General features: G+C 38.3%; 6 protein-coding genes and 1 long non-coding RNA gene across 9 annotated transcripts; 2 read left to right on the forward strand and 5 right to left on the reverse strand.

The window, feature by feature from the left end:
* Positions 1–5,417: 5,417 nt before the first annotated feature.
* Positions 5,418–7,952, reverse strand: LOC112164593 (gibberellin 3-beta-dioxygenase 1). Its single transcript, XM_024300848.1, has 2 exons — positions 7,531–7,952; positions 5,418–5,988 (listed from the first exon to the last, which is right to left on the reverse strand). Exons 1-2 carry the CDS (start codon positions 7,950–7,952, stop codon positions 5,418–5,420), a joined length of 993 nt encoding a protein of 330 aa, XP_024156616.1.
* Positions 7,953–21,035: 13,083 nt separating this feature from the next.
* On the reverse strand, positions 21,036–21,554 carry LOC112189475 (ATP-dependent DNA helicase PIF1-like). The gene has a single exon (XM_024328817.1). The coding sequence runs from the start codon at positions 21,552–21,554 to the stop codon at positions 21,036–21,038; it is 519 nt and encodes a 172-aa protein (XP_024184585.1).
* Positions 21,555–23,683: 2,129 nt separating this feature from the next.
* On the reverse strand, positions 23,684–24,867 carry LOC112164604. Its single transcript, XM_024300856.1, has 3 exons — positions 24,475–24,867; positions 24,197–24,380; positions 23,684–24,099 (listed from the first exon to the last, which is right to left on the reverse strand). Exons 1-3 carry the CDS (start codon positions 24,865–24,867, stop codon positions 23,684–23,686), a joined length of 993 nt encoding a protein of 330 aa, XP_024156624.1.
* A 1,021-nt stretch (positions 24,868–25,888) lies between these two features.
* LOC112182651 lies at positions 25,889–29,093 on the reverse strand. 3 transcript variants are annotated; one of them, XR_002929519.2, is made up of 9 exons: positions 28,802–29,091; positions 28,458–28,512; positions 28,040–28,104; positions 27,877–27,944; positions 27,148–27,738; positions 26,996–27,049; positions 26,762–26,890; positions 26,480–26,663; positions 25,889–26,046 (listed from the first exon to the last, which is right to left on the reverse strand). It is a non-coding gene; the product is annotated as an uncharacterized LOC112182651 (long non-coding RNA). The 3 variants fall into 3 exon arrangements; XR_005804732.1 differs by having other exon boundaries at positions 26,996–27,738; positions 28,802–29,093; XR_005804733.1 differs by having other exon boundaries at positions 26,996–27,738; positions 28,458–28,504; positions 28,802–29,092.
* A 14,741-nt stretch (positions 29,094–43,834) lies between these two features.
* Positions 43,835–45,231, reverse strand: LOC112164610 (gibberellin 3-beta-dioxygenase 1). Its single transcript, XM_024300866.1, has 2 exons — positions 44,783–45,231; positions 43,835–44,405 (listed from the first exon to the last, which is right to left on the reverse strand). The coding sequence occupies exons 1-2, from the start codon at positions 45,229–45,231 to the stop codon at positions 43,835–43,837; spliced, it is 1,020 nt and encodes a 339-aa protein (XP_024156634.1).
* Positions 45,232–58,451: 13,220 nt separating this feature from the next.
* Positions 58,452–58,823, forward strand: LOC112164619. Its single transcript, XM_024300878.1, has one exon. It carries the CDS (start codon positions 58,452–58,454, stop codon positions 58,821–58,823), a length of 372 nt encoding a protein of 123 aa, XP_024156646.1.
* Positions 58,824–66,173: 7,350 nt separating this feature from the next.
* Positions 66,174–69,147, forward strand: LOC112164626 (HMG-Y-related protein A). Its single transcript, XM_024300888.1, has 3 exons — positions 66,174–66,308; positions 66,414–66,694; positions 69,051–69,147. Exons 1-3 carry the CDS (start codon positions 66,174–66,176, stop codon positions 69,145–69,147), a joined length of 513 nt encoding a protein of 170 aa, XP_024156656.1.
* Positions 69,148–72,089: the final 2,942 nt, after the last annotated feature.

The raw sequence follows: 72,089 nt of genomic DNA on the forward strand, positions 1-72,089 counted from the left end.
TCCACATATATCAGTGTGTATGAGTTCTAATAAATTTTGGCTTCTATATGCAGTCTTCTTTCTAGTATTAGTTATTTTTCCCTTAAAGCATTCAACACAGTCTGTTAGATCAGAAAAATCAAGTTCATTTAGGATGTTGTTTTTCACCAAAATTTTCAGTCTCTCTTTTGAAACATGGCCGAGTCTTCTATGCCATAAAAATGCAGACTTTTCATTTAGTTTGGTTCTTTTAACACCTATTAAAGTGTTAGTACTGTTTGTGTTATTTTCAACAAGTAAAATTTCTTGTTGAGCCATTGAACAATTTAACTGTAAATAATCATTCATAATAACACCAGAACCAATTTGAACAGAATTTTTAGAAATAAGAATTCCATTACTATCCATAACAAGTCTACAACCAGATTTTACTAAAAGAGAAACCGAAACCAAATTTCTTCTCATGGAAGGTACATAAAAAACATTGTCCAAAACTAACAATTTTCCTAATCCTAAATCGAGCTTTAAGGTTCCAATAGCCTTGACTGCCACTCTCATGCCATTGCCTACACACAGGTTCACTTCATCACTTTTTGGGATTCTCCTCCTTATGAATCCCTGCAAAGAATTAGTAATATGAATAGGTGAGCCTGAATCTATCCACCAAGACTGTGGTTCAACATTTATAAGATTAATTTCTAAAGAAAAAACTGTATTAGAAAAATCTTACCCTTTTTGGCTAACCAATTTTTATAGCCAGTGCAGTCCTTTTTCATGTGTCCTACTCTTTTGCAAAAGTAGCACTTGAACCTAAATGGCCTATTTTCCTTGGCCACTGCAGCTGTTGAACTCTTAGTTATGGCTTTGATAGGCTTGAGCTTATTTTGGGGCTTTTTCCTTTTAGGCTTCTCAATGAGGTTAATGGTTGTAGCAGGTTCCTTTTCTTCCTTGATCCTAGATTCTTCATCCACACAGATGGATATAAGTTCATCTAGAGTCCAGTTTCCCTTTTGAGAGTTGTAACTGGTCCTAAGATGACTAAAACTGTTAGGCAAGGAATGTAGTGCATAATGCACTACCTGCTCATCCCTAACCCCCATCAAGAGCTCCCTGAGTCTGCCATTTATATTGATCATCTTCATAATATGCTCTCTAACTCCCCCTGAACCCATGTACTTCAAATCATGAAACTCCTTGGTTAGCCTAGCAGCTTCTGCCTTTTCACTTTCTTTAAACTTAGCACCTATGAGTTCCAAAAAATCTGATGCTAGCTCAGGTTCTTCTATACTTCCTCTGACAGTCTTGGACATAGAGGTACGAATGAGGTTCTTAGCCATTCTATTGGATCTATGCCACTTCTTGTAAAGATCAGTTTCCTTCTTAGTGCTCTTTTCAGTTAACTCTTCAGGTTTATCCTCAGTGAAGCAATAGTCTATGTTCTCATGCATTCCCATATAGTTCTCTACAGAATCTAGCCAAGCTCTATAGTTGGTTCCAGTTAGCATCAAGACACTGTTCAAGTTCATGTAAGAGTTACCTAAGGAGCAAAACAAAAATTCGTGTGAGTTCTCAATTTGTAAAGAAAATAACTTTAAGTTTTCTGTGTTTTATTTAGCTTTAAGCAACCAAAACAAGAACATAAAGAAAACCTAAACAATCCATACTTGCATTCATATCAGTCCATAACCAAAAATAATGTTAAGCAACACTTTTGAGCAGAAGCATAACATCCTGGAGTTCTTTATCAATATACCATGTTCAATGAAAACAAGTTATCCAAAGAAATTTATCCACATCTTTAGACAGAAGAAAAATTTCTAAGTATCCGTATTTATTTTCATCAAGCACGCATATTGCTGTTTTGTATTCTAAAACCATACTTGACCACTTCTTTGGAAGATAAAACTGAAGCATAGTTTTAAAACACAAAACACAATTTCAGTTTTGTTATTCGATCAGTTACTTGATTAGTTACCTGACCAGTTACTTGGTCAGTGACCTGGCCAGTTACATGGTCAGTGACCTGGCCAGTTACATGGTCAGTGACCTGGCCAGTTACATGGTCAGTGACCTGGCCAGTTACATGGTCAGTGACCTGGCCAGTTACATGGTCAGTGACCTGACCAGTTACATGGTCAGTGACCTGACCAGTTAGTCAGTTACCTGATCATCGTTTTCTGCCAACATCAATGAAGAATGCTTTGTGCATCATAATCACTTATGCCAACAGAAAACCACAAAACCCATGAGCTTTTAACTTTATATTCTACCCAGATTCATCCTTGTAAGAAAATTAAGCTCTCGTATCTGTCAATTTTAATAATGTGTAAACAAAATCTGGGAGATTTTTGTTCTTCATGCAATTTTTACACAATCACAGATACAATACCATATCATCAATCAATTCATCATGCATATTCAAGCACAATCAAAATTGTTTCGATTCCAAGAAACCACAGAACAATCAAGAAATTGTAAATTTCATCCGGTCACCATCTACTCTAACCTAACGCACGCCGGGAATGCAACTAGTGTTCTTGAGCACAATCAAAATTCAATTATCATGCTATGAATCGAAATCAATTTCACAGAAAAACCTGTTTTTGCTTTTTCCCCAATTTGCTGCTAAAAATCACAGCGGAAGCGTGAACTTGATATTTAACCAGATGCAGCAATTGACTTAAGTAACTTACCTTGATCAGTTACATGACCAGTTACATGGTCAGTTACCTGATCAGTGACTTGGTCCGTAAAGCAAAAACCCCTTTTTTTTTTTTTTTTTTTTTTTGTGTTTGTTTTGCAAAACCCTAAAACGATTTTGATATATGTGAGCCTATGCTCTGATACCAATTGTAAAATAACCATATACATGCTCACAACATATGCACACAATCATAAAAGGGATTAAGGCTTACCTTCAGCAATTACTGGCATGGATTCCATCTTATGCAACTGCAAACACGAACACTGAATATAGCCTTCTGTTACTTACCAACTTGCTTCTCAATGGACAGAACAATATGCAAAACGTCGGTAGTAATCAGGGACCAATTCATCTGTATATATAGGTGACTTAAACCTCAAGAAGCTTCCCATTAAAGCTATCCATATCGGTTTAGGTTTCCTAGTTAGATTCTTAATGTATCACAACTTGTAGCCTTCCTTGTAGACTAAGCAATAGATTACTATCCTTAATGAATTGATACACTATTCATTAAGTCACTAGTATTGATTTACTGTTTGTATCCATGTTAAACTAGGATTGATATTAAGCTAATCATCAATTACTTTATGATGATATGTGTTATGTCCATATTTGATCTTACATTGTGGTCCTCCACTTCCAAATGAGTGTAGAGCAACTAAAGGCACTGAGAGGGATGATGAGGATGACAAAGAGATGGACAATGAGAATAAAACTCCATGGTTTTATGTTTCTGCTGCGCTTGGGTTCATTGTAGGATTTTGGGGAGTATGTGGTTCATTAATTTTCAAGAAAACATGGAGAAATACATATTTCCGATTCTTTGAAAATGTACAAGATTGGCTCTACGTGAGGATTACAGTCGGTATCAGGAGAATGAAGAGAAGGATTAATGTTAATTAATTAGGTATATTACAAGTATTTAATATGTATTACATAGTGTTTTTTGGTTTTTGATCTATTGCTCATAAAAATAAGTAGAGGTTTTATTTCAAAAAGAAGTAAGCACAGATTGCCTTCTTTTTTTCTTTTTTTTTAAGTACCAATGTATGACCCGTAGTGTCCTAATTTGTGTGATAATGTTAAAGGATGTGGATTTGAAGTTGGGATGTCATTTGCCATTTGAGAATGAAATAATATTGGATCAAATAATTTGTGAGAGACTTGGTCATTAGGGTCTGTAATTTTAGCTTTTTTCTAATGAATCTATATATCGTTTCATTTTAAAAATGCAGGAAAATCTCTAGATCCTTTCATATCAAATGGAAGCCTCCTGATGATAATCAAGTCAAACTTAACTTTGATGGTTTTGTCAAACATGGTGTTGCTTCGACTGGCTTTTGTATTCGAGATTCTCATGGTAATCCTATTATTGTGGCTGCTCGAAGAATTGGTCATGCTGGAGTTCTAATTGCTGAAGCTACTGCCAGATTTAGGTTTCTGTGTTCCTAGTGTTCCATTTGGATCAGCTGGGGGTTGTTGTTGTGCCTTTTCTTTGTAGTTTTTCTTTCCTTGTAGTAAAATAAAAATAAAAAAATAAAAACTTTTGGGCCTGACGACGTACTTAATTAGTTGATTTACCTTACTCACTCACCCCATCCCACAAGACGTGTGATAATTTTTTTATATTTGTTTTCTTCTACTTTTTCTTTTTCCTGCCGAAATAGTTTACATACATAGATTATATACCACTGTGGATGGCGATGGGATTTTTGAAGAAGACAAATTCTGGACATGGAAATAAGCATGGTGAAAGGCATGGACATAATCTATACAATAATAATACTTCATCTTTGATAGCTACAACTTAATTGTCATAGATGAGACCAATATATATATATATATATATATATATATATATATATATATTGAAAGGGGCTACTGTGGCTATCCTCAAGCCTTAATTAATGAAACTGCAAAATACATTGGGGGGGGGGGGGGGGGGGGGGGGACGTAGAGCTTGAACTCCATATTACAATAAGCATCAAGAGAACCTCTTGAAATAATATTAGGAGTCTCCACTGTTGTTACATATTCGATGAAAGATTCGAGCTTTAAGCCTTAAATTGTATGTGGTTGTTCACAAACGGGAGATGAAGGAGCAGAATGGTAAATAGGTGGTGGAGGTATGGTTTTGGTGGAGACGAAGTGTAAATTAACACTGGGAACCGATGGGTCATAGGAATGGCTTTGTGAAATCGAAGGATAGATCCAGGGATTTGGGTCAGAATCAGGTGAATGGTAAGTATGGGTTGATGGAAATTAATGAGGGAAAACATACCCATTGATGATCGTGTGGGAAGGCGGTGGTGGTGGTGAGTAACTCGGAGGAGGTGGTCGGTAGCTTGGTTGCGTTGGAAACTGGGTACCGTGAGGATGAGAAGAAGGAAGGCAGCAATACCCACCGCTGTAACCCGTGGAACTTGTCGGAAACAGACCCACTTGCGGGCTCTGATACCAATTGTTAGGATCCCCAGGATCCAAGCCCATAAATGACATTGCAAAAGGAATGGAAATAAGAGAAAGCTAAGGAAATAAGAGAAAACAAAAGCTTCAATATTCTTCAATGATCCCTGTTACAAGTCCTAGCGGTTATTTAAGCAAAGAAAATATCTAGAAGTAGTGGACTCCCGAAACATAAAGCCCAAATAGGCCCATACAAGAAGAATGGCCCATATAAAAGTATAGAATCATAACAATTTTATTTGAAAAAATTAATACTCAATCATAAAATTTAAGTTTTAACAAAAGAAAGAGCCGCTTGAAAATGCTTAGCCTTTAGACCACGACACTCCTTCAATGTGACGGGATGATACTTAGGAACTTGTCCGGAGTCAGCAAAGGTCTTAGAGAGGAGCGGGGAGACGATAAAGTTTGTTGGAGGCGAACGGATGTAGGCGACTGAGATCCGATGGTACTTTTGGTTCACCGCCGCACGATGAAGAACACTAACAAATCGACCATTGGACAGAATATGGAGGAAATCACCAAGGTTCATGGTCAGTGCATCAGGAATGGGCTGTACCGTAATCCACCCAACTCCGTCTTTAAAGATTTGGAGACCCTCGATCCAGGAGTGCAGTATGGTAAATAAGGAACTGTCAGTGTGTGGTGCTAGACCTACAGCTCGAGTCGGGTCAGGGCAAGGAGGATGAGAATTTAGCTGTAAAGCAGCATTGCACGTATTACTTGGATCATCAAACCAATTCACTTCTTCTTTAGAAATGCTTAAGAATTTGAAGATGATGCGGATTAGTTGCTCTACTAAGGCCTTTACTTGCTTCTGATAACCATTCATTGTATTACTGCAAAAGTACATAATAAGTAAACTAGATGCAAGTTATTTGCTCTAAGTTATGATGCACGGAAACGCGAAATTGGCCGCGTATCCCGTATCGAAATGGGAAACGGGTACGAAATGCCTCGGAAACTCGTATCCTAATTTGGAAATGGTTTGGATACGTCCGTATCCAATGCGGAAACGCCAGAATGTAAATAAATCGGAAACGCGAGGGTAATACTGATCTTTTTACTCTGCAAAAATTGAAAAAAAAAGGAGTCCTAAACTTGGATCGAGAGAGAGAGAGATACCTAATCTCAGCCGCCCCATTCCCATTCACATACTTCACCAAGCTCCCATTCTCACTGTCCACCACCCTCACACTTCCATTCGAGTACTTGTTCGCCGCGCCATTCGAACTATATCCACTACCACTAACGCCATTGCAATAAAGGTCGGTGAGCTTTGCTGAAACCCTAACCCGCAATTTTCATGGCCGGGGAGGGAGGGAGGAAGGGAGGGAGGGAGGGAGGGAGGGAGGGAGGGAGGGAGGGAGGGAGGGAGGGAGGGAGAGAGAGAGAGAGAGAGAGAGAGAGAGAGAGAGAGAGAGAGAGAGAGAGAGAGAGAGAGAGAGAGAGAGAGAGAGAGAGGGAAGTGAAGAAGAAGAAGAAGAAGACAGAAAGTCTGTGTTTTTGAGAGAGAAATAGTTTATTTTTGTGAAGAAAAACGAAAATAAAAAAAGGGAGGGAAAGGGGTGGAGGTGGGGAGGACATTTGGCAAGTTAATGGATGAGCATTTTGACTTTTGACTAGTAGTGGAGCTGTGCTAGTAGTGGTTCAGTTAACAGCATATGTGTCAATTTACTCAAGTATGAACCTTTGGATTTATAATGTTTGATTGTGATAAACTAGTATTTCGTTTATGTTTTATATTTTTTTTTCTAATTATATATATATATAAATATATTTAATTGGCGTTTTCTTTACGTACCCGTATCCAATTACATTTAAGATTTGCCGTTTCCACGTATCCGATCGTATCGTATCCGGGTACGCGTACCTGTATCAGTGCTTCTTAGGCTCTAACCAACCATGAAGGACATATACAATGCTGATCACAACCCTTAATTTTTGATTTTGCAGTTTTAATAGCTGATGAAACTAAGAATTCAGAAAATAACGAAATATGTAGGGTCTAAGAATTTAGAAATAACAATGAATTCAGAAAATAACGAAATATGTAGGGTCTAAGAATTTAGAAATAACAATTATGTGTATATTTTTAGACCCTAGAATTACGTGTGGCCTGTATCTTATGTGGTCTACTCTGGTACAGCAATTAATTCAGATATAAAGAATTATAGACCCAATTTCGATATCGAAGAAAATTAGATTAAAACATTGATTAAAAGTTTAAAACCATTTAAATAATTGTAAAGCAGAATATCAAAAAGCTATTCCATCATTTCCGGGTAATATCAGTACTTGTAGCACAACAAAAATTTTAAATTTCAATTAAAGTAACCATCATTTATCGATATTGTAGTTCGTGGTCTTTTACGACTTACCGAAACCCTTGATAGTCATGAGGCCAAAGCACCCTAGCCTGATCAACTGGAGACCCCATGATGGTAAACCCTTCATACCACAGTTTCCGGGGAAGCAAGGCCTGCGACGGCGGGTTACCGTATCCGCTACTAGCCCCGCCCGAAGTCCGCAATGTCTTCAATTTTTGGTCAGCTGGGAGAGCAAACAAACTATGAACCTCAGATTCTACATCCTCCACAAGCTTTCTAGGAATCCCATGACCTATCAACTGGAAAATTCCCCATGTTTCACATGCCTGGATAATGAGTTCTGTGGCATTTGGATCCATGAGGTCGATAACCGGAATAGATGGCTGGTCACTACCAGAGTAGACCTCATAATATTCAGGCCACACGTATGAGTCAGGCAATGTCTTGACTGAGCCGGTCGAGGGGGACAACATGCTTGTAGGCTTGATCTGGTGGAGTAGCCATAACCAATTAATTCTTAAGATGAAAAAGAGTAGGTTCACTGCTTACTGAGAATGGTTATAGACAGAGAGGTGGTGATCCTTATATGGAATCTCATCCCACATACGAAAATAAATCAGATTTCAAGTATGAATATGCATTTCTATAAAATAACGGTACAATTAATTGCATTTATGAAAAAAGTTATATACTGGCTTTCCATGACTTGCAAATGTCCTTAACTTGTAGAATTCTGCAGGCTCTCCAGCACAGGAAAAACACAGATCGAGATAAATCAGTTTCCTTGGAAAAAAAAACCTAAAAACTGCCTCGTTTAGTTCTTTGTTGCGCATGCCTTGCACGTGTCCTTAAGACACCTTAATCTGGTGGCACCTTCAACCTCATTAAAAGACAATTGAATTTTTTTATTTATTTTTATTTTTTTATATTAATAGGATAAACAACTTACAAGAGGATGAAAGTCATCCAGTGCAGCAATAGGTTATGACATCAGCCTTGATACAGTCGCTCAACCAAAGTTAAAGTTTTGAGTGACTGTATCAAGGCTGATGTCATAACCTATTTACTCAATTAATTTTTGCTCACCATTTTTATTTTGTGGTGATATCACCACCCAATTAAAACTTATCACGTCATGTAAAATTAATTTAATACTTAAAATTTATTTGTTTAATAAAACATCATGATTAACTATAATTATGTTTTATAACACATGACAGTTTTATATTGAGTGGTGGCATCACCACCAAAATATTGGTGCTGAGCAAATTTGAATCCGCATTCAGCCTTACTGAGTATCTTATAATTTTTGTATTATATGGAAGCAAAATTTAAAGTTTTGAGCAATTTTTCATCTCTAATTCTAACAGATTCTCTATATTACAGCAACCTCTAAAATCTCCATAATCTTCCTTCAAATTTTAGAGATTGCTGTAAATTTAGGGAATTTTGTTTTCTCTTTCCTCACTATCCCTAAAATGGAGATAGTTATAGGGAATCTGTTGGAGCAAAAGAGGCTCATTTTTCTCTAAAATAGAGAAAAATCAAAACATGAGAAGTTGTTGGAGTTGCTCTTAGTTATTAGAGTTATTCTAAGATTCTAATTATCTTTGGGTGCAGTTATTTTCACAAAGGTAACAACTGTGAGCAATGAAGAAGATAATGATTTTTTTTTTTGTATTTAAAATTTTTACTTTCGGTGTTCACAAAGGGTATTGCAAATATTTTGATGAAGCTAACACTAATAGTTTTGTGCATTGAATAATGAATTAGCGATGAGAAAGGAACAAAAAGACAAAAAATAGTAATAAATTTAGATTTGGATGGAGAATAAGAAGATTCATTAAAAATTAATTAGCCTTTATAATTAATTAATTGGTTATGTATTTAGTTTTCCTTACCAATTTGGATTTTAGAAAATTAGTGTACTTATTAGTCAGTTTGCACTTGGGTAATATAGTCTTTCAATAATTTATATGTTAGTAAGGTAAATTAAGGAAATGATTTACATTTTGGTAATTTAGTCTTTCAATAATTCAAATAGGGTGATTCTAGTTGGACCTCTAAATTTGCTATTTGGACCTTCCATACTTTTTTTTTTTTTGAAATAAAATGTCAAATATATTAATCAATGAAGAAGATTACAATCAGATACTAAAGCATCTTGAATAAATAAGGGAGGAATAGTATCCCAACACAGCTGTTGCCCTGAATGCAAGGCAACCTTAGCTAAAGAATGCGCAACAGCATTCCCATCTCTAGAAATATGCCCAAGCATGGCTCCTAGTATAGATGATAGCCCTTCACTAATATCCTCATAGAGTCTTTGTTTGCACCTGTATTTTGCATGTCAACCTAGCTACTAAGCTCTCATTGTTGGATGAAAGAGAATTTTGGCTGAGATTAAGTAAGGGCCAAGAATGAAGTCACTCGATCATTCGGTTGAGAATGAAATTAATTGGCCATTCAACTGAGATGAGGAAATTAGTCAAAGAAGCATTAGGTCGACCGAGAATATAGAGTTTAGGTCATACGGTCGAAATGAAGGTGTTGACCGAAATCAGAGTTTCTTGGTCACTCGATCGAGATTATAGTTTTGAGTCGTATGACACAGCGTTGTTCGGTCACTCAATCGAGATTAAAGTTTTGAGTCTGAGATAAAGACATGTTCAATCACTTGGCCAAAGTTTGAGATTTTGGGTCGAACAACCCAAAAAATGATGAAAGTGGATCACACGGTTACATGGTTGAAAAATCCAAGTTCAAATGAGTGACCACGCAGATGGGCCGAGAAGGAGCTTAGATATGCTCGGCCGAACCCAACTAACAAACATCGGCCGAGGAGTCTATTCAAGGAAGGAATCCTCGCAAGGAAAAAGTTCAAATCAATTAAGGATTTCAATTGTGAAGATTCTATATATCAGCCGAATCATAACATTTATGGACGAATCAATCTTTAAAAGAAGGAGAATCCTACTTAAATTTCATAGCTTAGAGGACAAGTTAGCTAGGGTTTTGACTTGTATATATAGCACCTTGTAACTCATTGTAAAAGGTCCGGCACCATACAAACAAATCAATATACAACTTTTACTCACAAACTTGTCTCTTGCTATCTCTTAGGTACTTTTCCTTTGATTCAACTTTTACAACTTGTTTATCATTTCTAGTTTCTCAGTTTCAATTCAATACTTTACATTCAAGCGCTTTACTTTCTTGTTCATTTACTTTATATGCACTTTACTTTTCGCACTTAGGAGTAGTTCGTAACGTAGAATTATCGTCCATTGATCTCTTTCGGCCAGTTCAGATTGGATCGATGCGATTCGTTGTTCACACACATATCATCTCATAATGCTTTGACAACCGAGTCCACTTCACCTTCGTCTTCACCGTGATTTGTGATTATACTCATTTATATGCGTGTAATTATATCTAAAACACTATAAATAAGCTAATTCTCAAGTCAATTATAATGTAATTAATCCCTTTTTTTATTTTGTAGAAAATAAGCGGAATTGAAGAATCAAGGAAAAATTGTGGAAAATTGGAGCAAATTGAAGTTTCCGACAAAATGACAAAATAGTCAATGCGGATCAACCGTGATCAATGCCAATCAAGGGAACAGAATCTAATTGCCTCTTATAGTATTTGCGGAAATGAATTGAGAAGGGAGAAGAAAGAAAAAAGAAGAAAAGAGAAGACAAGATAAGAAAAAAAAACAAAATCAAAAACAAAAAAACCTTTGCTGACGTCATCATGATGTCAGCATCAGAATCAACAACTCCCCCCACGTGCTCCTTCACCATTTCTTCCCTTTTCTCTTTATTTTTTTCCTCTCTCCTATCCCATGCTGCCACATGTCCCTCTCTTCTTCCTTTCTCTCACAACCAGCCACATATCCAACCTAGGGGCGGGCAGAAACCGAACTGGACATAAAAAACAGGCCGAACCGTCCCGGAAAACCGACTTGGGGACCGAACTGGATGAAAGAAGACTGCAAAAAAAAAAAAACCGGACCGGACCCGAATTTAACTATTCGGGACCGGGTTTAGCTTTAGAACCGACCGGAAATAACCGAACCGGTCCGCATATTTAATATGTATTTAAATTATTTATATTTTAATTCATTTAGTATTATTTATATATTTTTAAATGGGTGTCGAATTTTAATTGGTGGAAATCAGGTTACATGTACTCTCTGCTGCACTGGATTACTCTCAATGATCAAAAACCTAGCTGACTTAGTCAGCCTCTCATTTCGAGTTTCAACAGCGCCTCAACCCTCATCTCTCTCGACACAGCTGAGCTAACCATAGATGCCGAAATCAAAAGCCGACTGTTCGATCCGCGCCCACCGCGTCCCAACCTGAATCCCAACTCCAAGCAAGTGAATCCGGACTATTCGACAAAATCAAAAGCCGGTGGCCTCTCAATCTTGACAAACCCCAACAGTTTGGTTTCGAAATCAACACATTCAAAGCCATCAGAGGAAGTTGGTGCTCTTCCTTTTTATCTTTTCTTTCACGATCTGTTTCTTTGTGTTGGTTTTTGATTTGTTTGATAACTTCTTCTCTTGCTTTGGATTTTTTGACTTGGTTTTTGATTTGCTCTTCCTTTGTCTGCTGCGTTTTCTCAGCTGATCGACAACGCCAATTCTCTTCTCAGCTCTCATCTCATCTCATCACTTTTGGAGTTTGATTTTGAATTGATGTTGAGTTCGATTTTGGGTTCAGCTTGTTTGGGAGCATCAGTTTCGGATCGATATTACTTGGGTTCGATTTTGGGTTCAACTTGTTTCGATATGATCTTAAGTTTCTTGCTTGCTTCTTCAGTTCGATTTTGGGTTAAGCACTTCAGCTTGTTTCCGTGAATGTTTCAAAGTGATATTTCCTTTATTTTCGAAGCTTGTTTCCTTTAAAAGTTGTCATGTTAATGTAGATGTTACCAAGTTGATCAAGCGGAGGTCTGAATCCGTTTTCATCATAATCATACATCATCCTCAACAATTATAATGGAGCTCACTAAAATGAGGAAGATGTAGTTAGTTGTCAAATGAATAATTGCTTGCTTCTTCAGTTCTTCTAATGAGCATGAGACGATTTGTTTGATTTTGAAATGAGCATGATCAGTTTGATTTTGAAATGAGCATGATCAGTTTGGTTTTGTTATTAGTGCTAGTGATTGTTTGAGAAGGTTACTTGGCTTTTAAATTTGTCCACAGGGCAGACTTTGTGTAGATACATTGCTGTCATTTTGATCTGTTACATGGTTATAACAATATTTTAGTTTATGAACTTTAATTATGTAAGGTTTGGCATGACTTTAAAGAATTTTCTGTAATTTTATGACATTTCTTATATAGGACTTTAAGTCTTTAAGAGTGGATATCAATGTGTTCTGCTATTAACCTGATGACATTTGAACATCCTTGTGCATGATTTTAGAAGTAAATGGATGTTTTTAAATGGAACATTCTTTACTGATTTGATTTTTTCTTACTTTCTTATCAGGGAAGTGGAGCATCGCAAACTCCCAATGCGACACCAACTGGGTCAAGCACCGGAACAACACCAACTACTACAAGTGAAGCTGCTGCACCGCTTATGCTTCCTCCCCCACCACCTTCTGCAGCTGCTGCTGCAATTAGTGAAGCTGAGTATGTGAAGAGGAAGAACCAGTCTGCAGCATGGGACCATTTTGAGAAGATGAAGAATCCGGATGGTACTCCGTTGGCGAATCCAAGGGCTAAGTGCAAGTACTGTCCCACCACGTATGCTTGCGACTCAAGATCAAATGGGACGACATCAATGAGGACTCATATGCTTTACCAATGCAAGAAGTGTCCGGCATACCAACCAGCTGAGAAGTAAAAGTTTCTTTCCTTTGATTCTGCTGATAGTGGTGGTAAGTTAGTTGCTAGGGGTTGGGACCTAGATGAATGTAGAAGAGCTTCTGCTAAAATGATTGTGAGGGATGAGCTGCCATTTAGTCATGTAGAGGGGCATGGTTTTATTGATTTTATGAAAATTGCATCACCAAGGTTTGATCCTCCCTCTCGGAGGACAATTGGTAGAGATATTAGGGATATCTACCAATTTGAGAACGAAAAGATTCGAGAGTTTTTAGCTAGGAACAATTTGAGGGTTTCTCTTACCACCGATACCTGGACTTCGGTCCAGAATATCAATTACCTTGTCTTGACAGCTCATTTCATAGATGACCCCCTCTAATTCCTAAGCTAGAAACCTTCAATTTCGTATTCGAGGGGTTATAAGCATGGTGATTTACACCCGTTGTGTGATTGCACGGGCGGGTTGCTTAGTAGTCTAATTCCTCGATCTCTACGCCTCTTGATGTGAATTAGTGACCCTTGAACCGGCTCTAATTCATGCCAAGTGAGTTCCTACAGCCCTTGAACTGGAGTAGGAATACCATGAAAGGGAATTTCGGTCCTTAAGCCTTGAACCGCCTTGGATACGACTACTGCCAAAGTTGGGATTTGCATCCACATTATATTAGCTTCCGACACATAGAATTTGGGTGAAGGAACCTCCCTAACACCCGACATTCCCATTTATTTGGTTACACTTTTATTAATTTATTTTCATTTTTATTAATTGCTTTACATTTCATTACATTTTGTTAATCTAAAATCAACTCTCAAAATATTGAACTCCAACTCATTGTAAATATTCATCACAAGGCTCTTAGTTTTGATTAGGCTTTGGTGAAAATCAAAGCCGAGCATTGCTAAGGCTTGGTGCCTTAGATTAACATTTTTATTTATTTTCTTTTTCTTTTCGTTGTTTGCTAAGTGTCTTTATTTCCGATTACCTAAGGATTGTAGGTTAGCCACTAATCCCCGTGGTACGATAAACTTTGGGCATAATATTTCCCTATCTTGACAAAGATACGTACGCTTGCGTAAATGTGTATCAAGTCAATGGCGCCGTTGCCGGGATTAGGGTTTAATAGCCTTAATCCCTTGGTGAATCGGTTCTTTAGGTCACTTTAGCATATTTTTCTTTCTTTATTAAAAAAAATATATATATATTTAGTTGTTCATTTTGTTTGCTTACTCTTTAATTTTATAATTTCTAATTTTTTTGGTTACTAATCTTTCCTTTGGGAACTCATAGGTGCTTATTTTCTTATCATATTGAGTTATGGATCAATGGAGCTATGGATGGGAAGATCCGAGGGGATATGAGCAAGAAAGTTTTTGTGGTGGAGGTCATGAAGTGTGGAATTCTCATGCGGTGGGTTCTATGTCCTCTCACAATAAAATTTGTGCTTTGTGTAATTCTCCGTGGCATTCACCTTTTGAGTGCTCTTTGAGATTTGAGTGCCCAAATTTTATGCAAGAGTGTGAGTACAAGATGGACATGTATCAAGAGACATTTGTATCCGACGCATATCCACAAGATGAAGCTTATGAGCCTAGGAAGGAATTCATTGAAGGACTACTAGCTCAATTGCAAGCCTCCCGAGATCTTTTACAAGGCTCTCAAGTTAGGATTTCACAAGAAACTATGGTGTCCGAAGGATATCCTCATGAGCAAGCATATGAGTCTAGGAAGCTTTCTCTTGAAGAATTGCTAGCTCAATTGCAAGCATCCCAAGCTCGATTGCATGCTTCTCAAGAAATGCTTATACATACCAATCAGCAACTTCAGACTAGTCTTGCACAAGAGTCACCCTTCACCATTTATGAGCATGAATCTTTCTTTGACTAAGTGGAGCCTATTTCAAGAGAAGAAGTGTATATAGAGCATCTTGAGCAAGAATTCTTTATGCAAGTTGAAAATGATGATAGTGATGTTGATGTACAAGAAATTGAGCTTGGTTATGAAAGTTTCAATGCAAGTGAGGTGAGAGACTATACTTCGGAAGAATGGATGCAATATTGGAAATCTAAGCTTCCAAATGGAGGAGAGATATTTGAAGATGATTCCGAAGAAGAGGATGTCTTGTCTAGTGAGGAGGATGCAGAATTTAAAGTTATACACCATAATCCCTTGTTCATCGAGGAGGATGCGAAGCTTGAAGTCATACACCATAATCCCTTATTCATTGAGGCCGATATTCCCATGGAGGAAGAGAGTCTTTCACTAGCTTGTGATGATGAAGAAATTGAAGAGCCAAGGACTTTCTCTCCTCCCACATCCAAAGTGATCCTTCATGAGCTTCCCAAGGTGGAGAGTAGGACATTGAGCACTTACATTCTTAATGAGAGAATTGGGATCAAGGTACTTTTACCTCCCAATCCACCATTAAGTGGTCAATGTTTCTACAATGAGGTGATGGATTGGAAAGGAAATGGAGCACTTGCACTCACCCTTTCCCATCACTCTCAAGAGCTTCTACCACCTATTGTTCCTTTGAGCATCATTTCTAATCCACTTGAGAAGGAGACGACAAGGATATTGATTCCAAGAAGTAAAATTGAGAAGAAGAGGAAGATTAAGAAGCTCCACTTTTGGTCACCAATTGCAATATTCATGGATTGCTCTTGGTTTTGCCTCTATGACATGTCTAGGAGTCCCTTAGCCCCAAACAATAAGGTGGTCGCACTTGAGAAGTATCCACCTTGACAAAGTTCACGTTCTATGGACCGGTAATGAAGTCCTTAAACAAAGCGCTTGCTAGGGAGGCAACCCTAGCACATCATCGGTAGTATTTATTTCTTAGTTTATTTTTGTTGTGAATAAAGCTTTTGAGTCATTTTTCGGAGGATGGGAGGTGTTCGGAGTTGGAAGTGTGAAGAAAGAATGCATTCTGCAGTGGGCAGTTTCTATTCAGATGTTCAGTTGACTTTGGGAAACTATAGTTTTCAATATACATGGTAATTTGAGCTGAAAATTTCTGAAACTATTATCCTATGGGTCTTCTATCTTGGGCCAAAATTTGAGAAATTCTGAGTCTTTGGAACTTCAGTTATTTGGTGGTCAATATGTGAAGGTCAAAACAGAGACAGCTACTGTAGAGTGACTTTGGAAAGCTACACCTTCTACATCCCAAGCAATTTGGAGCTAAAATTTTTCAGAGATGTGTATTCACATGTCCTCTATATACAGGAGACATTTTTTGATTTGAACCTTCCTAGCTTCATATATAGTATTCCAAATGACAGAGGACAGAAACAGGGCATAGCAGAAACTGCAGAACAGATTAGTGAGTTTTGAGCCCAAAGATTTTTGACTCAGAATTTATATTTCAGTGAAACTTTACCATCAGGTAGTTTATGAGTCTAGTTTCATATTCCATTGGTCTCACCCTCTTTGCACCTCTGGAGCTTCAGATATTTCTGTTTTGGTGACTGAGGGTCAGCAGGAGTCTTCATGACAGATCGACAATTTTGACCAGCTTTGGTTTTCATCTCAGTTGGAGATAGGTGGCTCACTTTATATGGATAGAAAGCTCTCTGAGTCTACTTTCCAATTGGTCTCACTTACTTATCACTTTCTTATTTTGAGATATGGGCATTAAAAGACAGAAAGGTCATTGCTGGTAGTTTTCTGCACTCATTAGTTTTGTTCACTCGGGTTTGTTGGACTTCTTCGCACTTCATTTCATCTTTGGAGGATAATCTATGGGCAGTTTTGGGTGTATTGGAGGTGCCAAAGCCTATGAGCTTAATGGAGGACCCTTGTCCTTAATCCTTGCCTATTGTGTGACTCATTGCTCTAGGACATTCTATGTTCAAAATGGAGTCGATCTTTTCTTGAGCACTTTGAGCTATTATGGAGCATACATTGAGGAAGTCAAGGCCTTGTGCCTTGAGGTTGGTGTCTCATATTAGTCTTCTCCAAGGGTCGTGAGCAATGGAGGGTCAACAAAGGGGGTTTTCGTATCTTTTCTCCGCATTTAGATTTTCATTTTCGTAGTTAGTTTTTGTGTCTTCGCCCGGACTTCACTCTCATGCCTAAATTCGACATGGATTTTAACTTTTGAGCTCACTTGCCAACATTGAGGACAATGTTGGTTTTAAGTGTGGGGGTGAGGGCTCGGGCGCCTATGAAAAAAAAAATATTAGATTAGCTTTATGTAATTATATTTTAGTGGTTAATGCCTTTTCCAACCCCAATGACGAGACATGGACTTAACTTGTTATGATTGTGGATAGATTAAGCATGATCTAGGACTTTAAATTTGTTTTGTGATTGAGTGTATATGTGATCTATGCTTGATTATATGTGTGCACATAGCCTATGTTAGGTTCGTTCATCATAGTTAGAGAAGCATATAGATTATTCAATTAACTTGCATGCCTTATTTGTGAGCTTGTGAGCCTAATATCCATAGTGTATGCATTGTTCATTCACGTTTTCTTCATGTGTGTACAATTTCATGACATTGTGTATCTAGAACTTGCTTGAGACCTCTCGAAGCTATTTTTGGCTTATGACGGGATAGAAAAGGATTGAGGCAATTAGGCTTAATACCACCATGGCCAAAGAAGCATGTGCCCAAAAATATTTACCACTAGATTGCCACTTTGAGCCTATGTATATATTTAGCCTTTTTGTTCATTACCACCACAAATTCCTACCTAGCCTATACATTTTTATCCTACCCTTCCATGGTAGTTGATGAAGCGATTCGAGAGAATGACTTTATGTTTGAGTGCTTCAAAAGAAAAGAAAAAAAAAGTTAAAAGTGTGAGGTTACAAAAGAATAAGTGTGGGGGTGAGTGATTTTTGTATAGAAAGTTTTGAAAAAGTTCAAAAAAAAAAGAAAAAAAAAAGAAGAAGAAGAAGAAGAAAAAAAAGAAGTTTAAGAGAAAAATAGAAAAAGGAGAGAGACAGAAAAAGGTGATTGAAAAAAAAAATGTGTTAAAAAAAAAAATTAGCTAGTATTATTTTTGTTTATTAAGTAGTATAGTGTGGGTTGTACATTGAGATTAGAGTGAGTGAGTTATCATTTGAAAACAAAGTCATAGTCTCTACAAGAGAGAGTTGCTTCACCGATTTCTATGGACTTTGTATTTCCTTATCCTTCATTTCTATAAACCACTTACCCTTAGCCCCATTACAACCAAATAAAAGACCTCTTAATCTTGAAAGTTGTGACCTACCTAGTGGAGATGAGATCAAAGAGCAAGCATATGGCGGTGCATGTTGTGAAATTGCTTTTGAGTGAAACACATATAGCCCATAAACACCTGAGCGGTAATACTTAGTGAACCTATGTGAGTTTAGTGGGTTATATCGGGTCTTCTATATGCCTATTTGATTGTGGTGGATTGATTTGACACATGGTCAACACATGCATATACTTGACCATTTCTCACATGTGCATCTCAATTGCATTACAAATTCAAAAATCCTATGTTGTGCTTTGTCAACTTCATGGTCATATACATAATTAGTTCTCTGAGGGTTATGGTTGGAAAGACTAATACTACACTATCTTTATGTTTGTGAGTTATTAGATTTTCGGATTAAATTTCATTTAGTTTGCTTGAGGACAAACAAAGTTCAAGTGTGGGGGTGTGATTATACTCATTTATATGCGTGTAATTATATCTAAAACACTATAAATAAGTTAATTCTCAAGTCAATTATAATGTAATTAATCTTTTTTTTTATTTTGTAGAAAATAAGCGGAATTGAAGAATCAAGGAAAAATTGTGGAAAATTGGAGCAAATTGAAGTTTCCGACAAAATGACAAAATAGTCAATGCGGATCAACCGTGATCAATGCCAATCAAGGGAACGGAATCTAATTGCCTCTTATAGTATTTGCGGAAATGAATTGAGAAGGGAGAAGAAAGAAGAAAGAAGAAAGAAAAAAGAAGAAAAGAGAAGACAAGACAAGAAAAAAAAAGGGGAAAGAAAAACAAAACAAAAAAACCTTTGCTGACGTCAGCATCAGAATCAACAACTCCCCCCACGTGCTCCTTCACCATTTCTTCCCTTTTCTCTTTATTTTTTTCCTCTCTCCTATCCCATGCTGCCACATGTCCCTTTCTTCTTCCTTTCTCTCATGACCAGCCACATATCCAACCCATTCTCTCTTGTCTCTTTTAGGGGGTGGGCACGGTGTGGTTTGGTTTGGTTTAAGGCCCAAACCGCTTTTTTCGGTTGGCCTATATATCAAACCGCAACCGCATTACAAAATGGATGAACCGATTATTTCGGTTACACCATTTTTCTGTGCGGTGCGGGTCGGGTTCGGTTTAGACCAATTTATTAATTTCAACTAGAAAGAGAGGGCCAAAATCATGCTTATTTTTACCTAACAGTTTCAATAAGACATAAATAAATTTTGAATGCATTTAGAGTTCACACAAATTGGCAAATGTCACCCAAATATCAAGCAACTTGCAGAAATACCATATTTGAACACTTAACAAACTCATATATATATAATATATATATATATATATATATATATCAATGATCAAGCAAACATAGCAACTTATTACAAACTAAAAACCTAAACAGAAATGGATTTCTTATATATTAAAAACCAACATTTCCATCAATAGAGAAATAATAAATACATAAAATGTAATTAAAACAAATTCGGTGCGGGTCGGTTTAAATCGGGCGGTTTATGATCCAAAACCGCAATCGAACCGCTTTTATGCGGTTCGGTGCGGTGTGACCATGAAACGACACCGTTTTAGTTAGGTGCGGTTACCGAACCGCTTTTTAGGTTCGGTTCGGGTCGGTAACCGCATTTTCGGTACAAAGTGCCCCCCTAATGTATATATAGCTCCAACACTATTCATTCCTCTCTAACACGAATAGTAGCCGCACCACCTCAAAATAGAGGCAACCCTTTGGGCTGCTCTCTTCCCCATCTTTCTTCACCATTTTTCCATCTTTTCTTTAGTTTATTTTGAGATTTGAAAGATTTACTCACCCAAAACTTTAAGAATTCATCAAAGGCTTCTCCTCTACAAGATTCAAGATTTGGGTAATTGTGAGAGTTATAATTCAAGGATAGTCATGTTAGCTTTCTAGCTAATTGTGGCTACCCTTGTTTTCTCCTACACTAGCCTTCCTGCACGGGCGATGCGCGTGGGGAAGGGCCACGCTCGCGCGTGCGTATTGTCCTTCCTCTCTTGCTACGCATGTTTGAAATGTTACTTATGAGTGCAATATAATTTCTGTGTTGCATATTACCTAACTCCTATTTTTCGTGTACAGATATTATAAAATATTGTATATGTCTTTAGCAATCCATTAGTAACAAACATAAAACATGCACCGATATATACAAAGCTTTACAATCGAAACGTACTTTTTAAAAAGAAACTTCCACAAAGTGCCTATATACATATTTGTTCGATAAAGTAAAGTCCACATGCTCCAATCAACTCCATCTCAGCCACCCATTTGTCATCAGTCGTTGCCCAAACTACAAATTGAGAGTACAAAGAACAGAAAATTATTTAAAAAAATAGAAAAAAAATAACAAAACATAAGATAGTGTGTTTGGTTTTTTACTACAAAGTGAAATGGATTTACTAAGTGATGTACATACCATGAAGTTAGATAATTCCTTTACTGCAACACATTTGCTCCAATTATTGGATGACGTTAACTTGAAGGAAGCAAAATCTCTTTATAAACAACATTTGTTGTGAACACCCCTTCCTCGCCTTCAAATGAACCTTTCTTGACTAACACTTTGGTGGTATCCTCTGAAATTCCTCGTGATAAAGCGACATATAACTGCCCATGACTGAATACATGATCTGGAAGGTAGATGCCAACATTCGGTATCGTTTGCCCTTGTGATTTATTTATAGTAAGTGCAAAACTCAACTTTACAGGGAATTGTTTTCTTGTCATCTCAAAATGGAGTCCAGAACTCTCGGCACTCTTTAGAGATATTCTTGGTAAGAATACTCTAGTTTCAGCAAATTGACCAGTTAAAATCTCTGCGTCAATAAGGTTGTTATATGATCCACGGCAAGTCAATCGTGTACCATTGCACAATCCCATCGTAGGGTCAATATTTCTCAAAAGCATAATGGGAGCACCTTTTTTTATAGTTAACTGATGTGGGGGCATACCAGAAGGTGAAATTGAATTTAAGAATTCTTGTTGGTACATATTTCTGGTGTCATCCTCAACTGAGTCGAAAGAGTACAGGATCCATTCAGGCCCTGGAAATTGCTTTATAATCATCTCATTAAGCACGTCAACATCATCATTCTTTGGAGTGATTATTGCCCTTTCAACCATGTACGCTGCATCATTTACATGAGATTCCAAATTAGGAAAAACTTCATTAACTAATCGGTTGATTGACTCTTCACCCTCCTATGGTATGGCCATACACAACGGTAATCGTATCATGTCTTCAACCCTAGATGGTTGTTCTCCATTACCAACATTAAGTAAAAACTCTGAGAACTCTGGATCATTGATGGATCTCATATTTTGCATCAAATGAAGAATCCTCACATCTTTCCAAAATGAAGAGTTAACCAGACTGGCTTGGACCATCTGAGACCTTGTACCCTTATGGACAACGGGCAGAACTTGTCAGAAATCTCCCCCAAAAATAATCACTTTGCCCCCAAATGGCAAATCAACACCTAGTATGTCTTTAAAAGTCCGATCAAGAGCTTCAAATGTAAATCTATGCATCATTGGTACCTCATCACAAATAATCGCTGATAATCTTCGTATCAACTCTGCTAAATTAGATTGTTTACTAATAGAGCATGTAGAAGATGCATCAAGATTGAGTGGAATTTTAAACCTGGAGTGTGCCGTTCTCCCACCAGGCATTATTGTTGCTGCTATTCCAGAAGTTGCTGTTGCCAGTACAATATGATCATTGCTTCTCAAGGTTGCTAAAAATGCACGATATAAGTATGTTTTCCAGTCCCTCCTGGACCATCAACGAAAAATATGGCATTGTCATTGCACTCAATAGCAGATATTATTGCGTTGTATGCAAATGTCTGATCCTCATTCAAGTGATGAACTGCATCGCAGTCTTCTTGAGGAATGATAATTGAAACTTCATCCTGTATTAGCCTAGGCATTAATGAATCTTCACCATAATCTTCAGCCATTTCAGGCAAACCATAATCACAAACAGATTTACTATGTTGCACCAGCAATTCGTTTAAGTCTCGTAAAAGTCTGTTTGTGATACGTGCACTGACTGCAGTGCTTGAAGAAGCATAATCTTCTATCATAAATTGGTAAAATTCATCCCATAAACTTCGTACCCCATGAGGCTAGCAATAAACCAAGATAGTGACAAACAATCTCCTTAAAGATGAAGGCATATGTATGCTTGAAGCCTCATGTAAACATTGTCGGATACTATCATCATCTTCTAACAGACCTCGTTGTTCAGCCGCTTTCTTAAATGTTGGTTGCAAGATGCCATCTACTGTCCTTAAATCCTCGTATGATGTAGGCCCTCTAACATGGTTCAAAAGAACACGTAAGTAGAACTTTTCTCCCTCTGAAGGAGATACCGTATATATTCTACCAATTACTTTTTGGTTAGTCTGCCTTTCCTCCCATGTCTTATGTTTGCCAATCCATCTGAATCTTTCAGGAAACTCTCGATATAAGTATTGGCGCGCACCTTCATAATACATGTTCTTAGTAAAAAACTCTGTGAGCATCGTCATTGAGTTTCTATCATTTGCGAGAACATCTGTTACCTTTTCATTGGCATTAAAGAAAACACTCTGTCTATCTGGAAGATGAATTTGTAATCGTTCCATTGAAGGATACATACGATTCATTACAAATTTGAATATTCTCCACAAAGCCTCTGGTGCACAAACCCATCTCGCATCAACAAAATTCCTTATTTCATCTTCATTAGCTTCGGGTCGAACTTCAAATGTTACTCTATCTGGACCTTTGTAGACATATTTGTACAAATACTTAACACTCTTAATGCTGCAACAGACTTCGACATTGATATGACAATCATATTTTGTGAGTAGCCAAGGGTTGTACGGAATAACTCAACTGTTATCTACTTGTCTGCTTTGATTGAAATCAGATTCCGCATTTGGGTGAACATCTCGCCTACGGTAAATGGGATAAGAGTCATTCCCTTGAAATGTGTTGGCTGAAAAGGGCTTAGGATAACCTCGTTTACAACTCCCACGCTTCATACATGGGGCATTACGCTTATGTACTCCACATGGACCATGTATCATGTGCCTCAATACGGCATTGTATAACTCCAGTTCTTCATCTTAACTTGGTATTTCAGCTTGAACAATTTGGTCATAATCATCCGGGTTATTCAACTTATCATCGTCATTTAACATGAGAAGCATATGAACATGTGGGAGACCACGTTTTTGAAATTCGATGACATAAACATGTGCAACAACAGTACCTAAGACCCCCTTTTTGATAACGTCTTCCTTCAGCTCTTCAAATTTGGCACGAAAAATCCGGGTACATAAATCTGGGCGATCTTGTGCCACTTGACCCGGTAATAACTCTACCTTTATTTCTTCCCAATTCGGGTTGCATGTCATTGTGAGAAAAATATCTGGCTTCCCGTATTTTTGGACCAAAGCCATTGCATCTTTGTATCTCTGGTGCATATCACGTGGACTACCAATAAATGAGGAAGGCAAAATAGTTCTGCGACCAATGTTACCTGTTTTGGTATTGTAAGTGGGGTTAAACACCTGTTTTTAAGCATACTAAAGTCAACATAAAAGTTTATAGTTATATAATAATAATAAAGTTCATACCTGCATTGTTTTCACCTGCATTTGGCGAGTCTTGGAGTCCATTATAAAGTTCACGTCGCAGGGTATCTTGATTACTGCGAATCCATCTCAGCTTTTGTGTCTCAATTTTCACATAATTATCGACGACATATTGTTGTAACAGGCGGCCTCCTCGAAGTAAAATTGATTCATCATGTGGACGAATCTGAAATGATAAAATTTACCAATTAACACGATGATTAAATTAACGTATTATGTTAATTTATTCACAATAAGAGGATGAAGAATGGTTTATTAACCTGCAAAATATATGCGTTATAGTCACGACACGTCAATTTTGTACCATTATTATTCCGACTATTCACATCCCATCCATATGTGCCATAAGGTAAAAGCAATGGATATTGTAAAGGATCAGAGTAGCCCGCACAGTCTTGGACATTTAAAAGTTGACCCTCTCTTGTCTGTACTACAATATCACGACCTCTGAGATTTTCTGCATCATCTGCATCCACTATTACTGCAGCAACCTGAGACTCTGTAGGCAAACTATACTGACGTTGGTTTGCAGGTTGCTCTCTAATGATGAGTCTACAAGTTTCCAAATCTTCGCGTTGTGCTAGGTGATGAAGTGTCCGCACAAATGGACTATGCCGATTCAAGATTTCTTGTATAGTTTCAACCACGTACATCTCTATGCAATGATTTATTCTCTACCATACGATTTTGTATTTCATGGTCTGTATCATATATATACAGTTGTAGAAATCTTGGTCTGTTATCCTCATTTGGTAGAAGAGTTCCTATCTTATGATATATGGATCCTTGAGCACGAAAAGTGAATGTGCCACCACCAGTCGCTAGATTTTGGTCGACATGCACGCCCATTGATGTGAATGAAAATACATGATTATAAGCACGGATATTCTGCCTAAAATGGGCGCCTCTCGGAGTTTCTGCAGAAAATAGCTCGGCATTTCTAGAGGAGATTGAACTGGAGGAATTACAATTTTCCCATTCAAGCAACACATATCTTTGCTCTCATGATAGAACTAGCGGGCATGACAATGTGGACATATTTTTGGTGCAGGTAAATGATATTTTGTGATTCCAATGTTCTCATGAAAATTCCGAGCACAATTATGAGATCTGCAACCTTTAGCTCTAAGACGTACTTGGAAAACACTGCTATTATAGGTCATGCTATTTTGAGGAATGACATTTTCAGAGGTTCCTGTTAAAAAAAAAAAATCGATGTCAATAATTGTGCTAGTTACTAAAACAATATATTTATCAACAATATATTTAATATACTAAATTTGTTACCTTCATTGAGCACTATGTGATCTTCATTATTCGTAGCATTTTGGTTAACTCCACTATTAGGCATTTGCGACCTATTTGACCGTGCTAGTTGCCTTATATGACTCAAGCGCATTCTAGAATTTTCAGAGGTTCCTATTATGGGAAAAAAAAACAAACATCAACAATTGCAGTTTCATTACTGAAACAATACTGAAAATACATTGATGTTTGTCATTTCTTACCTTCATTGACCGCTATGTGATCACCATTGTTCGTATCATTTTGATTAGCTCCATTACCAGGCACTTGGGATCCATTTGACCGCGCTAATTGCCTTATATGGCTTAAGCGTATTCTATTTGGAACTTGGGTATTATCCTCATCATTTGATGTTTGCCCGCAATGACAATGATAATTGGCTCGTCGTCGTGCTAAATACTCATCATGTTGTATTGAACTCATTGAAGCCCGCCAAATGCTTTGACTTGTTCGCCATCTCGCTCTTTGATTCTCTCTTTCAAAATGTGGTGTACTTTGGTGATCAGCATGATTTTGTTGTTCAACACCTATGATTTTCATGTACTAAATTATTTGAACATTGATAAAACATTGGTCTGTAAAAAGTGAGAGAAATTAATGGATGCGAATTTCTCACATTACTTTTCCATTTTAATATGGCATTTATGCATACACATTTACCCGGTTGGAGTCCACCTTTTGCTAATATAATTTTCTTTTTTAGTTATGATTTCAATTCTTCCCTCTTTGGGGAAGTTTGGTGACAAATTCTCAATGTTCTAAAATTCTTCTTTAAAGTATTACCAAAAAAAAAAAAATTCTTGAAAAAAAAAACAATATTTCTATCAAAACTGTTGATTTTTCCAACCTACATATATAGAATAATATTTTTGTTCATGAAAGTAGAAAGAAAATTGTGCAAAACACATATACAATACGTTGAAGATGTTTGTGTTTCAGAACATGCACTCAGTAAGTTACCGGCCATTGCTTCCACTTGATTTGATGCACTTGTGGCCTCAATTTGCTGTTGTCTTTGATAATTGGCACGTCTTTGGGCTAAACTTTCCTCTTGTTGCGAAGAACTCAATAATCGTCGTCTCTCTCTTTGACGATTATTTCTACGCTGCCTTTCAGCCTCCAATGCATGAAGCTGAGCGTGTCCCTGCACCGTACACTGTATTAATATAAATAGAGAACAAATTCAATTTAAAAAGTTTTCCCATCAATTGTTTTACTCTAATGAAATGAATAGAAATCTACCCGGTCTTCGTTGGGCCGGGAAGAGTGTGATTAAATAGATTGTGAAGAACTCATTGATTGTCTTGTCTCTCCCAGGGGATTATTTCTACTCTGCCTTTCTGCCTCTTGTACATGAATACGGTTAGGTCCCTATATGGTAAACCACATTAAGTCACAAAATTTATTAGAAAAAATGGTTCCTATCAATTATTAGACTTTTATCTAACAAAGGAAGCAAGTATAATGCTAAGCTACCTGGTCGTCATCAGGTGTGTGAGAGCGTGATGAAGGAACCTGGCCCATAATAATCTGTAAAGATGAAAGCCATAATTAACTAAGCCAAAAGAGAATCAGCCAAAAAAAAAAGAGGTAAACGACCAAAAGAAAATAACAAAAAAGGATTGTACCTTGACCTTCTAGTGCAACAATTGATTCAATAACCCAATTCTGCAGTTCCAAGAACAGTAGTACAAAATATTTAAAAAATGTAGACTTTTTTATTCAACTGAAAAAGTGGCAGTATGATCTTAGTCACAAAACCAAATTTAGCTGAAAAAAAAAGACATGGAAGATCATGCATGATCTCTTCACAAAGAAGCCAAATAAAACAAAGGGCCCTAAAACAAAACATCACCTGCAACTGTGGTGCTTCCAGCAATACTTACATCATACACATGAAATGAACAATCACTAAGAGGTAACCAAATATTAAAAACATGCATGCATAGATATTGGGATTCGAAAATGTAACTGTTAAACACTATATCCCAATCTCTTCTTGGTCAGATTGAAATAACAAATATGACCCCTGTGTTCTTAAGCAAGGCACTAAAAGTGAGAATACATACATCACACTGGCACGTAAGAAAGAGTAAATTAGCCGAGAGAATTGAGGCACACTGATTGACAGAGTGAAGAGTACCCCTAATCGCAAGGTCGTTCTTGAGCTCCACGGTCACTTCTCGGCCCACTATCCCTTTTAAGTAGAAGAAGAACAACTGCACACACCCAAACAAAGCCAACTGAGATGAAGTACGGAGTACTGAGGAAAAATTAAAGAAACTAAAAAAGCAATGACAATGGATAATCATGTAATATGCAAAAACCATCGAAAGGAGGAGGAGAGCCAAACATACCTGAGCAAACCGAAGGAAAAAGTGATCTGGAACCAATGATCAGGAATATGCAACACAAAAGGGAGAGTCTGAAATGCACAAATTTCATTGAGGGTTCATAATGATATCCGAAAACAGTAAGAACAGATTGCATATATTAACAGAAGTGAAACAGAGATATTACCAATGGCTGATTACTCCTCAAATCAAGTTTTCATTCAAACTGAACATGATTCCACTCACTCTTGGCTGTTTGAAACAAAAGAAGGAAAATTTTAAAAATAAATAAATAAATAAATAAAGAGCATCAAATACGTCTGAATAAAAACAAATGAACAGAATATTTAAGAAAAGAATATTTGAAACCCAGAAATGACAATGGGCACATCAGGGAAGGAAGACAATGCCATAACAAATTCAATCAGGGAGAGATCATAAATATATTTAACGATTAATATGAATTCTATCTAAATCGATCATATTCAATGCCATAACAAATTGAAACCATCATGATCTCTGCCTTGGTTTTATCACGCCTCCCTTTTGCTTTCCCAGAAAAGATGTTAAGCTAAACAAAACATAGTCAATAGATTTAGGCCTACCTCTGTTCTGAAGAAGTGAGCGACTTCTTGCATCAATGCCAGTATCACTGTGTACCTGCCAGAGAATCATCAACCCCCAAAAAAAAAAAAACAAAAACCCCAGAGAATATACACAATCCATTGAAATTTTTTCTTTTTTTCATTAGCCATAGTCTCCGCCATTAAAGCAAGAAAATCAAAACCGTAAAAATTTTACACAAACCCATCAAAATCCAAAAAGTGCATATGAAAATCAAAATCTGAAAAAGATCCAGTGACAATTATGAACCCTGACCCGAAGTGAATCCGCAAAATTGTCAGAAATAGGATACCCAAATCAATGGAAAACGAAATCTGAAAATTACCCAATAACAATTGGCTAGGTGAATCTGGAATCACCGATTTTGGTACTAATTTCTTCCTCTTTCTGGGTTTGATTTTGCTCTGCTCCTCTTTCCCTTCCCTCCTTTTATATGAACCGTAAATTGAGAGTGGGGTGAATGGTGATGAAGCCATATCTACTCCGATCATCTCCCACGTTCGTCTTCTGTCTCCAATCGTGCGTCCGGGCAGTCGTTCTTCTGGAAGATCGTGCAAACTGCTGGCAGTTTCTGTTTTCGTCTAAGCATTCCGTATTTATTTTTTCTCAATTGTTTTTTTTGTATTTTACGTTGTTAGCCTTCCTTCATGTTTTTCATTTAAGTCGAACTGTTCATATATGATGGGTAGTATGCGGAGTTCACTTTTTGGTGAAGCTGTTGACACCAAAACAGGCGCTTCCATTTCTAATAGTAGAGATTTCTATACTCTTTTCTCTTTCAATTTTGTAATCTTGATGTCTATGATTATGGGTTGTGAGTAATTTTCTTGTTGGGGGTTAGGGTTGTGTCTCTAACCCAAATTTTGTGTAAAAGATGTTTAATTTAATGTAATTAATGATTCAATTTTCATATGATGGATGTTTATATCTATTTTTGTTGGGTTAAAATGCATGTCTAGGAGCCTAGTCAACTCTAGGATGTGTATTTTGAGCATGTCTAGGACGGAATTAGAGGCTTGACCCCCTCTAATTCCTAAGCTAGAAACCTTCAATTTCGTATTCGAGGGGTTATAAGCATGGTGATTTACACCCGTTGCGTGATTGCGCGGGCGGGTTGCTTAGTAGTCTAATTCCTCGATCTCTACGCCTCTTGATGTGAATTAGTGACCCTTGAACCGGCTCTAATTCATGCCAAGTGAGTTCCTACGGCCCTTGAACCGGAGTAGGAATACCATGAAAGGGAATTTCGGACCTTGAGCCTTGAACCGCCTTGGATACGACTACCGCCAAAGTGGGGATTTGCATCCACATTATATTAGCTTCCGAAACATAGAATTTGGGTGAAGGAACCTCCCTAACACCCGACATTCCCATTTATTTGGTTACACTTTTATTAATTTATTTTCATTTTTATTAATTGCTTTACATTTCATTGCTTTACATTTCATTACATTTTGTTAATCTAAAATCAACTCTCAAAATATTGAACTCCAACTCATTGTAAATATTCATCACTAGGCTCTTAGTTTTGATTAGGCTTTGGTGAAAATCAAATCCGAGCATTGCTAAGGCTTGGTGCCTTAGATTAACATTTTTATTTATTTTCTTTTTCTTTTTGTTGTTTGCTAAGTGTCTTTATTTCCGATTACCCAAGGATTGTAGGTTAGCCACTAATCCCCGTGGTACGATAAACTTTGGGCATAATATTTCTCTATCTTGACAAAGATACGTACGCTTGCGTAAATGTGTATCAAGTCAATTTGCGAGTACCATCAACCGATAGATCTCTCGCTTGTCACCCGAACCTTTGAGTTTACCCAAGAAGTGAACGTGATAGAAGATCCCGATCAGGATTGACTCCTAACCGAAGTCCTTGCAATAGAGGCTTTAGAACCTAACAGTCGAGAGGGTTCCTTCCTCGGCCTACAATCACTTGAAATCAGTCAGATACAAGCGCAAGTCATATCTAAACCTCACTCGGCCAATAGGCCACGAGTTGGCACGCCCGCGCTATTTCAGAAGGATGATTCAACCACAAGTCCCTCGACCCTCATTTTGGCCGAGACGATTTTGAGGCAAACAGTCTTCCATAAGTAGAAGTAATTGAACCTGATCTTTGGTTTACAAAACAAGCTAAGTTCAAAGAATCCGTCTCAAAGGATATAGGTGCTAGGTTTTTTTATTGTACCATACGCACAGTTGTCCTCCTTGCTATTGCCTCTATCCGTTATGGGGAGTAAACATTTTCAACATGCCAACACCACCCCCCCCCCCCCCCCCCCCCCCCCCCCACATACAAGAGCCTTCTGAGTCTCTAATAATAACTCCAACACCACCCATATGAGTTTGTTTTGAGAATGCACCGTCAAAATTGACTTTGAGCCAACCTGCAGATGGAGGCTTCCACGTTGCTTTCCTGGACACTTGTTTTGGCCCTTTTTGACCTGATGGAACCAAAAATCATGAAGCCATGCATTAACTTAGTACACCTCTAATTTACTTTTTAGAATACTTGAAAAGCTAAGTAGACCTCTTTATTTTACTAAAACATCCTTGAGCATGAGATACAACAATATGTTAAAAAAAAAAAAATTTGTTACTCTTCTTTTTTCTGTATCTTCAACCATGAGAAGAAAAATGAATCAAAATCACGTGATATCCCTCTCTTATGAGTAGGTTTATCCTCTACTAAAATTAATCAGAGAGTTGGTTCTCGATCTTGATATGTTGCTGGAATCCCTTTGAATTTGTTAAAAGAAGGATTTCAAGGGTTTTGGGTTGGAAGATTGAGTAACAATTATATGATAATATTCAATGAATTTAGTTTTAAAAAAAATTCAAAGATTATTTTGAATTTACTTTTGTATTAAATGATGGGCTATCTATAGAAACTATTCTTTTTACTTAATTGTTTTAAGTAAATTATAAGGAAAATTCTACAATGTGTTAATGTATGACATGCATACAATTGCCTTAAAAGTGGTAAAATTAGTCCTCAAAATAGTAATATTAGTCCTTAAAATAGTAACATGAGTCCTTAAAGTGGTAAATTTTCTTAGTTACCACATGAGTCCTTGAAATAGTAATATTAGTCCTCAAAGTGGTAACATAAGTCCTTAAAGTGGCAAATTTTCTTAGTTTTCATATGAGTCCTCAAAGTGGTAACATGAGTCCTTAAAGGGGTAAAAATAGTTGATGTATGAGAAATGTTAACATGTCACGCCCCTGATTTTTAACACAAATAAAAATCGATATACAATCCCATAATTATATATGCGTGAAACGTTCAGCCATCAATACAAAATACCTAGAAACTTTTTTCCTTTTAACCCAAGTACATATTGATGCCCTGAACCCACTATGTCAATATTGACCTGCTCCATAGAGTCATATATTACAATGCTTGCGAATTAAATTGTCAACAACAAAATAAAACGTAAATGCTCCTCAGAGCTAACTACACAACGAAAGTCCTTATCAACGGTAAAGTCACAAAAATGGCTTCCTACCGTAGAGCTGCAAGGGCGCTATCTCCGCTTCAACCTCGATTATCCTAACCTGCAGGATTAACCCCTACACCGTTTGAATAGTGTACCGGGTTATCACACAACAAACCCGGTAAGCTTTTGCAAGCCCGTATGAGTAACTCAAAACACACATGCACAACTCACGCCAAAAACAAAGAAAACCTTTCAACTCGCGAATAAAGAAAACATATCATGCTTCCCAAAACAATACTCTTTTCCCAAAAGAAACAACGAAAATGACACCGTGACAAAATCATATAAATCGTTAACCTAACAATTCAAATATGATAAATCGATCCAACCTGGATAAAACAACAATTCGGTCCAACCTGGACAAAACAGCAAATCGGTCCAACCTGGACAAAACAACAAATCGGTCCAACCTGGACAAAACAACAAATCGGTCCAACCTGGACAAAGCAATAAATCGGTCCAACCTGGACAAACCAATAAGTCGGTCCAACCTGGACAAAGTATCAACACACATAAATCATACTTATTGTTAACCTAACAAATAGAATATGATTCTTTAATCTAACCTGGACAAAACATCAAATAGGTCAAACCTGGACAAAATATGTACCCAGGAGTCTTAAGTAACTTACTTAGATCTATAAGGTACGATGGCAGACAGACTAGAGCTCTAACTGAATTGTAACCTGTCACCCGGCCAAGGTTCAACCTTACGATATAACATTGCCATGAGGATGCAACCTGCAACCCCGGATCCTTAGGCCAACCTGACCTTCAGATCAAAACATTAAACGAGTCGCACTGGACCCCAAATGTTAAATCAAATCAAAAGGAGAAATCACAACCTGTGACTCTCACATCCTCAGACCACCGATCGTTGGATCAAAACGTTAAATCAAATCAAAAGGAGAAATCACAACCTGTGACTCTCACATCCTCAGACCACCGGTCGTCGGATCAAAACGTTAAATCAAACTAAAAGGAGAAATCACAACCTGTGACTCTCAAGTCATCAAACACTTTTCAAAACAATAGAAATACCATTTCCCACCATTTGTTTTCCGAAAAGTCACATCGATCACAAACAATAAAACACATCATTCATGCATATTGTTTCCATAAATCCACAAATCCACCAAAACATATATTTCACGTAAATATATATACGTAGTCATCCGCTCAGGAATGTCTACTAATACCAGCTATAGTTTGCAGTTAATAAATAACTCTCAAACCAATAACGGTATTCCGTTCATTAATGAACCTTGTGAGATTACTCACCTCGAAACTCTCGCTGCATCTTCAAACTACTAGACTGCTTACAAAACGCCCTCTGTCAAACACCTAAGGAAGTACAGCCTTGATTCAGTCACTGAAACACAATGAATAACGTTCGAAACCCTAAATCGAATCAAAATTCCCAAAGTGACGCCAATGGAGGCGAAACCACTTCCGAGACCTCCCAAAGTCTCCGGAACACTTCCACGATCGATGTGTCCAAACCACAAGTCGATCAAACGCTCGGATCCTCACGGATTGAATAAATTAACCGATATGAAACGGTAAAAATCATAACAAATCCAATCGAACTCCAATCTACATATTATATATCGAAACGCTCGTATCAATGAGTAGAACATATATAATACTAGAAACAATCCCCTAGATGGCTAGAACACAGCCGGAATGCCGCCACAGGCGGTGGCGCACCGCCGCCGGCCAAAACTCATTATTTCCCAAAACTACCAACATCAAAGCTATTCATCTAAGCATGCTTGTGAATTTTCATAACTAGCTCGAAGTAAGAAAACAAGCATAAAGGGTCGAAAACTACCTCACAACCCGTGGATTACTGTTCAATCTGAGTTGAACCACGTTTCACGTGAATCGATCCAAACAACCACCATAGATCGATCAAGGAGGCTCCTCTGAACTCACCCAAGGAAACTTGAAGCCCCGCCGTCGTCAGAGATCGGAGAACCGATCGGGTCCGACTGCACCAAAGTTCACCGCCTCGCTTCCCCGTCGCCGTTACGAATCGATGCTAGAGGACACCACAGAGAGGAGCACACGGTGGAGACGATATGATCTAGAGAGTTTCACCGGAAGAGGTCGCCGGAGCTACGAGTTTCGGCCGAGTCGGATCACCGGGTACGGGTCAGGTCAGTTGCGGGTGAGGAGAGAGAACAGAGAGTTTCTGGTTTTGGAAACTTCCGAAAATAAAAATGGAAATTTCCGAAAACGGAAACCCCTATATATAGAACTTTCCAAATTTTCAAACGCTTATAACTTTCTCATACGAACTCCGATTGATGCATTCCACATGTCCACGAACTCGTATCGACGCGCTCTACAACTTTCGTGAAGGAAGTTTTCGGAGAATCCCACCGTATAAAAAGTCAACCTTTGCACTCCCCTAAAACCATACTTTTCAAATAATTAATTCGTCCGAAACACTTCCGCTCCATCCACGAGCCACGAAACCGACCAATAACCATAAAATTAATTTCGGAAAATCCTCGGAAAATAATTTAGAATTTCTGGGGTATCACATAACATATCATAGCTTTACCCAAATTATAAAACTATATAGGCAATAAAAGGAACTTATGGGGAAAAATAATTAACTGAATGACTGAATGTTATATTCAGGGGAGGTAAGAAGATATATATATATATATATATATATATATTCATTTTTTCTCTCTTTGACCTTATTTGTCTTTTTATATGACTTGACAAACTCTATTTATAATTGGAAAAAAAATTGGAGATCCAAATATCAAATTTGGATCGGGTCCAACTAGAACCACCCATTCAAATATTAGTAGAGTGAATTAAGAAAATATATGGTGTGGTAGAAATAGGCACACCCTTATTTTAACATGTTATAGCCACACCCTTATTTTAACATGTTACGTACTCTCATTAGTAATTTATAAATGTAAAGGTTTTTATTTATTCGCAAAGTGAAAAGAGAAGTTTTATATACACATCCCTATTTACTAGATATAGACCCAATTTTTTTTTTTTCCATCATCTTTCTTAAACTTCCTCTTCTGCTCTTCTTTGTTATGAGGAAAATTTTATTTACGCATATCCATTTACTTATATTTTTATCCAATTTTTCTTTTAAACTTCATCTTTTAAATCAATTAAAAGTTCTACATCAATTCATTAGACCGACCACCGTCCACCTCGTCTCGCAACACCTCTACCATACCGCTCACCTTTGATGCTGCCAGTTATTCACATTATTGAATGTAAATTGGATGGAACAGAGTCCATCTTTAGGTTTCAATCTTCACATCTTTGGGTTGATTTTGACCCACACATAAACAGAGAATAATACAACAATTGGATTAATATGTTTGGTAGATTATTAAACAAATGTTGACAACAAGAAGTACCTCCTCAATTCCTCACTCTATTAATTGTGTTTGTATGATAATTTGATTATAGTTGTGAAGATCAATTGTATATTTGCTCCTTTAGCCTCACTCCAGAACCTTTGTGTTCTCACATTCTATGAAACTAGAAGAACATGCAGTGAGTGATGGGCGTACATCGAAGGTCATATAATAGTATCAGGTTTTTAGTATAAAGTAATTAGATATGTGCAAGGATTGAAATATCTGCAATATTTCCGATATATCCCTCGATTTCTCCCTTTTTAGACGGGCTGATATATCTTAAGAGGTTAAAATCTTATCTTTTACCGTTTCCCTCGAAATTTCTCCAACATCGTCAAATATCTCCGATATATTAGATATTTGAGATATATTTCCAATAAGGTGAAGAATTTTGGGATATACCCCTGATAAAGTGAGGAAATATCTGTAAAATCTGATAAAAAACAAAAAAACAAAAAATAGAAATGACTCAGTAATTCTCTAAATGCAAATCTGTGTGAAGAGATCTCCTTAAGGGAAATCTGGGTGAGGAGAAATCCCCTCAAGGTGAATCTAGGTGAGGATAAATACCCTCAAGGCACAATTTTGTGTGAGAAGTAATTTTCTAAATATAAATCTGTATGAGGAGAGATCTCCTCAAAGCGAATATGGGTGAGGAGACATTTCCTCAAAGCAAATTTGGATGAGGAGTATTCCCTTCGAGGAAAATCCAAGTGAGGAGTGGAATTTAAGTGAGGAGAAATTTCATGAAGACGAATCTGGACAAGGAGAATTAATGATGACGCAATTTCAAAAAGTAACTCATTCACTTCATCTTTCTCAATTATAGGGGATTGGCCTCAATTATATTAAAGTTTCAAACAAAGAGAACAGACTATTGGGTTATAATCCACTTATAGGAGAAACAGTCGGCAACTCTAAAGAGATCTATAATTATCATGTTCATCACTACAATTCATACTATATGGGTCATATGTTTTGGTCTGATTATTACATTTACGTAGACCAGTGAGCGGCTTTTCAACCACTTAGAGTCTCTTTTTGGATGTAGAAGAAGTTGACATTCATATGTATTTATATGTAATTCCAATAAATTGATTCTTTTAAAAATGATATATTTTCTTCTATATCCCCAATATTTCAGATATCTTCCTTTTCAAAGTTCCGATAGATATGTAGATACAAATATTTTAATGTTTGGATATGTGTAAAATAAATTTTTCCTAATAAAAAAGGTAGAAGAGGAAGTTTAAAGAAGAATATAGACAAAAATAATTTGAGGTGTGTATGTAGTAAATAAGGATGTGTATATAAAACAAAAGAATTAAAAACTCTAAACTGATTACAGATTATGCTCTAATCCCATCGAATATTCACCAAAAAAAAAAATGGTTTCTCCAAGAGCATGAATTCATGATTAATTCTATCTAAAAATATGGGACTGCTGTAGAGAAACTGAAATTGAGAGGAAATCACTGTGTATTCTCATTGATAATAGAGACCTCTTTATATAGAGGATTACAATGTATAGAATCTCAATCATACAAGGAAAGTAATCGTACATTGAATAGGAATCTAGATCCTTCTAATTTAACCCTATTACCACTAGAGCAAGTAACCTAGAGTTTGGGCCAAACACAAATTAGGGTTTTACTTGAACACTCTCCCTTGTGTTGCCCAAATGCGGTGCTTTTCTCGTTGTCTCATTAAAAACTTTGCCGAGTAACAAAAACCCAGTGGGACAAAAATAACCTCGGTCGAAGGGGAAAAAGAGCACAACACACCCTTCATGTTTCGAGGTGAACATGTAGACATCTCCCCATGATGTATGCGTCTCCCCCTGATGACTACGATCATGGGAGTTCATATAATTTTTGTAAGCCAATTCTTGCCACATGTTTCTTGAACGTGGATTTGGGCAATGACTTAGTAAACAAGTCTGCCACATTATCCTCAGATCGAACCAAGTTCACTTTGGTATTTGAGGAGAGTCTGTTATTGCTGATTATCCTTGGTGTTGTCACTTTTGATGTAACCTTGCTTCATTTGTTCAAAATAAGCAGCATTATCCTAAATGCTCGTAGGCTCATCTGTGGTAGACTTCAAATCATAATTGTTCGAACATGTGTAATTATGGATCCAATCCATATACATTCACGAACCTCTTCGTGAAGAGCAATAATCTCTGCATTGTTCGAAGATATAGCGACTAGGGTCTATTTCTGTAGACCTCCAAGATATCACGGTCTTTACCCATGGTGAACACTTAACCATTTTGGGAATGACCTTTGTATGGGTCAGAGATACCCAATATCAGCAAAACCTTCCAAAACACATGTTGTTTTGGGATGGGGATAATGGACGCAGGCCAGTGTTGGTGGCGTTCCTGGTGTGTGATGGGTCCGAATCCATTATCTTTCTGTAGGGATAGAACAAGCCCATATCAATCATACATCTCAAGTATCGAAAGATATCTTTTACACCAATCCAATGCCGTCGCGTTGGCTCATAGCTATATCTAGCTAACAAGTTCATGGCAAATGAGATGTCCGGTCCTGTGCATTGAGCTAAGTACAATAATGCACCTATTGTACTCAAGGAAGACACTTCTGCCTCTAGCACATCTTCGTCATCATCCTTTAGACGAAGAGGATCCTTTTCAGGATCGAGACTACGGACGATCATGGGGGTGCTTGAAGGTTTGACCTTGTCAAAATGCCTAAGCATCTATCGACACGATGCTCAAGTTCCAAACTGAGACATAATCGTGTTCTCCCATAATCCTTCATCTCAAAATCGGATTTCAAGTGTTCAGCGATTTCCCTTAACTCTTTAAAGGCTTCTAATGAAGATCATGTCCAACATGAACCGCGATGGAATCAGAAACTTGTTATGGAAACGCGTGGGCATATCCCTTCCCAATCAAGTAGTCATTTTAGCGAGCGTTTCAACCTCTTTGTAAACGCGCTCCGTGGTCTAGAGCCACTTGACTTGGGTAAATGAAGTTCACCATGAACCTTCATGCATATTCTGTATCTAGATCCCTATAGAGATACGTAGTGACCACATTTGTAAGCTGCATGTTCAGTTATTCGGAAACTACCAAACTGACAGGGTAGTGGAGTGTAATGACATCCATTACGAGAGAATATGTCTCATCGTAGTCGATTTCAGGGCGTTTTATGAGAAGCCTTGCACCATAAGGCGAGAATACCATCTCTTTTTCTCACTACGCTTTCTAGCGAAGACCCATTAGTCAACAGGTTTTATGTTAGGAGGTGTCGGCATCACTAGCTTGAAAACCTTCATCTTCGTTAGAGAATCCATCTTAACCTGGATCGCATTTTTCCATTTAGGCTAAATCTCTCACGTTGGCATTCATCCATCAACGGAGCGTGGTTCGATATCATATGACTCAACAAACTCATGCGCAAAGAAATGTGCAACTACATCATCAATTATGATGGAGTTTCTATCCCACATCTCATGTACACTAGTGTAATTTTCATAGAGCTCTATATTCTCAAGAATAGGTTCTGACGTTGAGGCGTCCCCCAACGATAACTATAACCCGGAAGATTCTCATGAGACGGATTTTGAGTCTTGATGATCAAGGATTGGAATGTGCCAAAGTATCATTCGAACCCACGGGCCTCCCACGCATCCTAGCTGGGGTCATGGCCTATAATGCCAGAGTGCCACTCTCTTTGGCGTTGGAGCCATGCCTATCTCTGTGTAGGGTGGAGCTACGTCCTCTCATAGGGACGTCCTTCCTTGCAGGCTTGTTTGCAGCATATTTGTGTGATCTCGTCGCTTTAACGGGGATCGAGATGAGACATAGTGGGGACAGACTACGACAATTCATGTCGTTCCTGTTGAACATTCGTGTTCTTATCTCCCCCTAACGACGGGAAAACTGTCTCATCAAAGTGACATACGCAAATTTAGCGGTAAGGTGATCGCCATGCAAAGGCATTAAGTAGCGGACGATTGTTGGAGTCTTAAATCCAACGTAGTTGCCCATTCATCTGTAAGGACCTGTCATAGAGTGCTGTGGCGATGCAATTGGCACATAAGTGGCACACTCAAATATGCGTAAGTACGATTCTTATACACAGTCACTAGCTGTAACGCAGAGGTAGATTGAGTGGCGGTAGGTCGTAGACGAATGAGCATAGCTGCATGTGATATTGCATCACCCCAAGCGGATGTATTGGTGCACATTACCAATGTCCGGACTACCATCGTAGTCGTTTCTGCGAGACCATTTGGGTGTGTTCATGGGAATATGATGTCCAACATCAGTCCCAATGCAATAACCATCGAAAGTCTTCGATGTAAACTCTCTAGAAATGTCAAATCCAATTGACTGAATAGGATGATCCGGGGAGTGAACCCGTTGTCATATGGTATGTGCTAGGAGTGTAGCATAAGCAACATTTATAGGTGGACAATGGCACAACACGTGACCAGCGTGTTTGCATGTCAACCAACATCATGAAATATTTAAGCGTCCGCAAGTTGGTTGAATCAATCCACAGAATCCCCATGGATTCTATGTAAGAACAGAATGAGTATGTTCATTTCCTTTGCATAGGATGGTCTTAGTCCTAATTTCCCTAAGGAACGGGCTTTGTAAAACGAGCGAGAGGCTTTAGAAGCAACCAATGAGTATTTTGGTTAGGCCTGAGCGTCTGAAACGCTATTTGAAGCAAGTTGGTGATTGCAGCATCACCTGGGGCGCCATCACCATGATGGACGCTATCCATGGCGTTATGGATAGGGATTGCGCTAGCCCTAGGCTGGTGGTGGACGGAGGCGGTGCCCTAGGCAGCTGCGTCGGTCACACTTAGTTCAGAAATCAACTTTTGATTAATGCTTCGTTTCGCTCGAAAGAAATGATGTCCATGTGAAGTCTTTAGTAGACGAATCATCATATCATGACCAGGATGACCTATCTTGTCGTGACAAAGCTAATATGTGTCTAAATCCAAGAGAAATTCTTTCGTAACTTTATTGGATTTAATAGCTCTAATAGTGACATAAAGTCCACTAAAGAGACACATAAACTTCTCTAAGATGCGCCTTTATTCACAATCATTAGAGGTATTGCAAAGGAACTCATTTCCGTTCTCTACATGCGTTTTCGCATGGAATCCGTCGGCTATTCATAGGTGTGATTCGCCCTAGAAGCGTAGAGAGTTTCTGTGACAGTAATTAAGATGTCATTTGGCAAGTTGAACTTGGGCTATTCCATGTCCTTGAATTAATACTGATGGCCCAACCATCGTAGTCACAAAAGTCATATGTTCAGAATCAAAATGGAGTCGTAAAGAACTTGAAATTTTATTCATAAGCCAACGGAGTTACATCATTGTCTCTTTGACTAAACAAAATCTAATCCAAAATGATAGCTAATGCAAAACAATGGTAGTCGTCTAACTTCTTTCGGTAATTCCAAAATAAATGTGACCAGGTGAGTAGAGAGATGTCGGTGGAGCAAGGCTCGCTTAAGTACCACTAATCTCAGAACTTTCCTAGACATCACACTTACTTTGAGTGAGCCTACTTTGAAGAAAAGCTAAACCATTGGCATTTACTACAAAAATATATGGCAATTGCCTATTACATCTCTTGGAAAAATAAAGACTTAAACAGAATTGGCGATCTATTGATCCCAGCCATATTTGTAGTCTTCAACCCTTCACTCTAGGTCATCTTCTTGATCTTCTTGTTCCATATAGTGAGCTTCTCTTGCTTCACAATATGCTTTGTAGGCGGTGACAATTTCTTCACGAGCTATACAAATGTGTGCCCAATGATCAGACACTCCACATCGAGAACATACATCTCTTTGCTCAAACTCCATTGATTGAGGCGCTTTAAAAGTGTCATTTAGATGGCTCTTAGTGTTGGTGGCGCCACAAACATGGCCAGAGGCATTGCCTCCCTCTCTCTTTCCACGTTTACCTCTTCGGTTCCGTGTTCGCCTATTTTGGCGATTACCTTCCCAAGTAAAGCGATTATATGGACCAGAACGTCCAAATGTATTCCTAAGATTAGGGTTTCGCTCTTGGCGCCCTCTCTTTGGGGCGCGACTATAATTGGATTCCGGAATATGCTATGTTCCCATGGATCTCGAATTATAGTTCTTCACAAGGATGTTGTCATGCTTTTCAGCGACATTCATAGCTCCAATGAGCTCATGAAACCTTGTGATTCGTCTTGCAGTAACATCGATTCGATAGTTCTTAGCAATCATCAATGCAGAGACGGGGAAAGTAGATAGAGTCTTCTCAATCAACATCGCATTTGTGATCTCTTTACCACAAAATTCCATTAAGGATTTAATGCGAACTGCTTCCGAGTTGTAGTCAAGAACTGACTTGAAATCACAGAAGCGGAGGCTATGCCATCTCACTTCTAGGTCAGGAAACAGGGAGTCACAGACGTTGCCAAATCTATCTTCGAGTGAGACCCACAGCCTTCTGGGGTCTTCTTCATTCATACACTTGTACTGGAGCGAATCATCCATATGACGAGTCATTAGGATGATAGCTTTCGCTTTATTTGCCTCTAAGGCTGCTATATTTGCTTCCAAAGCTTGAGCTTGCTCAACAGTTAGCACGTCCTAGCTAGGCTCGAGAATCGTATCCAAGATTCCATCGGCCTTGAGATGCTGGCGGATATCACGAACCCACCTGTGATATTCAGAGCCAGTTGTTCCCAATGGAGCAAAGTCTAATTTGTTCAGGTTACTCATCCTGAAAGAGAACAAGAAATTAGGGTTAGTTTCGGAGCGAAAAAGGCTACCACGAAAACAAATAAAATTTCTGAGCGTAGTCGCTTCCAAGAAATTAGGAATTTCAGAGCGTAGTCGCTTCCAAGAAATTCGATTCCAAGAGGGGTTGGATTAGATCGAAACAATGATGTTTGCGGTTGATCGTTTTATCTCAACAAACTCTAAGTTTGGAGAACTCTACAAGCTCCAAGCTTGGAGTGAGCACGAACCCCCACAGTTCGGCTTAATTTGGTCTCCCCTATGATAAAGAAAGGGGGGTAGAAGAAGGGAGGTTGCAAGTCCCCGAAAAAGAAGAGAAATTAAATTTAAAAACTCTAAAAAAAAGGGAGCGTTTAGTAAAAAATACCTCGAAATAGATCGCCGGCAAATTTGACTGGAAAAAGTCGCCGGAAAAAGGTTGACCGGTGTTGACAATGCTGACGTGGCTTGCTAACTGGGCGCTGACTGTGTGCTGACTGGGTGTTGACGCGGACGCTGACGTGGATCAGGTTCTGAGCTGATGTCAGTGGGTTGCTGATGTGATTTGGGTCGAGGGCCTGCTTCTGGGCCAAGGGCTAATCTACTGGGCTTTGCTTCTGCCTCCTGTTTTTTTTTCTTTTCTGCCGGTTCAGTTGCAGTCGTTTCTAGCGGCCAGTTCAAGTGACTTCAGGTCGGTTCCGGGATTAAATTTTCCGGTTCCATCAATCTGGGATCAGGTGGAGGCTTCTGGTGGAGTATGGCTGCAGGAGGCGGTGAGGAAGCCTTTGAACCGGGCAGGCGGATTTTCGTCACTTCCGGGGGCCTGTTTGGTGGTTTTCCAGCCGGTTCTGGTGGTGGGGCCGCCAGTTCTAGATTCCTGGAACTGAGAGCTTCAAGGTGGGCTGCGGAGGTTTCTGGGATTTGGATGCTATCAATTTAGGGTTTCAGGATTAGGGCTTCGTGCTGATAACGTGTTGTAGAGAAACTGAAATTTAGAGGAAATTGCTGTGTATTCTCATTGATAATAGGGCCTCTTTATATAGAGGATTACAATGTATAAAATCTCAATCATACAAGGAAAGTAATCGTACATTGAATAGGAATCTAGATCATTCTAATTTAACTTTATTACCACTAGAGCAAGTAACGTAGAGTTTGGGTCAAACACAAATTAGGGTTTTACTTGAACAGGGACTAATTTATATTGTATGTTTTTATTTTCTCACCAAAATTTTATATTTATTTAATCATTATTTCTTCGTTTAAATTCCAATTAGAGGTAGAAAATACAAAACACCTTAAAATTTGATAATTTGTTTACCAATTATTGTTTGATTTAAATTTGTAATTTAAAATTTCAATTAGAGGTATAATATACAAATCACCCTAAACTTTGATGCATGAATACACCTAAGCAGATCTCCTTAACTTGTGCCTTTTAATCTAATTAATTAAACTGATTTCTAAATAAAGTAACCCCAAAAAAAGGATTGAACATACATTAAAATTTATCGAATTAAAATATTAAATAAGGTTCTGAAAATTGTGTAGATCTAAACCATTTCCATGAGTCAGAGATAGAGAGAAATATAACACAATTACACAGCAAATGGAAAGGTTTATGCATGTTCATTGCAATATACTTATTGCCTTTATTTGGATAATACTATATATAAGTCGGCCATCTAATTTTCAATGAGAGAAAATGCTTTTTCAAGATGCTTGGCCTTCAGAGCAAGATACTCCTTTGCTGTGACTGGGCGATACCGAGGAACATGTCCCTGACCCAAATCTTTCGACAGAAGTGGTGACACATCAAAATCCATTGGGGGCCTAAAGAAGTATCCCATTGAGTAGCGTTGGATCGGTTTCGCCACCACACGATGAAGAACACTGATAAATCGACCGTTGGATAGAATGCGGGTGAAATCACCAAGGTTCACGATGAGTGCATCGGGGTTCGGTTCCACCGGAATCCACCCAACTCCGTCTTTGAAGACTTGGAGACCGCTGGTTTTAGCTCGGAGTATGGTTACAACGGAGGTGTCTGTGTGCGGGGCTAGACCCAAGGTCCGGGTTGGTTCGGGGCATGGAGGGTAAGAGTTCAACTGTAAAGCCAGATTGCAGCCACTGCTGTTAGTTGGATCATCAAACCAATTCACATCTTCTAGAGGAATGCTCAAGGCTTTGAAGAGGATGCGCATTAGTTTCTCGGCTAATGCCTTCATTTGCCTCTGATAATCATCTATTATGTCACTACAAAAACAGTCAAAAGTCATTATTTGATAATTCATTAATTTTAATCAATAACTACGGTGTAAGCTAATGAAGTAATTAATGATGAATTTCTTAATCTGGACATAAATTCTTCTAATTTTAACCTTGTCAATTATTTCAACCGAAGCTCGTCATTACAGCATATCAATTCATGTTAATTAATCTCTTGTGTTGGCATTTTATGCTGTCACACATGCTAAATTTTTGTCTAAAAATTTGACGGTATCAAGGATTAGACTAAAATTATTAAATGCTTATATATTGACATTTTCCAAATGAAAGTTATGTGATGAAAGTAGAAAATGGTTTCGACTAAGGGAAGTGAAGTGTAATTTTTGTTAAAATTTTGTACATACCAAAATTGTTGATAGTCATTAGGCCACAGCACCTTAGCATGATCAATTGCAGAGCCAAGGATGGTAAGCCCTTCATGCCACATAAAGGTGGAAAACAAGGACTGCATTGGGACGATTCCGTATCCGCTCTGCCCATCGGGAGATCGTACAGCCTTCAGTTTTTGGTCGATGGGAAGATCAAACAATTTTCGAGCCTCAGAGTTGACGTCCTCCATAATCTTTGTTGGAATGCCATGGTCTTTCAAATGGAAAACACCCCATGTCTCACATGCCTCAACTATGAGTTTCGGGGCATTTGGATCCATGAGGTCGATAACAGGTATCGATAACCCGTCGTTGGATTGAATGGCATTGGTTTGAAGCCATACAAACGAGTCCGGCACCGACTTCACTGAGTTAAAGTCAAGGGGGATGATGTGCTTGGAGGTTTGATCCGATGGAGTTGCCATGAGCAATGCCTATAGGAGGAATAGAAACCTACGCTGAGCAAATTAGATCAAGCAAAAGAAAGAGGCTAGCTTCTTTCTCTCAAGAGTGCATTTACTTGTGAACTTGGTTAGAATATATACACGTACATATTCAGGTCAACCTGCCAATGTTTCTTTAATTTTGATGAGGTTTTATATATCCATTGAAACAAGTTGAGTTCACGCTTAATGTCATGTCCTAGTTAAGTATATTGCATGCCTTGCACTTGTCCTTGTAGAACCGAAGGATCCAGCCACATGGAGGACCCAAAAAGACAATCAACTTCTGAGCTTCCTTGTGATTAAATTGTAACTGCCTCATTTAAACCGTACCTCTTTGTTCTTTCTTAGCAATAGCCAAAAACACTGTTGTAACAGCCAACAATTATTAATGACCTCAAGTAAAAACACTCTGCGCCACCTGAATTTGTTGGGGCCTCAATGTATGCAATCTGATGTAATATATATAAATATATATATATATATATATATTTCTTTGAAACTCAATAAATTGAAACTTTCTTAGTAATAAACTTTATATATTGAAACTCAATAAATTGATTACAATCATATCATAACACATCCAGAATACATTCTTGGAGTGTTATCAAATTACAAGAAATTTGTACTAACCTCAAGGTAGAGTGGCCATTACATACCCTTCCACTGTGATCTATAGACAGAAGAAGAAGATGTGATAGTAGCTATGGTGGTACATAGAGATAGATCCACTCATTTAACATTCAATGCTGTGTCATTATAGAATAGCCTAAATCCCCCTTCAGTACTATTTCAAAATATTCGCTACGACCACAAATACAATACCCTAAAGAAGAAGAGCCCCTCATCAGTTTGGTCCATGAAAAAGCCTATTTTTCTTGCTCTTCCTGTTTAACTAACTCTACTGCTTCTTTTTACGATTCATGAGTTTTCTGCAGTAGAACTACAAGGAAAGGATGTGTCTTCGGAATTAAATTTATTCCCTAATTTTATTTTTTTTGTTTGCTCTCTGTTGATATCATGGCCATTGTGGGATCTATTTCCAGTCAATGATTTTTCGATTTGTAGCATTGATTTGATCAGTTTGATATTTTGTTGTTAATCACTGTGATATGCCACATCAGCAGATAGAACATTTATTCTCATCTATCAAGTAAATTCATTGTGTTCGATAAAATAAACAAGTGAATTTGTAGATTTGCATCTGTTATGTGATATCATTCTGCAGTGCATTAGATGCAATCAAATTTAGTGTCTGATAGTTTCCTATCCTTGCAGGTAAGCAATGGAGGCGAAAGCAAATCAGGAAGATTACGGACAAGGTGTTTGATCAGTTCAAAAAGGAGACAGGAAGGGCAAGTTTGAGGTTTGAGGATGTCTACAATGGTGTACTACTTGTGTACAAGTAAGGAGATATACTTGCTAAATCTCTTCAGCTGATTATAAATCATGCTGCTAGTGGCCTTCTTGTTCTAATTACGGACTTCTTTTTGTTTTCCTGTTTGTTTGCAGTGATATTAACAAGCGTTTACGTGGCCCACAAAATCCACCCTCTAAAGATGCTGTCAGACTTCTGATTCAGGTACCTATTAGTGATGAATGTTTACCATATCATTCTTACTGCTTCAAAGGTGTTTATAATTGCCTGCTGAATTGAAAGAACTTGAATATGGAGGATGACTTAAAATTTAGAGGGCACCTACAATCGTTGCTGTTTATTAATATATGTATTTTGTGAATGGTTATGAACCAACTGATAATGCATGTGTGATTCCTCACTGTCCAACCAGTTATGATGAGGTATATAATTTGAAATTTTTACTGGTATAGATCCAGTACAGTAAGAGATTTCATACAAACTCTTTAGACAGATCGAGAATCAGACTTTTTTTTTCTGTCTTTTAGGCAACAGGTTCGATTCGGTGATTTTAAGGTTACTTACACTCCTACAGTGTACGAATGGTTCCTGAGTACTCATGGGTTTACTGATGTTATTGCATCTTTATTCGTAATATATATATTTTTTAGTTCTCTATTTATATATCCATCTCAGGATTAAGGAAGCCAGTAAATCTGCACATTTTGTTGTACCATTTTCAACCTGCAAATTTAGCATTCACCGTCTTTTGGTTGAGCATCCACCATAATATTCCTTTTTACTCGAATATTAGGCCAAGATTGGATCGTGATTTTCAGGTTTACTCAACCTGCAGTGTGGTAATGGTCCCTTGGTAGTACGTACCGTGGGTTTATTGATCGTTTCACTTTCCTATTTCAAAGTCCATCTCAGGAAGAAGGATATCTAGTTATCTGAACATTTTCGTGTAACTTCTTGTACCAAGGATAATCTAACAAAGAGCAACTACGAAGTTATAATTCTCCGGAACCAAAGTTATATGCCTTCTTTGATTATCTTTTGATGCTGCTCTTATCTCTTGGTACGATCCTTAGAAATAATTTTTTTTTTCCCTTCTTCCATATAACTTTGTATATTTGTCTTGCTCTTGTCCCCTATTTTTGGGCCTGTTATGAAAATAGGCTTAAATAAGCATTCTTGTTCCGAGTAGGAGAACTCATTATGTGTCATGTGCTATACACGTGTGCACTGGGTTAATTAGGTTAATTTGGGTTAAGTCGTTAATTAGTTGGGTTGTTATTGTAACCAATACATGGGAGCCACGTGTCCGGGTAAGTAGCTCATCCTTGGGTTATATAAACCAGAACCCTATACTCCTTTCATCATCGACCAATATATCTGCAATTTTAATTTCTTTCCTTTCTCTTTAACTTTCTTTTTCATCTGTTAATTTCCAGTAGTTAGGGTTAGCACCCTAACAATTGGTATCATAGCTCTAAATCATGGGGCCGGGGAGCGCTCTACCACAATACTCATCTACACCGCCACATCCACTTGACCCTAGTAATTTTGGCCTCTACGGCAGGGGTTACAGTCGCTCAGACTGCTATCGTCTTCAAGATACCCACCAATTTCATAGAGAGTTCACTCAATTTTCATCCCAACCAAGCTACCCACCACGCCCATCATCCCAAACAATCATCAATGGGTATATTTTCCCTCACCAGTTTTCACATCTTTCTACTCAGTTGAGAGCCAATGCACGTTCTCCGACCCCCTCCTTCTTCCGCCCACCATTATCATTTTCATTCGTATCATTTTCAGCAGCCTACACCACCTACACCACCGGGCCACTATCCACCACCTCTGCCTCCTGTTCCGAACTCCCAAAACACGCCGTATCATTTTCAGCACCAACCTCCAGTCATAATCGGACACCCACAGAGCCTCTCTCACCTCTACCTCTTTGTCATGTTTCTTTGGTTTACCCTAACCCTCAACACGAATCACTTAACCCACCAGTCAATTACCCTCACTCCAATTCATCTATTTCCCACCATCAAACTCAATCCAAGGCTAACATAATCTCTCAATCGACTTTGTCCTCCACATATGGTAGTGTTTTTAGCGGTGATAGAGATGGTACACCTACACCTAAGAGGCTCAAACCGATTCGGCTGAACCAAAACCTTCGGATAAGGTCCCAAATACTGATGAAGCAAAAAACCTTGGCTAGGCTCGCTTGCGGCAGTCAAACCCAAATTCATGGCGATTCAAAGACGGACCGATGTGGTGCTCTTTGGATTACGTCCACAGAACCCGATGCTTTCGATGTGCCAGTTGAGACATCTCCTGCTTCCGTTCCCGTGCTGATAGTTGTAGCTGTGACTGGATGCCGAAACCTTCTGGTTTCAGAATCAACACCAAAGCACCTAGAGTAGAAAACCCATATGGATAATCATGTAGACATGCTCGAACTCAACTCTCAACTGAAGCAGTTAGTCAAAATTTGTAATGTTAAAGACGCCCAGTAGATGTTTGATAAAAGGCCTAAGCGAGATGCAGTTTCATGGACCAGTATGATTTCAGGCTATGCTAGAGTCTCTGATTCCTCTAAAGCATTAGCTCTGTTCTCTAACATGTGGGTACAGCCACAAGGGTTTACTCGTGCATCAAGTGTTTATGGAACCATGCACTCTACATGTTACTCGCCAAGTTTGTGTGGGAAAAGAAGAGAATACCATGCAGTCTATATGTTTGATAAAATGCTGCAATCAGATGGGATGTGTAGTGCATGAAGGACCATTATTGCTCCTATGAGCATTTGAGACAAAGATGGAGGACTCACTACTCATTGTGAAGTTGTTGATGCTTCTGATGAGATGGCGACATGTTATGTCAGTGCTAAGTAGGACAATGATGGTTTCGTTGAAGATAAGGGGTTGGTAGACTTCACAACTCCTTTAATATCTAAATCTCTGAATACAGAAAATGAGGAAATTGTGAATGCCAAAGTTGAAGTAGTGGAAACCCTTTGTCAACATTTTGATAAGAAATTAGATATTGGGGAGGTAGAGAGTTCTGATAAGAGGACAGAGAGTTCAAAGGGAAATTTGGATTTGGATGGGCTTTGGGATGATAGTGGTGGATTGTCCACCATGAAGATTAAATTTAAGAGTTTCTGCAAGCCTGGGTTGGTGCTTGGAGACTGTGAGCTTATTCATGAGGGAGACCGCATGCTTCAAGATCATAAGCAAAGTGTAACTGTGACTGGCTTTCCCCAATTATTGTGGGATGAGGAAAACTCTTCTCAGGTAACGATTTTCAATCCTAGGTTGGAAGCTACTTTCTTGAATTGAAACTTGGTTGAATCATTTGCAACAACAACGGTGTCAATGTTTGATTTCTCTAAGCATGCAAGGAAACACAAGGCCATTGATTTTGAGCAGTTCATATTGTGTCATTTTGGCATTAGTGAATTAATGGCAACTCTTGAAGGAGCAAACTTACAAGCTAGTCTACCTAATTGGAAATTTAGACTAAAATTTTCAGCTTCACATCACAAAGGATATTTTGAATATGATCTGCGTATTACAAACTTGACTGGGAGCATGAGAATAAATGCCCAGACTCTGTTTGTTCACATGCATGAGAGGCAAATTGAAGCCAAATCGTCAGCCTTGCATTATTCTGATTTCATTAATTCAATTATCAATGTTGGTATTGAGACCATTGTGCCATCATTTAGTCATGCCTGGGATTTTCAAATTCATCAACTTGGGCCACCCTTGCCTACTTCTGGTCATTTTGAGGTGATAAATTTTGCAAACGGGTTTCTTGCTTTCTAGATCTATTTTTCAATTGGTACCATTGGTCTTAAGATGATAATCATTGCCTCCATAGGTGAGATCTGCAGTCAAATACTACAACCACAAATGTGCAATTCCATATTTACAGCAATTTCTACCAAACTGAGCCCATTTGTGCTTGTTACTCTAGACATTGAGCTGCACAATCAAGTGAGTTATTCTAAGCCATTATTTAGTGCTAATTGGCTTCTACGTTCTTCTTTAGATAGTGATGATTTCTGGTCGGCAATGTTTCATTTTTTTCATCACTGGCTTTGCATTGTTCTTGTCCAAGCATTTGCAAGATCAGAAGTCTTGTTGAATCATGTTCTAGAGGCTCTAGGACTTCATGAATGGTTTGCAGGAGCTATTGAAATTGGAAATCCTTATGCTTTGCTTTTGGCTCTGAAAATGGGAGAAAAAGTTTATGTGGCCAGTGCAAGATTTGGGAGCCAGTGGAAGATTTGTGGGAAAATTAAATGTGGTGGGGAAAAGGAGTTGCAAGTGATTCTCTTTAAAATTCATGGGGAGCCACTTGAGAAATGTTTGGGGTATGCTTTATCTACTTTGGATGAAATTTGTTTACATGCCCAGAAGCTTTGCTTGGTTAATTGGGCTTTTGCAAATGTACCAATATTTTGTAAGGATGTGGAAACCAAGTTGTTTGCTCTTAATGTGGTCACTGAGGTACTCCTACAGGAAGGCCAAATCTTTGATTTCTCGGTCATTATGCAGTTGGTTGTGATTTTGTCCACTAGGCCTTTGGATGAATTGAAGGGCATCATATGCATTCTGCATAATTCTCTGACAAACATTGATGACTCCTATTCTAAGTGGATCTCTATTTTTCAAACAATTGCTAGACCCTTACTATTATTTCTGGCTGTTGGAATATCAGAACCCCTGTCCTTGAGAACCTGTGCATCTGCACTGCGTAAAGTTCGTGAAGATGTTTCTACAGTGATGTATGGACCTTTAAATTTGCAGATATTAAGGTATATAGGAGAGGGTCGGGAGAGCAGTCACTTCCCTTTGGAAAATAAGGAAGAAGTTGTTTGTGCAGTTAGTCTGATCTTTGGTTCTATTAATAACAAAGAATTACATAACAACTTATTGGCTATATTGCTTTCTTCTAGCTTTGAAGCTATTGGGGAATTTGTTGATAAAGATAGTAGCCATTGCCTGAGACAAAATTATGCTACCTATACCAAAGTGATCAATGATGAACTTGCTAAACATTTTTCTCATACTAAGTCTGCATCAACTCCAATGAGGTATTATTCTTCTTCAGCCTTAATCATTGCTACTCTTCTTCCTTCTGTGGCATTAGTTATGTGTGTTACTACTTGTGGTGTGATGGAGACTATAAAAAAAGCACACATTGATGGAATTGTTGAGAAAGCTAAGAAGAAGCAACTTGATGTTGTTTTGGGATTAGTTGATGATGCTTTGGAATTCTCAGGTAGGGACACATAATTGAACAAGGCAAATTCTACATATGAGTGTGTGACAGTAGCAAGGGGTTCGCAAAAAAGAACAATGTGTTGTCAACAAGTGGTCTATAGTTCTTCAAGCTTCAAGGGATATGTGGTACTAACATCAACCATCTTGCATAGAGGATTTGCAATGAATGGAGCAGTTGCAACAACATTTTTAAATTTGTACTGGAACTGGTTCCACTTCTTTGCTGGAGTGCCTGCTGATATACATTTAAACCATGACTGGAAAGAGAGCTTCCTTGATGATCCAACCAGGAGATTTGATCAGTTCAAAGCATTGGTCACAGGTGTCCAGCTTTTGACTCAGAATGTGAAACGTACTTGAGGACATGTTTCTATCAAGGGGGCTGCATTGTTATGAAAATAGGCTTAAATAAGCATTCCTATTCCGAGTAGGAGAACTCATTATGTGTCATGTGTGCAGTGGGTTAATTAGTTGTTAATTAGGTTAATTTGGGTTAAGTCGTTAATTACCTGGGTTGTTATTGTAGCCAATACATGGGAGCCACGTGTCGGGGTAGGTAGCTCATCCTTGGGTTACATAAACCAAAACTCTATACTTCTTTCATCATCGATCAATATATCTGCAATTTCAATTTCTTTCTTTTCTCTTTAGCTTTCTTTTCCATATGTTGATTTCCAGTAGTTAGGGTTAGCAACCTAACAGGGCCCTACATTGGAGGTTGATTAAGGGTTAAATCCACTTTCCAACTTTTAACATAACTAACAGCCTCCATATATAGGAACCTTCTTCCCCTGAGTCTTTCTTTGACTTGAAAGTAATGTTCTTTTTTTTAATTTAGAATGTTACTAGCTTTTTTTTGGTCATATCAATAACTAATCTTTTTGTGAGTCAAACTCATGACCTCCCACTGACAAAGGGGAGACTTATGCCACTAGACCAAATGGTACTGGGCATTTGATGGAAATTTTACTAGCTGATGGAAATTTTTTGTTAATAATTGCTTTTTCGAGTCATTAGTTACTAATGAACACATCATTTGTTAGTAATTACTTTTGTTGGTAATTTTTGAAATGTATTCATTAGATACCTTTTTTTGACACAAGAAGAAGTCTAGCTGGGTGGTTAGGGGGTGTAAACATATGTCCCAAAGTCATTGATATCTTAGAAGAAAGAAATTAAGAAGATGTGGGCATTCATTGGCTGATATGTTTCTTTGAGCTTTCCATCAATGGTTAAGTCACTTTCTATCTTTGGTGCTTCAAGTCTTGGAGGTCCTTTGGGGAAAGGGGTGGGAGGTTTGGGGTTGGGATTGGGGGCGGGGGTGCAGCATGTTAGAGATATAGGCTCTTAGTCTAGAAGAGAATTAAACAAAGGATTAGAAATCTTAGAAAGTAATTTCTTTCCATCTGGATTCATCTTTGCATGATTCCTTATTATGGCATAGCTAGTCCTTACATATGATGAACTTTTTTACTAGACTGCATAACCCAGTTAAATGTATGAAATTTATAATACCACCTCTAATATTTATAGAGAAGCTTATCTTCTTGAAGGCATGACTAGGGGGCAGCCTTAGGCTTTGTATTTTCTTTTTCAAGTCTCTCTTGTATATAAGAGGATAAAACTCACATTCTAATAAAGGTTGTAGAATGAATACTTTGGTGGGTGGTTTTAGTGCCATTACTGACTGCCTTTTCAGAAATGGGTTGTTCTGTTTTCTTTTGGCATTTGAATACATGAGTTAATTAAAGTAAGAGAGTTTTTCGTTTTCTAGTGAGAGAAACTCTGTCTTCTCTCTAGCAAACCCTAGCTTTCCAGCTTCCCCCCTGTCTTAATTGCCAGATCTAGATCACTCCGATCTGGATCTTTGGCTTGAAGGTCAGGAGAGATATTTTCCCTCTTCATGAGGCTTTCCCTACTCTTCTCGGGGTAGCTCTCCGCTGCCCCAGTGGTGGCAAGTATGATTTCCCTTTTACCTTTGCTTTCTTTTCCTTCCCAGATCCCCTCTTCCAACCCTTCCTAATCTTTCCTTTTCAGCAGACCCATCTCTACCATCCCTCTGTTCTTCTATTTTCTTCACCCTCCCCACCATCCCTGTTCCTTCTCATGTCCTTTCCATCATTTCTATCTTTACTTCTTCTTTCCTACTCTTTGTCTCAAATCTCTTATTCTTCATGGTTAAGATGCACATCCTCCTCACCCATCGGACTCCACTTCACTGATCGATCCTTGGTCCATCGGAGCTCCTTCGTCGGCGTCGCTTGGATTATCTGTTTAAGGGTCTGCATGAGGGTCTGCACTATCTTCAGCTATCTGTCCCTTTGATCACTCTACAGATCGCTCTCCTTCTCCTCTTTTGTTCTTTTTTTCTTATGTTTTTGGTTTATGTGTTTGTTTCTAAGGATGTTTTGTTTGGTTCAGAGATTTGGGTTATGGAGATCTTTCGATGGATTCTATGCTGCTGTTCTTGCAAGGGATTATTTTGGTTGGACTCTAAGTTTTTGTCGGCTGATCTGGTAACGTTTCTATGTCACCTTTAGGGTTAGCTGGTGGCGGAGTCGTCACTATGTCATCTATCTCCTGGTAGATCTGTATTGTGGTTGAAGCTTCTAGGGTTGTTTGGGCTTGTTTGTTTTTATTTGTTGGTTTTTTCTTTGGGCCCTTTTTGGGTCTTTTTCTTGTAATGTAGTTTTTGTTTGAACAAAAATCTTTCCATCACCCAAAAAAAAAAAAATATATATGAGTTAATTCCATAACCGTGGTAATCGTGATGTCAGTAACTCCCTTTATCAGGCTTTCACTTAAAACTTTTAGTCCGTTGGACTATAGATTCATATTGAGTAAAACACCTAGAAGATTGTTCACTTCGTCTATCGGTCTAGTAAACAGTGTATATGCATATGCATTCTGGATCAAGGATCCGACTCCTCTAAAGTGAGGAGGGTGTGAATTTACTTCAATTTCATAAAATCTAGACTCTCTGTTTAATCTAAGGGTCCTTATTAATGACACATAACTCTTCAACCAATTTTTGGTTTTTTGTCTAAATTCTAGTTAACTTGCTGTTAACTCTAGGAAAAAAAAAAGTTAAGATTTCTCCTCTACGTTGTTTCTTCTTTGTACGTGCTTCCTTTCTATTTCTCTTTGATTCCATAGCTGCCCATTAACCAAAGAAATGGTCTTCTTATATTTAACCACGTCAAAAGGTATGTATGTTATGCAGGTATACATGTATATATATGTGTGAAGGTTTAGTATATGTATATATGGTGGTTGTTTACATGCTCTGTTATTGGAATTGCAAGTCTTTTGCCAATTTGCCTAGCCTCATTCTTTATTCCACAATATTTTGCAATGATTGTTTCTTTGGTACTCTCTCCTCTGAAGTCTTAACCAAGAAATGGGGAAATGCATAATCGATTTTGTCATATTCTATCAAGTTTAATTGTGAATACGACAAAAATGAGTTCTTGATGCGGCTGAAATAGCCTCATAATTTAACCCTGCAAAATGTAGTTGTCAGTATAGGATAAGCAGGGATCGTTCAGTCCGGGGATTGTAAGGTACACCTACACAAAAATGTCAATTAACAAATAAAAGAATAAAATGGGGGTTTTGAAAGTTGGTTCCTAATCTACTTAAAATAAAAACAAAACAAATAAAACTATATACAATGATCGACTTCCCTAACCTAGACCAATACCACTCAGAAATTACTAAGTGTAAAAACAGAAAATCTATTTCAACATGCTACAAAAATGTGCCCATCTTTAATGCCTAGATAAGAGCTCAAATGAAAAGCCTCAGCGGATCAATCCACTTATCTGATTCATTCTAATGTAGGCTTGGATCGGAAAAGTCCTTACCAAGCCTAATACTACTAATTTTCGAAAACACTCAGCGTAATTCTCTTAACTAGTAGTGTTATCTAACCCTCGAATCAACTCACACGTGCAAATTAACCATTAGACATAGAATTTAACACGTAATTTCCAGAATCATTTAATCATTAAAGCATGATTTTTATCACCCATTAGAACTAATTACTACTTGTTTTAACTCAGCGTCTTAACAAATAACAATTACTCTTGGCAAATTAAGCAAACACACAAGAACACTCAGCGTGATTCTAGCATGCAAACTTATGAACCTAACTCTGAAAATTACCTAAACACGTAAAAGGGCACAAGATTGTAACATGCATCATAAAAGAATTCTCGAAATTAACTCAATAATAAACTGAAAATCTCAAAAATATTAATAAAAATATTCTGAAAATTTCGTGTCTCTAATTACACAACTCGCAAATCGAAACACACAAAACCGAAATAAAAATTGTAAGTAGAGTCATAGTTACACTTTGAAGCTTTCCTCAGCGGCTTAGCAACACGGTGATGAACTCGTCTCTGCTATGGTGGTGGAGCTTCCTTGACTCAGCGCCTTAGAGCTTTGTAGATTGATGGATGGATGATGTCACGGTCTTGTAGGTGATGGAAGTTTAAGGAGTGAATTAGGCAGAGTCTCGGAAAAGTTTTTGGCCAGGAAGTGATGCAAATTTAGTTCTGGACGTTGCCTATTTATAGGGGAGCATTGGTTGGCTTTTGTTGATCATACCCTTCATCATTGGACGGATGGGATTGCATCATAATTCCTTTAATTTTCCAACTGAAATATCTCCTTTAAGGCCTTAACTCCTCTCATAATGGGGCAATTCCTTTAATTTCCAAGCTGAAACATCTTTCTCCTTTATTCTGCAACTGAAAACGTCTTTAACTTTATTTCCCTTCTTCATTGCTTGGTCAACCTGATTTAATAGAGGGCACAAAATTAAATTCTTTTAGAGAAAATAAAAGAAATTAGAACAATTTAATTTCAGAAAAATACACCCATAAATTCTCTCTTAAGGCCCACAGATTAGCATGACGGCGAGGAATCCTGATCCAACTAGGATTCTTCATGAATTTTGCGTTTTCTGCCTATTTCACGCCAAACACTCTACAAGACTCTTAAAATGACTCAATGACTCAAAACACGAAACTTAAGGGAGAAACAAGGCTAAAATGGAGCATATACTCATTAATATCGTCGCACATTGTGCTCCTATCAGTTCTTCGATTGTTCTACTGGGAAGCCAAGAAGTTTCAAGAGTCTTCATCGTTGCTATTGTTTAACAGAATACAAAACTTTGATTGATAAAGCTATTGTTTAACCATTCACTCCATTGCTGCAATTTATGCAAAATTGAATCGCAGGTCAGTAAGTTTGTTTCCACACAGCGCTCCACTACTTGTGTGTCTAAGCTTGCGTCGTCAACGACATCAAACCACCTCGCGCGGCAGCCGTAGCCTCCATGAAATCAAAAGGTCTAGTACAACTGGCTCACTCATTCTGCTCACGGAAACCCTAGGGTTCATTAAATTCAGAGAAAACGAGAAGGGGGATATAAGGGCCTGGAATTTCAGGAATTCGCTAGAGGAATTAATGAAGGTGAAATGGTAAATAAATAGAGTTGGGGAATAGAGAAAGGGGGATGGGGAGAAATAGAAATGAGAAGACCATTAAAATAAGTGCAAGGAGTCATTCCATGGTTAGTGCGTAGCCATAGAAACAAAGAGAAATTCTATAAATCACGAACAAATAAGGAACTCAACGCAGAGGAGAAATCTCTAACTTTTTTTTTTTGGTAAAGTGAACTAAGAGTTACACACAAAAAAAACAAAAAAAAATTGGTGGAAGAGTGATGTGTCATTTATCAATACCCTTAGATGAGACCGAGAGTCTAGATTTTATGAAATTGAAGTAAATTCATATCCTCCTCACTTTAGAGGAGCCGAATCCTGGTGAGGAGGGTGTGAATTTATTTCAATTTCATAAAATATGGACTTTTTGTTTAGGAAAAATGGTCCATACGGTACCCGATGTTTGCCTCCTTATAACTTTTGGTACCTGAACTTCCAAAAATATTAATACAGTATATGAGGTTCTGTGCCTGACCGAGAATTGGCACATATGGTCGTTACCTCTATTACGGCGACTGCTAGCTGGCAATTTTGAACTTTAAATGACCAATTGACCCTTTTTAAATTTTTTTTTTTTGCACATTTCTTAATTGTTCTTCTTCATATAATTAAAATAAAAATAAAAAATTAACGGTGAATGAAAAGAAGAATTTGAACAGTGTTTTGACTGAAGAAATTATCGAAGAAGAAGACCAGAGGCTCAACAAGATTGGCTTCCGATCAGAGTGGAGGTTGGAGAGGCTCGGGTCCATCTCGTTCTTGATCTTGATGAGCGCGTCGAGGACCATAGGGCCGCACTCTTAAGGTCGATGTAGTGCTCCTTCAGCTCCGGCTTCGTCGGGTTATCTGGGCAGCCAGAAATATGCTCAGGGCACCCATCTCCAAATCCAACACCTTCGATCTCCTACAGCAGCACCTCTCTGCCCAATTGATTATTTGTAGTGCCTGGGTATTCAATTGTACCATTCATCCGTTCAGGAAATGTGTGACCATATCACTTGTATCATTTCAAACATGAACCCAGAAGTGCTTGTTGGTGAGCCAGAGGAGGTCATGTCTGAGCTTGTGGTAATAGATTTCATGGTTGTGGATTGCAAGCGCAAAGACTATGCCAGGGTTCTAAGGCAGGCTAGGTATCAGAGTGGTGCGTCTTGGTTTGCAAGAATGCCAATTCAAAAAGCGATTCTGGTTTTCAGATGGAAGAATGTTATAAATTGTGGATCAAGAAGGGTGGTTCGGATAGTGTTCTTGCCTGTAGGGAAGGGTTTAGATATGGCTCATGTATCCTGCAGTGGAGGGAATTCAGGGTCAAGCCAAGTAGAGAAGAAGAGATGGATCAAACATTTTGATCAACAATCTGGGGAGGAACATGTTATCAGAAAGTAAAATATTTCTTTCGGGGTACTGTTCTTTTTTTCTTTAGTTGATTGACATGATTGAGTGACATCAATTTGGATAACCACAGGACTTGATTTTCGAAATCAATTCAGAATTCACAATTGAGAGACATCATAATGGATAGTTGTAGACATAAGCAAATCAACCAACAAGTATTACGTACCCTGCCAATGAATTAAGTCACCAATGTTATAGAAAACATAGATCTTTCCTTTAAGAGCCATACACTTCCATTACTAGCAGACCCCATTTAAAGCTGCCAACGAAACCCAGAACGGAGCCGTTCACCCGGTTCCTAGCTATATTCAAGATCTCTAAGCTCACAGAGTTCAAGATCGGTATCTCACCATGAATCTTATTAAACCCAAGATTCAGAACCCTCAAATTATGGCAAAGAGCCAGTTATGGAATTTCCTTCGAGATCAACATCCTCTCAGTTCTCCATGCCCCAAATTTCAACAGGAATTTCACCATCAAACCCATTAAAGGGCAAAGACAAGACCTTTAGCTCAGTGAGCTTCCCAATCACAGAAGGGAACTATCTCAATTATACATGAAAAAAAAAAAAAATCAATTGAGGTCAGGATGAGAATGAAGACTAGAGAGGATGGAAAAAAGAAGATGAGACTTAATATCTAAACTGAATTTAAGAATTCGAATGAGATTTCAGAGGAAAAGCGATCTTGATTAATACTGCTAACTTCAGAACTATCGAACCTAAAGCAAGTTTTTTTTTTTTTTTCATATGAAGAACACGAGAGAGAGAGAGAGAGAGAGAGAGAGAGAGAGAGACTGGGCAGCGAAGAGAAGAACAATAGGAGAAAGAGAAAAAAAAAAAAAGGATTAATACCTGAAAGGACAAAAATACCCTTAAAAATTACCAGCTTGCAGACATCGTAACCAATTCTCAGTCGAGCAAAGAACCTCAGGTACCGTATTGATATTTTTTGAAGTTCAGGTACCAAAAGTTTTAAGGAGGCAAATATCGGGTACCGTACAGACCATTTTCCCTTTTGTTTAATCTAAAGGTTCTGATAAGTAACACATTATTCTTCCACCATTTTTTATTTTTGATCTAAACCACAATTAACCTTGCTGTTAACGCTAGAAAAAAAAAAATAGGGATTTGGTATGGAGTTGCTGCGTTTGCCTGCGTTTGCTCTCTTTGTGCTTCCATGATGGCAACTCATTCATGGCTGCAGTCTACAGAGAAGGAAAAAAAAAAAACTGATTTGCATTGCATAGCAGCAACAAATATATATATATATATATATATATATATGCAAAGTGAATTAGAAACATACCCTTGGAACTAACTCTTGCATTTGTGTTAAATGGAAAATTCATCAAGAAGCAATACCACGTACATTGGGAAAACCTTAAATTGACCAAGAATGAATTCATAATTCCATGACTAATACAAGTTGAGTGCACTTCTTCCTATCTTCTCAAGTTCTGATAGAGATTCCCAATGCTTCTAACTCATTCTTGGTTGAAGCAAACAAAATTCGATCATTATTGGTTGAAGTAAACAAAACCCTTACCAGCATGCTACTACACCAAATTGAAGCAAACAAGGATTACTTAAGGTTGACAGGAAGCAAACAAGGTTAATTGAAGAAAACTTACTAGCGTGCTGCGACATATCCTTCCTCGATCAAGCTCTTCCTCCTTCCTCTCGTCTTCTCCTCTTCAAATTAGGGTTTCCTATTAGAACAAAATTAGACAAAAACTAAATGACTGTTGTAAAAAATGGACAAGTAATCTGGACGGGAACAATATTCTTCCTCTAATATTCTTCTTCTCCTCTTTTATTTAGGGTTTTTTAAATTTTAGTTTCGATGTGTAATTGGGAATCTTAAAAAAAAATAAAAATAAAAATAAAAATAAAAATAAAGTTGATAGTTAACGGGTAAGCAGGTTACCACTAATGAATATTCCAGACCGTCAAATATATTCAACTTTTAATTAAACCCAATGGTCTAAAATATTCAAAAAAATTTATGTATGGCATACATCAACGTATACTAGAATTTTCCTAGTACAAATCATTTACCAAAAGAAAATTTATTGCACGTATTTTTATCTAAAACTCAATGGTATCATGATCAACTGGTCTACTGTTATAAATTTTGCCTTTATAAATTGGGGTGCTATGTGTCACTCCCCTGATTTTTAACACAAATAAAAATCAATATATAATCCCAAAATTTTATATGTGTGCTGATTTAGCTATCAATACAAAATACCTGGAAACTTTTTCCCTTTAAACCAAGTACATATTGATACCCTGAAACCCACTATGTCAATATTGACCTGCTCCACAGAGTCATATATTACATAAGCTTATGACTTAAATTGTCAACACAAAATAAAACGTAAATACTCCTCAGAGCTTACTACACGACTTAAGTCCTTATCAACGGTAAAGTCACAAAAATGGCTTCCTACCGTAAAGCTACAAAGGCGCTACCTCAACTTCAGCCACGATTATCTTAACCTGCAGGATTAACCCCTACACCATTGAATATTATACCGGGTTGCCACACAACATACTTGATAAGCTTATGAAAGCCCGTATGAGTAACTTAAAACCACCACAAATCAACTCACACCAAAACTAAGGAAAACAACTCACTCCTTGATTCATTAAACACTAACTAAAGAAAGCAACTCACGTCTTGTTTTCTTTAAATTCGCGAAATAAGGAAAGCAACTCACACCTTAATTTCCTAAAAATCGTATATAAGGAAAGCAACAAACACCTTGTTTCCTTAAAACACAAATTCATGAGTTAGATAACGCACCGTTACCCCATGAATTACACTAGCAGACAGACTAGAGCTCTAACTGAAATCGTAACCACTCGTCCGGCCAAAGAAGTGATTACTCGATATACTGCCTAAGGTCACCATTTGACCTTAATTCCTCGGGCCTCACTATCCCTTGGAATAAAACATTTAAAGGAGTGGCTCAGGACTCAAAATGTTACACAAATCTCAATGCTTTTCAAAACAAAAGAAATCAACATTTCAACAATCATTTGTTTTCCGAAAAGCCACACCCAAAACAATAAAAAGCACCATTCATGCATATTATTTTCAACAATCACCAAAATCGACAAATACATATATATTTCACGTAAATATATAAATACATAGTCATCCGCTTAGGAATGCCTACGAATATATACCAACTATAGTTTGCAGTTAAATAAATAACTCTCAAAACGATAAAGGTAATTCCGTTCGTAAATGAACCTTGTGAGATTACTCACCTCAAAATGCCCGCTGTGTCTTCAATATAGAACAAAGCTGTCAAACCACAAAATAACCGTCTAAGAATACTTCGTCAAGTACCTAATCACATACGGTCTCAATTTAGTAACGAATCACAAGCGATTTAAGTCCGAAACCCCTGTTTTGAACTAAAGTCCCCAAAGTGATGCCAATTGAGGCGAAACCACATCCGAGACCACCCAATGTCTCCGGAATACTTCTACGATCGATAGGTCAAAATCACAAGTCAATCGAAAGCTCAAATCCTCACGGATCGAATCATCGAACGGTCTGAAACAGTAAATATCACAACATATTCATACGAACTCCAAAAATTATGTATTATATATCGAAACGCTCGTATTGACGAGTAGATGATATATAAAACCAGAAAGTATCCATTACATGGCCGGAAAGTTGCCAAAATGCCACCACAATCGGTGGCACAACCACCACCGGCCAAAACTCAAAACTAGATTAATCCAACCGTCCAAAATGTCAAGAACATCAAATAGAGCAACTTTAATACCTGGGGTTCAAGCCAACTCAGCCTAGATTGCCACCTATCGCTACCACAAGCGCCGTGAACTATTCACCGTGAGTTGATCCAATTCCAACGTGAATCGATCAAAACTAACACCATAGATCGCTTGAGGAGACTCCTACGAACTCAACCCAAAAAACTTGAAGCCGTGACGTCTCCGAAACTAGGATTTCCAATTGGGTCTGACTACACTTGAGTTCACCGTATTCCAGCGTTGTACACAGTGAAAATCGTCGCTAGAGGACTTCACAGGGAAGAGTGCACGATGAAGGCGAGTCGGTCTGGGCTTGCTTCACCGGTAAAGGTCGCCGGAAAAGCAGGGTCGGGTCAGACGGGTACAGGTCAGGTCACTTGTGAAAGAGAGAGAATGGAGGTTTTGAAAAAGTTCCAGAAAAGGAAACTTGCCAAAATGAAAATAGTAAGTCTCCGAAAACGGAAACCCCTATTTATAGAATTTTTCCCAAACTTCAATCACTTATAACTTTCTCATATGAACTCCGATTTTCACGTTCCACATGTCCACGAACTCGTATAGATGCGCTCTACAACTTTCATGAAGGAAGGTTCTAGATAATCTCAATGTATAAAAACTCAACCTTGACCCGTCCCCCCTCCCCTCCTAAATCCACACTTTTGGAATAATTAATTGTCCGAAACAATTCCACTTCACATACGACATACGAATAAAGCATAATAACAATAATGCGCACAACTGGTCCATTATTAACTACTAAAATTAAATAACGAAAATCCAGGTCATCACACTATGTTCAACTCATAAGTCATAACTATGTAATTCATTTATAATAAAAATAAATATAAAAACCGTTTGGTTCTTGCATGATTTCAGTTACTGGAAAAAAGAAAAAAAAAGTTTACCTTTCCCGCATAGCATTGATATATATCATTATTCCTTAATTAATGTTTACTTTTCTTATGATCTTTCTCTTCATTTTCTTATGTTCATCATTCCTCGTAGGGTCATAGCTACGACCCATGTTAACATGAAGTTGAATCTTTGGTTGTTATGAGTAGTCATGAAAACAGAGCAACCTTGTGTGATATAGGCATTGCCTCAGCAATAAAAAAGGCAATTCATTTTGTTCAAACCGATAAGTACGTGCAATTTCTCCCCTTTTTTGAAATAGAAAAAAGAAAAGATAAAAATTGAATTAGTTTTGTCCGTCTGACAGAATATCCAAATTAAAGCGCAAATATCACGAGACCAATCATGACAGGACCCGCCCCGGATTTGACCCTGAAATCCGAAGTGGCCCTGCAAGGCCCACCTTAGAAGAAATTCTACCAAAAATTTGGCGGAACTTCCCCTAATAATGGAATACCCAAAACCTGTAGAAAGACATTTACACTTCTAAACCATCCATCCTTATTCTCCTGGAGCCACCATGCTCCCCAAATCAACATCCTTCTATTTCACAGGTACAAATCTCAACCTAATAATATTGATCCCATAGGTTATCAGAGCAATTCTAATATAAAAGGTAAACAAGGAAAACATGGATAAAATGGATACTCAGAAGTTGTGCTGTTGGCTATGTCTCAACTCTATGTACACCTAACCTCAACTAATCTAGCCCGCAAACTGGGCATTTGAAACCGAAAGGCCCAGGGGAAAATAATTGAAAAACACGTTAGTGTGAGTGGACAAAAATAAATAATCAAGATAATTTAAATGAAGCAAACTTGAATACTTTCCCACTTATTTAAATTTATAAAACCTTGATGCATGCAACGTTATAAAACATATTTCTTTAGACTCAAAATCTTGTAAAAACATACCAGCCCCGATGGTTAAGAGAAATCAGACTAGCCCCGTTAGTCAAGTAACAATAGAATATGGGGAAGAAGAAATTATCACCATACGGATAAAGGAGCCCCTTAGACTCTACCCTTGACTGCCACTCATACATAGATTGTGTGAGGAGGAGAACTAATAACCTCGACTACCACTCACGTGAAGAGAAGAATAAATCACCTCGACTGCCACTCACAAACACAAAGTAAGTGAGGAGGAGACACTATAGAACGACCCCAGTATGGTGAAGAAAATAATTAAAAACCAATAAATCCATAAATCCATAAAACTTCCCTAATTTCTCATAAGAACAATAAGTCTATTCCAATGACGTGGCCCCGCACGCCAAAATATTCTCAAATTCATAACCAAATAGGCGAGATCAAATTATAAATAATAAATCAGAAACAAAACCAAATGCAAAATCATCATTAAGGTATTCCCAATGCCAAAACCCAAAGTCGATAAATAAATAAGAAAAATATCTCCATCGAAATCTCATTTTGAAAATCTTTTAGAAATCACAAATCGACGAATAGAAATATAATTAATTTCAGAGACCACCTCGGAAAATAATTCGTTGAAAATCATTAACAAAATGGTAGATCATACTTTATTTTGAAATTCGCAATATCCTCTTTAAAACGTAGAGCCAAACTGATTTTGAAACTATAACCGAGATAAACCATAAATTCGAATAATACTCGTATATGGGAAATAAACCATTGAAAGCTCAATATCCAAGGAATAGTGACACAAATCCATTTCGCAAATCATAATCAAGGCAAAGTATATTCGATCTCCGAGAATCGTCCTTGAAAGCAAATCCACAAATAAATCGAAAATCAAATTCTGAAATTAAATTATGGGCAAAATACTGTTTAGTCCCTGAAGTATGCCTTCTTCCTCGTTTCAGTCCCTGCCTTTCTAATTTAATCCCTAAAGTCCCTGAACTCAAAATTTTTAGTCTAACCGGTCCATTCCCTCCATTTCCTCCGGTTGCTCGATGACGTGTCAGTTATGTACTTGCCAGCTCAGCGCCACGTAAGACACGGAACTTGTAAAGTGACGAGAATGCCCCTGCTTCAGTTTCTTTCAAAATTTCCTCCAAAATGGTCAAGAGTTTGACTACAAACCCTCAAATATTTAGCAGCAACAAAAACCACAATTCATCAACAACCTCGCCATAATTAAAAATCAAATCAAACCTAAAAGAAACATCCACAAACGAAGACGACCCAGTAGCAAAGACAACTTTACCTCAGGGATCGCAGCAAATCACGAACACGAAATCAAAACAATCAAAAGCAAAGCAAAAAGAGCAAAGTAAAATTATCTCAGCATCTTTTTCATCTCTCTTCTTTCTTATCTTCTTTCTTCCTCTGTCCAGAAACAAGAGATTTTCCTTTGATCTGGAAATTTTTCTTATCTTGTGTGATTCTTGATTTCCAGTAAACGAAGAACACAAAAATAGAAACAGGGAATCTGATTTCTTTCTTTCCTTACTTCCCTTATTTTTTTCAAAGCAATCAAACAGAGGCTAAAGATCAAGCTGGCCCTACATTAACCAAGATTGTGAAAAAGCAACAAAGCTTTGCATTTTCTAATAGGAAATCGATGACCACCACAAGGCACAGAAATGGACGATTGTGATCGAATCAGGATTGTGAAAAGGCAAACTCAGCTGCAAATGACCGGAAATGCAAAGCAAACTTAGCTGCCGGGAAGGGGGCGTGGAACCTGACAATAACAACAACACCGCCGCCGCTACTCAAGTAGCTGCCAACCCCACTCATGCTCCTGCCCCTACTTTCAACCACCCTCCTTATGCTGAGGTGAGATTAAGCCGACACTCCACTCCACTCCACTTGAGCTAAAGTTCGATTCTTTTTGTTTGTTTTGGTGAATTGATTTCGATGTTTTTTTTTTTATGGTTGCAGATGATACACATAGCTATTGCAGCATTGAACGAGAGAGACAGGTCAAGCAGGAGAGCTATAGCTAAGTACATCGAGCACGTCTACTCGAGTCTCCCACCAACTCACTCGGCCTTGTTGACTCGCCATCTCAAACGACTCAAGAACTCTGGTCATCTTGAGATGGTCAAGAAGTCCTACAAGATCCCAGGTCCTCCCAGATCTGACCCTCCACCTCCTCCTGCAACTGACTCTCCTGCTCCTACCTCTGTTGCCTCTCCCGGTCAGCCCCGTGGCTGGCATTGGTGCGATATCAGACTATCACTGATTCACACCAAATATTAGACAAATGCCCGTTGACTTAGGGGTTCTGAGAGAAGAGAGGAGGAGGACGACGTCATACAGGCAACGATGCGACGGCGCGTGAGATACTTCCGAGCATCAACGGACGACAGAGAGGCTGCCGGTGGATCGTCGGAGGCCGCTGAGCACGATAGTGGTGGAGGTGAGGCACGGTGGTGCCTAGATATTCACTGGTAGAGGAGAGAGAGAAACCCAGATCTATTTTCTCTCTCCTCAAGTTCTCTCTGAGCAAGAACCCCAATTGCATTTTGTTTTCTCTCTCCTCGAGTTCTCTTTGAGCAAGAACCCCAATTGCATTTTGATTGAGGCCATGGGCATTCTCGTCACTTTACAAGTTTCGTGTCTTACGTGGCGCTGAGCTGGCAAGTACATAACTGACACGTCATCGAGCAACCAGAGGAAATGGAGGGAATGGACCAGTTAGACTAAATATTTTGAGTTCAGGGACTTTAGGGATTAAGTTAGAAAGGCAGGAACTGAAACGAGGATGAAGGCATACTTCAGGGACTAAACAGTATTTTGCCCTTAAATTATATACACAAAATATAACGTGATAAGTTAAATAAAGCATTAATTCAAGAAATAAGCGCATGTATCAACATTTAAAACAAAAGTCTGCTCAAAGTACTATTTCAGCTACCACGCATACGGGTTTCTTCGTCGAGCGGTAGCTCGGTACGTCGCCCTGTACAAAATTATTCGCAAATTAAATACGATTTTAAAATCAAATCCTCGTAAAATCACTTCACTGTTTCTTCTCTGATTCAAGCCAAACTCCACCACTAATATCAATCTATTGATTAAAGTATTCCATAGCGGAAACAAGGGAAATCCGAAGGTTGGATTCCCCTAAACCGACCTCCAAAACTCCAAACTTCATAATTCACAATCAATGTCAAACTTCTCTAAAATTCACCAAAATTACATATTCAACCTCTACAATAATTATAGGACTTAACTAGCTAAAAATTGAAGCAAGAAACCTGCTTTACGCGCCCCTACGTGCCAACCACAGTAGTGGCACTTGGGCCCCATGCGCTATCGGCCACCACCTCTGATGGCCACCAAATTTTGGAAGCAACACCTACTCAACAAGCCTAACAACTTTCTCAACTGTGACAAAGTCAGAAATTACCTCTAAGTGGTCGAACAATTAAGCAACCTGATTGTACAGTGAAATTTTCTAATTATGCTTTCTTCCTCCACGCTTCAAATCGCTGCAAAAAGTTTGGAGAGCATGAAGAGTGGCTCAAGGTGCTTCTAATGGACTTGGGTTTGTGGCCGGAGGTGGCCGGATTAGAGAGAAACCGGCGTTGACTTCCAAACGTGAAGTTTATGGCCATGGTTCTCCTTTTTCCGGCCAAAGCACCGTGTTCCACCATCACAGATGCATTAGGGACAGAGAGAGGAGTCGAACGGTGGTCGCGGCTCGTTCCCAGGTGGTCGGGTTTGCTGTCGGTGGCGGTGAACAGTAGTGGTTGAAGAGAGAGAGAGAGAGAGAGAGAGAATGAAAAATTACCATGCAACACAGTAATAATTTAAATTTATACCAACTTACCATGAACAGTAATTTCCATTTTCCTCTTATAACCTTTGCATACGAACTCTGATTTTTACGTACCACATATGCACGGACTTGGTTTAACGTCCTTTAATTACGACTTCTATGAAGGAAACTTTCTCAAATTTTGACCCGAACAAAAAGTCCACTTTTAGGGCTACCAAAAGTATCGAAACAGAGTAAAAAGTGAAAGTAATTGTCGTTTACTATCCAAATGACTAGTAAACCGATAAATTTAGATTCGGGACGTAACAAATCATTTTTATCTAGCCTCCTTTACAATAGCACTTTGCTTTCTACTCCATCTTCCTTCTTTTGTTCAATGTGAGGATAAGGAGTTTGTTAAAACGTCTGATAGAGGGTATACTTATTCCACTTACCCCAGCAACAAATTTCTATTCATACTCACCCCAATTTCAAATAAATGTCAATTTTTCCCTTAAGATAATTAATAAACTACAGCCTGCTATTCATACTCACCCAATTTCAAATAAAATGTCAATTTTGCCCTTAAGATAATTAATAAATTACAGCCTGCTACTCTCTCTCTCTCTCTCTCTCTAGTCAGCACTATCGTCGAGGCTCAATCCAAGGCCACTGGAATTGCACTGTTGTTGAGGCTCAATCCGAGGCCATCGGAATCCCGCCATCGTCGTGCAACACGGTTTCGACTCAAACAGCGACTCCGACGTGCAACCCAAATTTCGATTTCAGTTTTTGACTTTGACGTGCAACAGCGACTCCGACACCGATAGCCGGGAAACTGTTGACATGGGTCTCTCACAGTGCATGTCCACAACTGGCGAAGAAGAAGAAAAGAAGGGAAAGCTGTAGACACCAAAATTTTAATGAAAATAAAATTTATTAAATAATTCGGTCAACACTTGAAATTATGACCGAACAAATTTAGTCAGCATGTGGGTCCCACAAAATGTGCACGTGGCTTATGAGTAAACAGAACCAAGCAGACTCAGGGAATGACATGTGGCGGCATACAAAAAGCACGACGGCAATAAATAAATTTGTTCTGACTTAATCAGCTGATATTAAGGCGAATCAATTAAATTAAATCAATTGATTCCGAGTCAAATCAAGTATTAAATTTCGTCCGCTGATTAGATGTCAATTTATTTAAATTGATAATCAAGATGAAAATCAGCCATCAAATTAATTGGCTAATTCCTTAACAGTCGTGATTAAATCAGTTAATTAGGACTAATTGATTTGATTATGTTATTAAGGAAAATGCAATTAATTATGTGTCATCAAGGCATTCCAAATGAAGAGAGACGCCGACACTATAAATACCCCTTCACAAATCAAGAAAAGGACTTCGGCAAAAAAAAGAGAAAGAAATACTTTGGCCAAAAAAGAGAAGGAAATACTCTCAAAATTCCTGAAGCCTCCCAAGCACATGTGAAGAACCCTCAAGCTGCCAAATAGCCGGTTCCTCACTAACCTCAAGTCAAAACATTCGTCACGTGTCGACACTCGTGACCATCGAACAACTCAAGATTAAGCATCAAGCCCTTGAGTGAAATTCATCGTCGGAGATCGAATCAGAGGATTACCAAAGATTGTAACCCGCACTTAAATTAATAAAATTATTATTTTTGTACACATGTCTGCATCTTGTTTGTTTTCAGATTCCTGTGTTTACAAATTAGCACGCCCAGTGGGACCTCTTTGCCTCTCATCTCCTTATCGGTAAGACGATTCCAAACAAATCAGTTCTAGCAATGGCTTCTAAGAACACTCAAGTCATCCCGAAGAACAAGTCCAAGACAACGACCTCAAAATCTAGCAGCAGCTCATCGGGTCACGTCACTCGAAGCATGGCAAAGGTTCAGCCTACAACATTTGTGGCTTTGCCTTCTAAGCCTCGCCAACCAATCATCACCCTGGAAAGTTTAGGGGCAGGGAAGCATGTCTCTCGAAGTGAAGAGAGACAAGCTCCAAATACAAAATCAAGGGAGCGGTCGTTCTCACCTGCCTCTGATGAGAATTCAAGCACCGGATCATACCATGGAAGTCCTGATCCTGAAGAAAATAACACTTCTGGGATGCGGTCAGACAGTGCGTCTCACCTCTCAGCAATGCAAGTCATGATGACTGGGGCAACCACGCTCGAAGAGCAGGTAGCTAATCTGATAGAGGCGGTTCAAAATCTCACTAATACAGTCGAAGAAAAAGATATGCAGATTGCTCAACTTTGGAGCAGGCTCGAGAAACAAAATGATGAGAATTCTGCTCAGATTCCGTACAAGAATGACAAAGAGAAACAAGAAGAAACTTCAAAGACAAATGACAAAGATAGTGAAAGTCCACTTGGTTCTTTGTCCGTCCAGCAGCTGCAAGACATGATCAATAACTCCATTAGAGCTCAATATGGAGGTACCTCTCGTGATTCTCTCACATACTCCAAGCCATACACAAAAAAAGTGGATAGCTTGAGGATGCCATATGGGTACCAGCCGCCTAAGTTTCAGCAATTCGAGGGGAAGGGTAATCCAAAACAACATATTGCCCATTTTGTCGAGACTTGCAACAATGCAGGAACGGAAGGAGATCATCTTGTTAAGCAGTTTGTACGTTCATTAAAAGGCAACGCCTTCGAATGGTACACTGATCTGGAACCTGAGTCAATCGACAGTTGGGATTAGATGGAGCGTGAGTTCCTGAATCGTTTCTATAACACGAGGCGCACAGTGAGCATGATGGAACTTACTAACACCAAGCAATGGAAGGATGAATGTGCAATTGATTACATCAATAGGTGGCGTTTGTTGAGTCTCGATTGCAAAGATCTACTGTCAGAAGTATCTGCATTGGAAATGTGCAGCCAAGGTATGCACTTTGATTTGCTATATATCCTGCAGGGGATTAAGCCCCGTACATTTGAAGAGCTGGCTACTTGAGCACACGACATGGAGTTGAGTATAGCTTGACACAAAGGGAAGAAGGAGTCAATTGTTGACCAAAGGAAAGAAAAGGTCTTCGGAAGCAAGAATGATAAGGCACCTAAGAAATCTGCAAAAGAATCGATGACCGTCAACATTGCCCCAGTCAAAATCTCGACACAAGATAAGGAGGTTAAGAAAGTTGAGCCAACTCGCACCTACGACAGAACAAAGCTTTCGTTGAAGGAATGGCAACAAAAGACATATCCCTTCCCAGATTCTGACGTGGCAGGCATGTTGCAAGATTTACTTGAGAAGAAGGTGATAGAGCTCCTAGAATGCAAACGGCCCGAGGATATGCACCGTGTCAAGGACCCGAAATACTGCAGGTACCACCAGATTAGTCACCCAGTGGAGAAATGCTTTGTTCTGAAAGATTTAATAATGAATCTCACCAAGCAAGGAAGGATTGAGCTGGATGTCGATGATGTTGCTGCGGTAAACTGCACTACCATCGTGTTTGGGTCATTCGAGCCTGCCCCTTTGCCTTCTCTTCTAATGAAAGCACCATATCAGCTTTCCAGAAAGCCATGCATGAAGTCAAAGTTAGAGGAAGTCAAGCCAATCCAGCAAGCAAGCCTCGCGCCTGTTGCTACTCCTAAAGTTGACTCAGTTGTCGATGACGAGAGATGGATACTTGTCACTCGAAGGAAGGCATGCAAGAGCCCGGCGCCATGTTTACCTATCACTTAGGCAAAATGCAAGCAATCACAAGAAAGTCAGCGTCTCGAGAAAGTTGGGACAAGATTTTTCAAAGAGAAGGGCAATCCTTCCGTTTGAAAACCCCATAGTGTGGTTTCATCAACAAAAGTCTTT

Source organism: Rosa chinensis, chromosome 1 (assembly GCF_002994745.2).
Source record: "Rosa chinensis cultivar Old Blush chromosome 1, RchiOBHm-V2, whole genome shotgun sequence".
Lineage (NCBI taxonomy): Eukaryota > Viridiplantae > Streptophyta > Magnoliopsida > Rosales > Rosaceae > Rosa > Rosa chinensis.

Bases quoted from the DNA above. Each gene is read 5' to 3' on its own strand.
- LOC112164593 (XM_024300848.1), bottom strand. From the start codon at position 7,952: ATGTTGTCCCCCTCGACCGGCTCAGTCAAGACATTGCCTGACTCATAC. The intron at 5,989-7,530 runs GTAAGTCGTAAA...GTACTTTTGCAG, and splicing joins CATGACTATCAAGGGTTTCG to TAATACAATGAATGGTTATC.
- LOC112189475 (XM_024328817.1), bottom strand. From the start codon at position 21,554: ATGTACCAACAAGAATTCTTAAATTCAATTTCACCTTCTGGTATGCCC.
- LOC112164604 (XM_024300856.1), bottom strand. From the start codon at position 24,867: ATGTACGTGGTTGAAACTATACAAGAAATCTTGAATCGGCATAGTCCA. The intron at 24,381-24,474 runs GTTAATAAACCA...TTATCATTTCAG, and splicing joins ATAACGCATATATTTTGCAG to ATTCGTCCACATGATGAATC. The intron at 24,100-24,196 runs GTATGAACTTTA...ATACCAAAACAG, and splicing joins TGCAGGTGAAAACAATGCAG to GTAACATTGGTCGCAGAACT.
- LOC112164610 (XM_024300866.1), bottom strand. From the start codon at position 45,231: ATGGCAACTCCATCGGATCAAACCTCCAAGCACATCATCCCCCTTGAC. The intron at 44,406-44,782 runs GTATGTACAAAA...CTGTTTTTGTAG, and splicing joins AATGACTATCAACAATTTTG to TGACATAATAGATGATTATC.
- LOC112164619 (XM_024300878.1), top strand. From the start codon at position 58,452: ATGAACCCAGAAGTGCTTGTTGGTGAGCCAGAGGAGGTCATGTCTGAG.
- LOC112164626 (XM_024300888.1), top strand. From the start codon at position 66,174: ATGCAAAGCAAACTTAGCTGCCGGGAAGGGGGCGTGGAACCTGACAAT. The intron at 66,309-66,413 runs GTGAGATTAAGC...TTATGGTTGCAG, and splicing joins ACCACCCTCCTTATGCTGAG to ATGATACACATAGCTATTGC. The intron at 66,695-69,050 runs GTGCGATATCAG...GACGTGCAACAG, and splicing joins CAGCCCCGTGGCTGGCATTG to CGACTCCGACACCGATAGCC.